Source organism: Zingiber officinale, chromosome 5A (genome assembly GCF_018446385.1).
Source record: "Zingiber officinale cultivar Zhangliang chromosome 5A, Zo_v1.1, whole genome shotgun sequence".
Classification (NCBI taxonomy): domain Eukaryota; kingdom Viridiplantae; phylum Streptophyta; class Magnoliopsida; order Zingiberales; family Zingiberaceae; genus Zingiber; species Zingiber officinale.
Genome location: NC_055994.1, coordinates 71,238,879 through 71,310,967, shown reverse-complemented (window position 1 = coordinate 71,310,967; position 72,089 = coordinate 71,238,879). Strand labels below are relative to the sequence as shown.

The following is a 72,089-nucleotide window of genomic DNA, read 5'->3' as shown; positions in this document are numbered from 1 at the left end:
TAGTTCAAATTTTGATAACAATTCATCTAACCTAATTAGAGAGAGATCCTTAGAAACTTTGAAAGCATCCACCATGGATTCCCACAAAGTGTTTCTTGGAAAATCGTTAAGGGCATACCTTATAACATTGTGATTTTCCACCTTCTGACCAATTGCATAAAGACCCTTGAGCAGGTCTTGGATCCGAGCATGAAGTTGACACGCTGACTCACCATCCTACATTTTAATATTGTATAACTTATTTAAAATTAAGTCTCGTTTGCTTACCTTAGTGTCGGAGGTCCTTTCGTGCAGCTCGATTAGCTTTTCCCATAATTCCTTGGCGTTGTTGAAGGGGTCAACCCAGTTCAACTCTTCTTTGGTTAAGCCACATTGGAGGGTCTGGGTTGCCTTTGCGTTAGCTGTGATCTTCTTCATTATGCTTTTGCCCCAGTTTTCTCATAATACTGGTTTTCCAGTGCCATCAAGTGAAAGTACAAAACCAGTTTGGATGATGATCCACATTTCAACTTGTGTTTTGAGGTGGTACTCCATTTGGCTCTTCCAGTAGCTGAAATCTTTATTGGAGAAGAGTGGTGGGAGTGCAATGCTATAGCCTTCTTGGTGCGTCATTTGAAAAATAAATCTAGAATAGAATACAACAAAACAAGTAGACTTGTCCCAAGACTTGGTCTTGGATTAGTAATGTGGAATAAAGAACTTATGAAAAACTAAAAGAACTCGAGTGGTGTTGCACTAACTTCGATAACAAAAAAAAAACTCGATTGCGAAAAAATGAATGGAAGGGGCAATTGTACCAGTTTCGATAGACTCCGAAAAAAAATTAAAAATAATACCATGAAAAAATTGCTTGAATGGTGGTTTCACCGATTGGAAGTGGCATCGCTTTGTTACCAATTGCAGGATCGTTGCGCTAGAGGGGGTGAATAACGCTCGTGGCTTTCACATTCGATTTAAAATTTGAGAATAATGGCAGGGGAATAAAGACAGGAAGAAAGAAACAATGCTAACACGACTAAGATTTACTTAGTTTAGAGCCTATGGCAACTCCTATTCCAAGGCCCACATGTGAGAGTGCCTTCGGTGGGCAAATACTAATCAATCCGAAGGTTACAAGAATGATTACAATTTTTGTCACGCCCCCAAACGAGTCTCTGCCAGACAAAAATCCGACAGCATCTCCCCTGTACCGATAACAATCTAAAGCATCAATACAAGCAAAATACATCAGCCACATGCGGCTGGAATATTTATATACACAACCACGCAGTTATAATAACAGCCCACTCAGCTGGAATGAAACAATCACAACCACGCAATTATATATAAAACAGCCCACACGACTGTACTAAAACACAGTGGAAAAACGGAGGAAAGCCCACACAAACCAAATAAATACAATGTATGCCGGCACGACTTAAACACAAATACAACACCAAAACCATAAGATAGCCACATGGCTATATACAAATACAATGCCAAAAATAAGAAAAGAATATACAAAAGAAAACAAGCACGATCTTCGGATGTGACGTAGGACCCGGCAGACACCAACCATCTACAAGCTACCTGAAAACATAAATGTATACATGCGGTGGTGAGTATAGGTAACTCAGCGGGTAATAGACAAGATAGTGCATGGTCCATAAACAACATGGAGATCACAAGTATACAGTCTCAGTAGGGAAATAAGAACATGACCATAGTATCATAATCAATGCACCTAAATATATCTGGCATAATAACCTGACATATAAACCGTACAAACCACAACTAACATAATGACAGATACATACCCAATCTGGAATCGACACATAGTACAATGATCAGTAAACTCACCGGATCTGCAACAGATATACCCGTGACACCTGTGCAATATAAATACGACTGCATATACATGTAAAATAAATGACATGTATGCAGTATGACAACCATATGCAACAATCATATCTCAAACAAGTACAACAACGACAATCACATGCATCTAGTATCTACTAGGCATGTATGTAAATATAACCCCCAGATGCACCGCGCATCATATGCAAAAGTGCATGCATGCTCCATGGTCACCCCCGCCACCTCTCCAGATACCACGACCCCTGTATGGCCGAGAGGCTTGGGTCTGTGACGACTGTACTACCCTCCAACCCACTATACAGTGGTCGAGGCGGACAGTCCACTAGTAGCTATCTAGCTACATAGCATCAGGGTCCCTGACTGCTCACAACGCCGGATCTCACAAAACCTCATGACCAGGTGGCACGACAGGACTAGCAGCAACTGCTCCAGCTACCACTACCCATGAGTGGCCGAGTGTGCAGTGCTATTCCCAAACCAACTGATGACTCTCTCAACCACAAGAGAGATAATGGTCATCAGATGCAATGAATGATGAACATGATATATATATATATATAATCATCATCCATGCAACAACCCCAAACCTCATAAATACCGCCAACAAGAGTATAATCGTCATGATACCTCCACGTATCCCACCAAACATATGTACATACTACACATGTATAATCAACCAAAAATCTCTAATAAAAACACAACAGACATGTGTATATACCCCAAACATACAGTCAACACAACTCCTCCAAAAGTACATGACAAATACGTATGTACACACCATATGTAAATGCACAGTCAACAAGATGACCCCTAAAACACATACCCACCCATGTACAGTCAACATCATATACTCAATCAGCATGGGAATACCAACAACCCGACAATCCCTACAAGACATACTCTACACGTGTAATCACAACAGAGTAGATATCAAGAGTATAGACTGCATATGAATTAAATAGATCATCACAAGGGTCAAGCATAAGTATCATGCAGGAAAAACAGCAACCGATCATGATATAAGATAAAGCAGCCTAATTCATCCAATAATAACCATGCACTAAGTACAAGAAAATCTACATAGAGGCCAAGGAAGAAATACCCGCCTTAAAATGTAGATCATGTCAAGTAATCTCGAGTCGAGATGCTCGTCCCGAATCCAAGTCCTGCAATCACATGATATATACATATATTATTTAGCTAATCACATAATCAACAACTAGCTAAACCCATAACCTAATTCTACGTCGATTAGGTAACCCTGTTTAATTCCACCTAAATATCCAAACCAAAGTAGATGGTAAGATCATCCTTAATCCAACTCTTTCTAAATCCAAACACAATCCACAATCAAATCTCCTCATGAATTAATCCAATTCAATTCACATAATCCATCATCAATCAAACACTAATCAAATCTCATCATAAATCCTTCTAAATCCACTAATCAATCCAATACAACTTAATTTAAATTTCTACAATCCATCATAAACTTAATAGAGTAACACACTAATAAGAAAACTAGTGGTAAACACTTACCTTGAGGGAGGCAACAAATCCAGTAACTCAACAACCCTCTACTAATCTCTGCACACAACCACCAAGAATTCCTACATCAATTCTTTCCAAGATTAGTCCAGGAAACAATTACACAGCATTGAATTTTGCTGGAACTATAACAAACAAGAGCACATTTACCTCAATTGAACCCTTACCTCTTCACCCGAGAGCTACCCAAGACCGCAGCCATAAGAATGTAGAGACCAGTAATCTGCCCAGAGGAAATCCATCAAGGAGCTGTTCCTATGCCTCCCACGAGTCCAGCATTAGGAAGAACATCACAAAGGAAACTAATTAGACCATCATCAATGAATCTTCAAGATTCCAGATGAACTTACCTAGATTGATCACCCCTGGTGGTGGAAGTCGAACAGAACAGAGTGAAGACAAGGTAAGGAGGCAACCATACCTTCCTGTGGCAAATCCTCCTCGTCAAGCCAAGGAATAACTGGGACTAGGAATTCCGATGATCATAGGCCCAGCTCGTGAGTGAGGAGAAGAAATATCCAAGCTAGGGTTGGCTTCCCCCTCTTGACCGAGAGCCACCCGCGATGCCCTAGGCGCCGAGCAGATGTCAATCGTGTGCAAGAACCGCCAAGGAAACGACCGCTCAGCCGGCGATGGCCGATTCCGTTGAGATCCGGCAACGTTTACCCTCCGATGATGCGACGAAGTCGAGATCGCAGGTGGAGCAAGCTCTCCGTCGACGATCCAGAGCAGAGACACGAGAAAGAGGAAAGGAGAGGGCATCGGTAAGGCATGCAGAGGGAAGGACGAGGGAAGGACTGCTGCTGCCGACGGTGAGCCCGTGGCGATCGGCGTGGGGAATCGCGAGAAAGAGGAGAGGGCGCGAGTCGGGTGGAGAAGATGGCTCGTGTGAGAATGAGGTATCATACGAGGGAATCGGGAAAAAAACAATTAAGTACTTAGGATTTGTTTAATTAAACCAAAAATTCACTCCTTAATCAACTCTCAATTAATTTGAGTATTCCAAACAGGCCTCCACTGTACCCCGAATTCATCCCCTCAAAACGGTTCATACGGACTCCGTTTAAATCCCGAAAAATTTCTAAAAATTCCTGAAAAATCCAATAAGATTTTTCTTCCAATAATATTTATTATTTAATTTTTGTGGTATCTTACATTCTCCCCAACTAATAAAAATTTGGTCCCCAAATTTACTGGTCAACTCAGGGATCCTCATCCAAGGGTAACATCCAAACAGTATCCTCATCCACTACTCCGTCATAACATCATAAACATATCTCCAACCATAACAATCCACTTCCAAGTGAATAGTGATGACTCTGTGAGCTATGAGCTCACTCTGCTCCTGCTACTCCCACTCTGCAATCTAGCCAACTGTGGATAAATCAAACACCTCTAAAATCCAAAATCTACTATCAATAAATCCTCCAACACCTGTATAGAGCGCTCAAACTATCCATCAGTCTGAGATGAAAATCTATACTAAAGTGAAACTCCTAATCCAAAGTCTGCTGTAACCACAGTCAAAACCATGAGGTGAAATCGCTGATCTCTATCTAATATAATACTCAGAGATACATCATCCAGTCTGGTAATCCCTCTAGAGTATAATCCTACTACTCAATCCAAAAGAATCTATCCTACAAATCAATAGCTAGGGAGCAAGTCGTCTCCCAACAATGATTACCCAAACCATCATATCCTCTCCATGTCCTGGATAATCCCTCAACAAAATCCGTCAGAATATGCTCCCAACTCCACTCCAAAACACGAGTCTACTGAAACAATCCTACTGATATCCAATGTTCAACCTCCACTTGCTGACACACTAGACATCAAGCTACAAAATCCGCGATGTCTTTCTTAATGTCATTCCACCAATAGGAATGCTTCAAATCTCTATACAATATATATCATCCGAATGTATCATAAATCCAACTCGAGGTGTTTCCTGCAGTAACTTCTCCCGGATAAGAAGTGACGCGAAAACACACATAATCTTCCATAGAAATCAAAGAATTTCATTCCCATTCCATGCTCATTCGGTATACTGGCATGAGACTGCTCCGCCCATGCTACATTGGAACTGCACCAAACCTCGGGTATGATACATCTGTGTAGAGTACAAATCCGTCTACACCCGAAAGCATAACTAAGATGGTGCAGTTAACAACTTTTCGTCCCACTCCCTAAAACTGATCTCATAAGCATCCATCCAGGAAAGTTCTATTCCCTTCCTAGACAGTCCAATCAACGACATATCAATGCTAGAGAAACCCTCATCCAATCTACGGTAATATGCAGCTAGACCAAGGAAGCTACGAGTCTCCTGTATAGACTACGACTACTCTCCACTGGTAACAATCTTTATCTCCTGCAGATCTACGGTATACTTCTACTGATCACCACATGTCCTAGTAATCTCACAGAAGACAATTATAATACGCACTACTGAACTTCGCATATAGTGTTGGTTGCTACTCGGAAAACCTAATGGTTCCACTATATAAAAATTTTGTACAAAGGTCTGAACCTTTTCCTAGCTACCATGTGTTCTTTTAAATTAAACTTGGATCGCCTGCGGAACTTAACACATTTGATCCAAAGTTTAATCTATTTGTTCTTTTAGGTTTAGACTCGGATCTCCTGCGAAACTTAACACGTTCGATCCAAATCACCTAGGTTATTAATTTCATTAAATATTAGTTTCCAAAATTGGCTCCCAGTACTGACGTGGCGAAGCACATGACCTTCTTGGATATGGGAACAACCACCACCGACTAGACAAAGCCTTTTAAGGAAAGTTAATATTTAATTTCTTTAAATAACTTTAGGTCAACCGAAAAGAACAATCAAATCACAAGGAAAAGAAAAAATAAAAGAACACAACATCGAAAATAAATTCGAAATACTAGAATCATATGCCTCTTGTATTTGGTATTATTTCCAAAAATAACTAGTATGATGCGGAAAGGAAAAATACTAGTTATACCTTTTAGAAAAACCTCTTGATCTTCTACCGTATTCCTCTTTTAACCTTGGACGTTGTGTGGGCAACGATCTTCCGAGATGAGAAACCACCAAAGCACCTTCTTCTCCTTTCTTCAAGTTTCGGCCAAGCACAAAGCTTCCAAAAGATGAAGATCTTTTTCCACCAACCAAGCTCCAAGGGATGCAAGAAACAAGACTCCTTTCTCTCCTTTTCTCCAAGCTAGATCCGGCCACTTCTATGCCTCCAAGAGATGATGAAGTCTCGACCACAAGAAGGAGAAGAGAGAAGGAGAAGGGGAACCTCTAGGGGCCGGCCACACCAAGAAAGAAAAGAGAGGAAGAAAAAGAATAGAGTTATTCACCATGAAGTCTCCTCTACCCCCTCTTTTATAATTCTTGGTCTTGGCAAATAAGGAAATTTAAATAAAAACTTCCTTAATTCTTTTGCCATGAAAAGGAAAATTTATTTAATTAAAAATAATTTTCTCTTCTCCAATTTATTTGGCCGACCACCTCTTTCCGCAAAACAATGAGAGTTTTAATTAAAACAAAAATTAAAACTTCCTAATTTGTTTCTAGAAATTTATAAAAGTTTCTCCAATAATTTTAATCCCTTTATGATTGGTTAATAAAAAAAAATTTTATAAAATTAAAATCTTTCTTTTAAACATGTGGATAATTTCCAAAAAGGAAAGTTATCTCTAAAAATTAAAATCTCCTTTCAATCTACAAATAAGGAAATATATTAAATCTTTTCTTAATCTTTTGTAGAAACTAATAAAAGAGAATTTTTAATTTTTAAACTTTCTTTTAAATCATGAACATATTTAAAAGGAAAGTTTTTACCAAAATTAAAATCAACCTTTTAATCTACAAATAAGGAAAGAGATTTTAACTCTTCTCTTAATCTTTTGTAGAATCTTATAAAAGGAAAGATTTAAATTTTTAAACTCTCTTTTAAATCATGTTATCCACATAAGAAAAATTTTAAAAATAAAAATCCTTTTATTTTAATTTGGGTCGGCCACACCAAGCTTGAACCCAAGCTAGGGCCGGCCACCTTGAAGCACCCATGAACCAAACTTTGGTCGGCCCTAGCTTGGTCTCCAAGCTAGCTTGGCCGGCCCCTATGGGATGGGTAAGAAGGTGGGTATAGGTGGGTATAGTACTCTATAATTAAGAGGATACGATAGGGACCGAGAGGAGGAATTGGTTTTGGTCTCCCGATAAAATTAAGCATCTCGTGTTCGTCCCGAACACACAACTTAATTTAATCAATAATAATTCATTCCACTAGAGAATTATTATTGAACTACCGCACCAATCCTAAATTACATTTTGGGCTCATTCTTATTATGAGTGTGTTAGTCTCCCTGTGTTTAAGATGTCGAATGTCCACTAATTAAGTGAGTTACTGACAACTCATTCAATTAATATCTTAGTCCAAGAGTAGTACCACTCAATTTCATCGTCATGTCGGACTAAGTCCACCTGCAAGGTTTAACATGACAATCCTTATGAGCTCCTCTTGGGGACATTCTCAACCTAGATCACTAGGACACAGTTTCCTTCTATAATCAACAACACACACTATAAGTGATATCATTTCCCAACTTATCGGGCTTATTGATTTATCGAACTAAATCTCACCCATTGATAAATTAAAGAAATAAATATCAAATATATGTGCTTGTTATTATATTAGGATTAAGAGCACACACTTCCATAATAACTGAGGTCTTTGTTCCTTTATAAAGTCAATATAAAAGAAACGACCTCTAATGGTCCTACTCAATACACTCTAAGTGTACTAGTGTAATTATATAGTTAAGATAAACTAATACCTAATTACACTACGACCTTCCAATGGTTTGTTCCTTTCCATCATGGTCGTGAGCTACTGTTTATAATTTATAAGGTACTGATAACATGATCCTCGGTGTGTGACACCGCACACCATGTTATCTACAATATAAATTAATTGAACAACTACATTTATCATAAATGTAGACATTTGACCAATGTGATTCTTATTTCTAGATAAATGTTTATACCAAAAGCTAGGCTTTTAGTATACATCCTAACATATAGATGCTCCCGACAAAACATCTATAGAACTATGCGAAGATAGTGTACGTGATCCACCTCGGATCGGGAATAGATCATAACATCGTCAATGAAGACAATAAAAACTAATCCAAACACCCTAGGAATATCAAATATATCGAGTCCATAAAAACATCTAGGGCGCGCTATGCTCAAATAGTAACACCCAGGACTCATAATATCTGTACAAGTACACTCAATCTTAAGATCTCCAACAGCAAACCTATGATCGGATCACCAACAACAAATCGTCAAATCCATAAATATCACAGACATATCACTCCATGTCACTATCAACATCAAATACCATATAATAGATCATCAAGTCAAATATCCACTAATAGATCTTCAAAAGACAACCTATCACCACACCTGATCTCCCAATATCCACCAATCATAATCATCCTCAATATCAATCAATCATACTAGATCGTCTCCTAAACAATGATAGAGAAAAACGAAAGCATCCAACCCTCAACACCTACTGCCAACAAACTAAATGTATCCAAAAAGTCTGTCAAATCTCATCATCTCATCTTTTCTAATAATCAAATATCTACAGTAGAGGAATGTCAATCCAAAGTCAATGGGGCACACAACCTGCTGACTAAAAGTCTACCATTAAGAAAGTATCTCCACCACCCTCATCATCATCCTATATATGTCCCTCGACAAATACCGATAAAAGGTCAAACCCTCTAATATGAGATATAGACTACAAGATCTGGTAAAATGATCACATGGTCAAGGTCTTGAGCCACCTAATAGAGACAATGTTAGTTGAGTCGTCTAACCATTGTCTTGTACCCCATCATACTATGATTGCTCCACCCTGAGGTTCAGCAACCTCCAGTATCGAGGAATGAACACAAAGATAGAGGAATGCTACAACTAAATAGCTGATCAAAATATCCGTCAATCGATGCTCTACCCCTCAAAGATCATCCTCTGAAATTATACCTAGTTACGGTCAGACCTCCTAGGTATTACTCAACTAACACCACTGCCTCCGCACCATCGCGAGGTATATATCCCTAAGTACATCGTGAATATCTAATCATATCCAATAGTTCCATGAGTCAAGATATCTCATAGAACAACGTTAGGCGAGTCAACTGATCATCGCCTTACAATCCATCATGTTAACGAAAGAAGTAGAGAACTACTCTCTCTCCAAACATCTCAAGGAAATCACTAAGTGATGTCCTGATCTCCAAAAAGCATTCTCTGCTTCCTCCTTCACGTGGTACCGGGTCACATAAAGGTTAAGCAGCTAACTTCAACTTTCTCACGCCAGAACAAATCATATGTTCGCATGTACTCTCCAACTCATACACTCTAATAACGGGTGTATCTCATAAGTGTTAAGCAGGTAGCTTTATACTTTTCCACATCAGTGGAGTTATCCTATCCGAATGTACCTTCTAAGTCAACCAACCAGGTACAGACAGTCCATGGTCAAAGTCCCCATGAAATAGGATACAGCAATCCTCTACAGGCTGACCTAGCCGACAATGGTATACTGCTAATTCAGTCCTTTCCATGACGGTACAAGTTATGTACTCAAATGTATCTCTCAAAATATCTAACCAAGCACAAGTAACCACAAAGATCAGAGTCTCTAAAGATAAGAGTAGGACGATACCCTACTGATCGAACTGCTAGATAAATCGGTCGTCAACTAACTAATCTAATAAGGGTAAATCAATCCTCGTCAAAAGCAACTAAGGTAAAATCGATCCATCACTATCCAAGTCAACGAGGGTAATCTACTAACCTAACCAACATGAGTAAATCAAAACTCTACTAATCAAAACAACAGGAGTACAAAACCAACTAAGATAAATCAAACCACCACTGCACAAGTCGATCAGGTAAATCAATCCTAAACTGATCTAACCCACTGGAGTAATACAAACTGAGTCAACATATGCATACAGATATCATCCGCTATCCAGCTAATAATAATAGAGAGATTGGTATGTGACTCTGACTCTCAACCAACTAGTAGTAACAGACACTAAAACTACTAATAGTATGATATGAGGAAATCCCCTGAGACTGTAAATCTTTGATCTCCAGTAGGGTCAACCGTGATTAGTGATTGACCCAACCAATGAAATTCATGCTACAAATAACTAGGCAGGTACTAACAAAAGTGTACTAACAAATGTCATCACTATCAGAATAACAATGCAGGTACTAACAGAAATGTATGATAGCAATATGCAACCATACCTCCTATAGCCTAGAGATGTCCTGCTGCTGCCTGGTCCCAAACCCCGAAAGTCACATCAAGAAAACCGAAACACAAAATCCAAAACATGAATAACAGACATCGTACCTGATCTGATACCACTAATTGGTATCAGATTAACTCAAAAACAAAACACAAAGATTTACTTAGTTTAGAACCTATGACGACTCTTATTCCAAGGCCCACATGTGAGAGTGCCTTCGGTGGGCAAATACTAATCAATCCGAAGGTTACAAGAATGATTACAATTTTAGTACAAGTAATTTAAATAAAAATAATACCGACGACTTGGAGAATCAGATCTTCAATGTAGTTGTCGTCGGAGCAGCTTTTGGGCCTCGTAGAGACCTTTTCGGAGCAGTGTACAAAAGCGGAAGATGTTTGGAAAGTTGTGTTTTCGAAGCTACTAGTTGAACCCTTTTTATAGTCGAGTTGAACATGATCTGATCCACTGATCTTGAGATCACTGTTTGACTCGACGTTGATTGGTTGACCAATCTTCCCTAATCGGTTGACCGATCCTTCTAAATCCACCCAGCTTTCCGTCCAAATACTGCCACTTCGGATAGAAGTCTTTGTTTGATCGACTGATCCAATCATTCGGTCAACCGAACCTTCAACCCTCCCTGGCTTATCTAGTCTGATCAACCCAGTCTGATCAACCCAGTCTGATCCACTAATGTTTATCCACCTATTCGGTCAACTGAACCCGAGGTTAGGTCTACCGATCCCTTTGTCAAACCTTCACCGTGAGTCAATCTGATCTTTGGGGTTCAGTCGACTGATCCTAATGTTCGATCGACCGAACAAGGCAAAAACCTTAACCTATAAAATGTTAGTTTCCTATAAAATATAGTTAGAATAATAGGCAGATAAGGTATTTTGATAATCTCTGGACTGTCTGGTTATGACTTTCGGATTTTCCAGAAATCCTAAGTCGAACTGATGCCTACTGTTTCCTCAACAGGGAACGCATACTCACCTACTCCTCTCAGAAGAGTTTACCTTTTACCAGACCGGTCTTCCAGACCGTCTTGACTTTTGCTCAGTATCCGAGACTTCAAGACTTTTCCGATGGAAGTTTGATCCCCGACCCGTCCAGTCTTTCGCCCGGTGTCCGGGACCCCCAAAACTTCAACCTAGAATATGCGACCCTAGGATTTCACCCGACGTCCTCAACCTGTCAAGACTTTGCCCAGTCCCTCGAACCAGGACTTCATTACCTAACCACAGCTAAGACTTTCCCTTTGCCTCATATCACTTAGAACTTTCTTACACACTTAGTTTAACTTGTTAGAATAATAATAAACTTAACTTAGAACCCTTTGTCATTATCAAAGCTCATGTTTGATCGTCTGGTGCTCCCTACACCAACACAACATCCTCTGTAGGTTGCTCCTGAACATCCTCTTCTAAATGCTCCTCTACATCCTCTGCTTGCTCAGGAAAAGCTTCAATAATGCCAAAGTGCTATGCAATTTGATCATCAATTTTCTCTTCGACTGCTAGGAAATCAATTGATTGTAGATTTTCCTCTAAGTCCAATGAAATCAAAGTTGCTATTATTTTTTATAAAGGTAACTAGGAAATCATCATCTTTATTGTAGATACATGTGAGATTGTCCAGTTCCATCTGCATATTCTTGGAAGGGCAAAGTTCTTGTGTGACTATATGATTCCAACATGTTTACACATCCAAACTTGCAATATAATAAGTATGGTTATAAATTTTGAATCAATGAAATTACAGTAAAATTTAACAACTTACAGCAAGTAAGTGTGCAAATTCTTTTAGCATTGGAGTTTGATTTCCCTCAAGCTCCTGTGGCTTTGGTCATTGAGAGAGCATCACACCTATGACCTCCAACTGTGGGGTCATATAGTCATATACAACCTTACACCAATTATATCTACTTATATTTTTAAAGTTATCTACACAATCAAGTAGTGATTTTTCTGATAATCTAGATATACTACTAGTAGTAGTAAATAAAACACATAAAAAAATATATAAGAACAAGTTGACAAAACAAAGTATCATATTCGGGAGATGGTTCTGGTTGTTTGCTGATGTTGATCAACTTGTTCTCTACTTCTTTAAACACCCCAGATCCATGAAATGTTAAAGGTAGAGTGGGGTAGAGACAACATCCAAATACAAAGGAACCTTATCGTCATGATCTGGAAGTCCTAGAATCAATGCAACATCTTTTCTTATAAATTTAATCTTCTGATTTTGAAAGATAAAACACTTAGCATCATAGTCTCAATTGTTAAACATATTTTGTACAAAACCTCTGATGTTTACAATATGTTGTATGTCTAGCGCCCAGACAAATGATCTTCTACTTAGCAATTTCAACTGCCTATCATTTGGTTCTAGTGCTTTTATGAAAGGCTTAAATTGGGGGATGTTGTTTTTCCATTGTATTTTCTTACGATATGCATGAGACGTATAGTTTCTGTGGGGCGTTGATGCACTAGACATCATTTAATTCTATAAAATGATACATTACAATGTTAATTTTGAATAATAAAATGATAATTCAGCTAGTTTTGATCAGAACATGCTGATCACACCATGTTGTAGCAGTTACGATTTGATAGTTCTACAACGTGGTGTGATAAGAACGTTGCAGAACTACCATTATATTGAACTCGCATTATGCCCCATTGTTATGACTAATTAACACCCCTCGATGACCTATGATGTAATTTGACATCGGCTAACACCTAATTGAGTAGAGTATTTAGGTCAAACTCGATTCGCTATTTTTTCTAGTCCAATTAAAATTTATTAATTATATTTCAAAAAAATACTATTAATTTATAATTTTTGATACACTTTATTACTTTTTTAAAAAAAATATTAATGTTTTATTATTTAAAAAAATAAAAAAAAAAAATTTAGAAAAAATAATATGGTCAGAGAGGCCTAAGCCAAGGGTCCAAGCTCAGGTTAAGCCTCGCACTAGGTTATTTAGAACTAGCATGAGCATGAGTCAAAATGACCAGCAGGGCCAAACCCCATGTTCTAAGTACTACCAAGTAGTCTAACACCCTTTCTTTCACTCACCATATACTTTTAAGAGCTACCTACGTAAAGCGATCACAGTTTTTGAAAGTCCAAAGTTCGACACCGAATCGAGAATTACGAAGTTGTTTCATGTCTGGTGGAATCAGTAGAACACTTGGTCAGGTCACCGAGTGACCTGGTCTAAGAAAGTAACAATTATCTAAAACTAAAATCTTGATAATGCATCCTACTATGCAAGCTAAAAGGTGCTTGATCAAAATATAATTGAACTGGTCATGAACTAAAAGTTCCTTCAGACTTACACATGGCATAGGATCTGACACCATATAATAGTACAGTGCCTCCAACAGTGAATCTCATCAAGCTTGGCTCATTACATACAGTTTAGAACGTTCAACAATCCAGTTCAAGGCTCTTTCAAGGATAAGATCAATCAGTGGTCAAGGTTCTTATTACAGTCGAGTTCAAACAAACCACAACTAACCACAACTCGCCTAGCGCCTTCTCATTCACAAAACATACACAATTACTCTCACGTTACAGCTTCCAATCCATCATGCACAAAGCCCTTCTACGGGGCCAATGAAGATGGTCAAAATCGTCTAAGGAGCTAGCTCATAGAAGAAGTCTCAAAGTGATCCAAAGCGGTACGCTCAATTGAGATGTTAAGTAATCCCCTCGGTCATTGTCAAGAACTTGCTCCTGGGAGGTATATTCGGTGAATATTGCTCAGAGAGAGACTCAGCCGGCAGGTTGGGCATTTCCGCTGCACGTGAATGGCATTGGTGATGCAACTGTTGCAAAAAATGTGGCCACAAGTGGTGGATGTCTCCTCCTTCATTGTGTCCATACATATAGAACATCGCAACTTTACCTCTTCGTTACCAAATGGGTATTGGCTGCTTGATGCCTGTCATCCTAAACAATATCAGAGCAGCTAACTGAATGGCTTGCTTTTACTTACTCGAGAATGAAACCGCAGTAAGAAAGAAACCATAGTGCACCTTCCAGTAACATATTTGAAACCACATCAATTATATAGATGGGTTGTTAGTAATCGTAAATCAGACCTAGTACACAAGGATTCCTGGGGTCCAATATCCAACCAGAATCCAAAAACTATCTACATCATATGATTCCTAATTGGATCCTTGGTGAATGAGACTCAAGGAGAAACTTCAAAGAGTGAAGTAAGCCCTCTGGTCTACTTGCAAGCCTGGTCAAAGAAGCTGCTGGGTATTTAAGTGGCATACTTGAGTATCAGCATAACCATAACCAATCAGTTAGGTTGCGACCGCAACCAATGTAAGAGCAACTAGATGGGTAAAAGGAATATTTTCCTTGAAGCTATTTTATTATCATATAAAAATATACATTGTTTAGCCTTCCTATGACGTGCTAACTCTTAAAAAAAGTACAGTCGTTATAAAACATATACCTTCCTGGATTTCTGTGCATTTGGGTTTTCGACTTTGGTGTCCCATCTATTAGAGTTCAAATCTCCATAAGCTGTTGGAAAATTAATGAAACATGAAGATATGCTACGTGTAGTAAAATAAAATTAAAGTTACAGAGAAAGAATGAAAGTAAGAAGCATGAACTCATGATGTATCCTGCATATGATAGAAGATTCATTTTATCAGCATACAACAAGCTGGTGTGTGATATCTAGTGTCAAATATAGATATCCCTTTCAACTAGAAACTAAGAAAAAGTACCTGTATATTAGTGTTTAGCAAGCATGGAAGCATTAGTTCAGATAAAACCTCCATTAATTCAATAACAGAGCTCCATGAGTTTAATTCTTAGACGTACGGTTTGGAGGGCAAGGAATTTGTGTTCATTGGATGAAATTTTAAAAAAAAAATGGGGAAAATAATGTAGTGGACCTCCAACCTGTCCATTATGTACATATTCCAGTTCCCCTAAATTTGAATTCCTTTTGTCTTCTCCATTGTGTTCTTTCTTTCTCTATGATGGTTTTAAGAAGCTCCAAGAAAGCTCTAAATCTTCATTTTATTGACTTCTTCAACTTTGCAAACTAAAAACTGCATCAGATATACTTAAGGAAGTATTACAAGTAAGTGTGATGTATATGTGATCAATTTAGAATGAGCATCAATAAGAGCTATACCTAAAAGTGTAAGAACTTGTCTTGGATTATTTGGTAACATAACATGCTAGCACAGCACAGATTCCCACAAATTTTTTAGCATTGACTTCCTCATGTTTTTAAAATGAAATAGCATTAAACGTCGACAATAGACAATTCACTAAATGAGTAAATAGATTCAAAGGTCTAATTCACTATTCTGGATGAGCGTGTCAGTTGACAACTAAACATGAGTAAAAATAAAAACTAGCAGCCCAAACAGTTTACTTACCTCCAATTCCAAGACGAAGCTCCAAATCCTCTCCACCAATTAAAGATTCCCAGTGACTTGAATACAGTGGGGACCTAAATAACTGGAGTGAAATTCATTCACATGATTTCCAGAAAACAGCTGAAATCATTCATAAACTAAAGAGTGACTCAATTAACTAAAACATGATAAAAAAACATCACTAACCAGTACCTGATCTCGAAGCTCAGAAGGGTAGATTTCAATGCCATCATCATCATCATCATCCTCAATCAGTATAATTTCAGGGCAACCCCTGATAAAATTGACTCCTTTAAATATAGAAGGACCAAGTCTCAACTCAAGATCTTGCAATGCTACTCTGCTTGATCTATTCATTATCTGCCCAACTTCTTTTTAACAGTATCCAAAGAATCAATGTCAGGTGAGCTTGCAACCAAATCAAATAGGTGTATCCATGCAGTACATTTTAATTACAGCAATCCTCAACCAAACTCAACAACTATTAACACTACTTATTTGTACTAAAGGATATACAGCGGAAGTGAGAGGAGGGATTTGATTTCCTTGCTTGGAAATTTAGTTGAAGGAGACTGAAACCTTGGCTAGTTCATTCCTTCCCTTCCCTTCCCTTCCACATACTATCACGTATGACGCAAAATTGAAAAATCTTCACTTTTTGAGAGAACATTGGAAACTTGATCCACTTAGTGTAAAGATCAAACATAAGATAGTAAGAGAACTGAGTACCAAATCCGAGTACAAGGCTACATTTCATAACAAATTTATTTCATGACTACTTGGAGGAAATGATTCGAATCGTATAATGAAAATTGTGTATAATTTTCGATCAAAACGAAACCTTTTGACATGAAGATTGACCTGAACTCCCTAACAAATATGCAACATACAACTGGAGATTACAGATTCGAAGTAAACGGCAATGGAAAAGAATCTATTCTACTCGGTCCTTCCAAGAATTTCAAGGAAAACACCAGACGAAGTAAAGAGGAAAAATAAAACTTTACAACGAAACAGTCTTACCAGAAGCGAAAGCAACGAATTCGGCGAGGTGCGATGGATCTTGCAGTGCGCCGACGATCGAGAGTCGAGGCGGAGAAAAGGGGAAAGATAAAAAAGGAACCCCAAACCGGGATGGGATCCTCTGGTCCGCCAAACCTAGTCAAGGATGCGTAATTAGAACATCCTCTCAGCGAGAAGAGTGAGATTAATAAAGAACCGAATAAATTAAATTGCTATCGTGGCCAAAATGAATTTGTTAACAACAAAAAATAAATTTTCATAGCACAATTAAAATTAAACTCGATGTTTTATCTTCAATTATCAGAAATCTATCATTATTGGTTTTACAAATACTAATTCTATTTTACTAAGAAATATTATGAAACAACTTTTTTTTCTAAAATATTAATAGAAAAAAGATCATATTTACGAGCATGCTGTCTCCTGAAGCAGCACGGTGAGGGCCACTATTGAAAGAAATTTTATTTTGCTATTCTTATTTTAAATATAAAAATAATTCCTATTTAAGAGTAAAATATTCTTTTTTACTTTTCTAAATCACCGACTAAATTATTCACTTATTAACAATAGAGGCAGGAGTGTAGAATAGGAGTGCGTTCCACTCCGAAAGTGGAGAAAATGTCAAAGTTAGGAATGTAGTTTGACAGTGGACGAAGTGAAGACTCCAAATGATCTTGTAATATAAGAGATGTTAGTGTCGGATTGAAAAGGGATTTTCAGTGTTAGTCCTCCGATGCTCAAGTTAATTTCTGACAAGTGAAGAATAGTAGAAAATTGTAGCTAAAATATGTGAAAGAATGAAGTGGTGCATCCCTTTACCTGCAGATAGGAACCCCCTTTTATAGTGTCCCTACAGTCTCTACGCACACATCTCAAAGCAAACGCATGTCTTCACAAGCGTTCTAGGAAAAAAAGTCCAAAAGTATCTCTAACATCTTTCCTTAAACAAGCATGTAAATCCTTGATGTGACAGGCTGAAAGCTTCTATTGTACTATTTACCTAGGAACATACTCTGTTATCAGTGGTACAAACCTCTAAAAGGGTACAAGGAGGTACATAGGTGGGCCCCGCTATAGGTCGACCAGTGGCCACTCTATCGAGACTCACCCCGCTCGGCTGTGTTGCATAGAGTAATATCTATTCACTTAGCTTTTCCATAATCGAAGGGCTCCTCCCCGAAAGGACATGTCGCCTACTCGACTGGGATAGTGACCAGGAGAGATACTATCTATTTATCTCGTAACCTTATGTTGTCTGCTTGGCCCTGCTCGTCCATTCGGGTGTGCCACCCATCCACCCATAACTAAGCCAAATGGTCAATCTTGCCTGATCTGTGGGCAGCGCCTCTTTATCTTCCTTGACTTTGACTTCTATGTCAACTGGTCTTCCTTGCTTTAGTAGGGCCCTTTTTCATCATCGTATCATAAGTCTTTCCCTCAAGTCTAGTTAAAGGAGGTTGTAACTCTGACTGATTGGACAATTAGTATGTTTTGAAGCTCTTCTTCCCATTCGGATGCTCTGGGGTTTAGAGTCGTCGCTCGACTATTATGCTTAATGCACCGAAGTTTATAGTCGTCGCTCGACTGTGACGATCAATGCACAAGGGTTTATAGCCGTCGCTCGGCTCTTATGCTCAATGCACAGAAGTTTATAGTCATCGCTCGGCTATGACGTGCACTACATAAGGGTTTATAGTCGTTGCTCAGCTCTTATGTTTACTGCACAAGGATTTATAGCCGTTGCTCGGCTATAATATTCATTGTTTAAGGGTTTATAATTGTCGCTTGGCTATAATATTTATTGCTCAAGGGTTTATAGCCATCGCTCAGTTGTAATCTTCACTGCTCAAGAGTTTATAGCTGCCACTCATCTGTGTCATTCATTGCTCAAGGGTTTATAGCCGCCACTTGGCTGTGTCGTTCACTCCACCCGCCCTCATGTCGTTTATCGAGAAGTTGCCTTTTCTCCGAACAGAGATGTTAGAGTTTAGAGTCGTCGCTCGACTATGATGTTCACTATACAACGGTTTATAGTCGCTGCTTGGCTCTGTCATGCGCTTTAGCTAACTCTGAACTTCCTTTTGGTCATTCTTCCGATCGGCAATGTATACTCCTAGGTTGGTGCCGCTCAAATCTATCGAGGGCGGCACTTGGCCATTTTCCAACTTCATTTTGATCTCTGCCCCGACCTCTCGCCTCCATGTAGTTCCTTTTAATTGTCGTTAACGTCACCATAATTTCTTAAAAATCGCTCAAATCTCCACTCATTAATGTAAAGCACGCTTGGTCATGCCCTGTAATCATGTTCTCTCCTTCCTCTTTAATGTCACCTGCAATATAATACCGCGCATCACGTTTCCCTGCTGCCATATGTGTGATGTGATAGGCGACTATTTGGATTTGATGTGACCACTACCTTTTCCAAATCAATGGCTCAGATTAAGTCTCATTTTCCAAAATCCTGGATCGGACGGCACAAGGCAGCCACAGACAAGGTTTTTAAAGCCCGTAATTTTCTTTCTCACTGCTATCATCTTCATTCTCCACCTTCTTCTTCTTTGCTTCTTGCTCATGCTTCATCGCCGGCGATCTTTCTTTAGTAAGCTCTCTCTATTTTCTTCTCTTTTGATCTCCAATTTCAAATTTCTATACCTTGTTCCATGGTTCTCTTTTACTGCACAAGGAAATAGCATTAATTCTTTGTTTTTCTCCCCGACCGGCCAGACTTTTCGACTGGCTAGCAGATGGAGTTATCAAAACCCCCTCTGACTAACAGATATCGAAGCCAGTCGGCTTACCTCCAAGCAGCTCCAAGCCTGGCAGTCAGAAATATCATATACACAGGCTACTTTTGGAGGGCGTCTTGTATGTGTTTGGGTTAAGCCTCATTCGAATGCGGCTACCCCTCCCTCTAGGTACGTTATTTTTCTTCTTGTAGTCTTTGAATCTAATTAATTTCTATCTCATTTTTACAGATCAAATCATGAACCGAGCATTGCTGAGCAGCAAATGTAAGCTTACCGATGCAGACATCAATGCTAAAGCAATGACCAAGTTGGAAAGCTATGACCTGTTGCTGGTCAAGCATTCCGACGAGCCGACCAACAAAGTAGGGGGAAGTCGGGTGGCGGCTAGCAATGCAGCGACCACTACTAGCGAGCTGCAGCCCGAGCGCCCCTCCATGGCGCTGATCGCCATTCCATCCGAATCGACCATGTCAGACAAGCCATTGATCCAATGACTTAAGCGACACCAAGCGGAATCCTCTTCCAGCTTAGTGACTTCGGCTTTGCAGGCCCGTGCCCCAACAACGACTTCCTGACCTCCTTCCTGTTGGAATGTATACTAAAAGCCTAGCTTTTGTATAAACATTTACTTAGAAATAAGAATCATATTGGTCAAATATCTACATTTATAAGCTAAGTGTAATTGTTCAATTAATTTATATTGTAGATAACATAGTGTGTGGTGTCATACACAGAAGATCATGTTATCAGTTCTTTATAAATTATAAACAGTTGCTTACGACTAAGATGGATAGGAACAAACCATTGAAATAGTCGTAGTTAATTTGGTATTAGTTTATCTTGACTATAAAATTATACTAGTACACTCAGAGTATATTGAGCTGGACCATTTAAGGTAAGTTCTTTTTATACTGACTGAATAAAAAAACAAGACCTTTGTTATTATGGAAGTGTGTGCTCTTAATCATGATATAATAACAAGCACATATACTTAATATTCATTTCTTTGATTTATCAAAGGGTGTGATTTAGTTCGATAAATCAATAGGCCCGATAAGTTGGGAAATGATATTATTTATATGGTGTGTTGTTGATTATAGAATGAAATTGTGTCCTAGTAATCTAAGTTGATAATGTCCCCAAGAGGAGCTCATAAGGATTGTCATGTTAAACCCTGCAGGTGGACTTAGTCCAACATGAAAATAAGGTTGAGTTGTACTACTCTTGGAATTAGATATTAATTAAATGAGTTGTCAGTAACTCATTTAATTAGTGGACATTCGATATTTTAAATACATGGAGACTTAAACACTCATGATAAGAAGGAACTCATATAATAATATGGGATTGGTGTGGTAGTTCAATAATAACTTTTAGTGGAATGGGTTATTATTAATGAACTTGAGTTGGGTGTTCGGGGCGAACACGGGAAGCTCAAGTTCATCGGGAGACCAAAACCAATTCCTCCTCTCAGTCTCTGTCGTAGCCTCTTATTTATAAAGTAGTATATCCACCTATACCCACCTTCTTACTCACATTAAGGTGGCCGGCCAAGCCTAGCTTGGAGCCTAAGCAAGGGGCCAGCCAAACCAAGGTGAGTTGGTTTCAAGAGGTGGCCGACCCTACCTTGAACCCAAGCTTAGGTGGCTGACCACAATAAATTAAAAGGATTTTATTTTTAAAATTTTTTTTCTTATGTGGAAGTCTTGGTTTTAAAAGAGAGTTTAAAATATAAATCTTTCCTTTTATAGTTTTCAACAAAAGATTAAGAGAAAGGTTTGATATCTTTCCTTATTTGTAGTTAAAAGGAAGATTTTAATTTTTGATAAAACTTTCCTTTTTTGTAACCATCCGCATGATTTTGAAAGAGAGTTTTTAAAATTAAATATTTCCTTTTATAGTTTTCTACAAAAGATTAAGAGAAAGATTTGATATCTTTCCTTATTTGTAGTTAAAAGGAAGATTTTAATTTTAGAGAAAATTTTCCATTTTGTAAATCATCCATATGTTTTAATAGAGAATTTTTAATTTATAAAAGTTTTCTTTTATAATCAACCATGAAGGGAATTTTTAAAAGAGAAATTTTTATTTTAAAATTTTCGGAAACAAATTAGGAAGTTTTAATTGTGTTTAAAACTTTCCTTGTTTGGAAGAGTTGTAGAGGCCGGCCACATTAATAAATAAAAGGAATTTTTAATTAAATTTTCCTTTTCAATGGCAAGGAAATTAAGGAAGTTTTAATTAAAACTTTCCTTATTTGCCAAGACCAAGGAATATAAAAGAGAGGGTAGAGGTGTCTCACCATAGAACAATCTATCTTCTATTTCTCTCTTCCTTGTGGTGGTCGGCCCTCACTTCTTCCTCTTCCCCTATTCTTCTTCTTAAGTGGCCAGCGGCATCATCTTCTTGGAGTGATCTTGGTGGTCGGATTTTGCTTGGAGAAGAAGAGATAGGAGGCATTGTTTCCTTGCATCCCTTGGAGCTTGGTTGGTGGCCGAAGTTCTTCATCTCAAGGAGTTTGTTGATTGACCGAAACTTGCTTGAAGAAGAAGGAAGCTTGAGTGGATTCTTGTCTCGGTAGATCGTCGCCCACACGATGTCCGAGATAAGAAGAGGAATACTACAGAAGATCGTGAGGTCTATAAACTATAAAAGGTATAATTAATTATTAGTTTTCGCATCATAACTAGTTCATCCTTTTATTTAGATCTTGAAATACCAAACACAAGAGGCTAATGAATCTAGGAAATGGAATTTATGTTTTCGATTTTGTGTTTCTTTTGTTTTTCGATCTTGTGATTCGATTGTTCTTAATGGTTGAACCTAGGATTACTATAAGGAGATTAAATATTGGTTTTCTTTGTAAGGTTTTGTCTAGGCAGTGGTGGATGATCTCATACCCAAGAAGGCCTAGTGCCTCGTCATGTTTTACCTGGAAGTCGAACTTTGAAATAAATATTTAATCAAATTTGTAACATAGGTGGATTTGGATTAATAATGTTAAGCATCGTTCGAGATCCAAGTCTAAACCTCTAAGAACAAATAAGTTGAATTTGGAATCAATAATGTTAAGTTTTGTTTGCGATTCCAAGTTTAATTTCTAAAGAACACAATAGGTTGTTAGGAAAGGTTCAGGACTTGTACAAAATTTTTGTACAGGAGAACCAGTATGATATTCTGAGTAGCAACCTGTAACACCCACAAAATTATATGATAGGTATATGAATATTATTTTCCTTAGAGCATAAAGAAATGAAAAGAATAAGAGAAAAAGGAAAATAAAAACATAGGAAAATATAGAATAAGAAGAGGTGAGGTCAAGGATTGAACCTTGAACCTCCCACAATTGATGGAGATAAATTGATGAATGATAACCATTAGGATAAGGAGAAATAATTGGATAGAAAGGAATGAAAAATTTAGTTAAAGGAGAAAAGAAAACTAAGCAAAAAGAGCAAGAGAAAACCAAGTTGCTTACCTTCTTTTCCCTCTTGGTTAAGAAAAGGAGCAAGCAAAAGAGGGATTGTCTACATCCCTCCCTCTCTCTATTTTCGTGGGAATTAAAGGAGTGAGGGAAAAGAGGAGTTGAGGGAATGAATGAGGACATGTTTCATTTGGCAACGGGATAAATAGGTTTAGAGAAGAAAAACAAGGGATTAAATTCATTTTCTTCTTCCTCCTTCTCCCTTCTTCATTCTTCACCGAACCAAGAAAACTTCCCTCTCCTCATTCCAATAGCTAAGTTAAGTTCTTCTCCAAGAAAGCTAATTTCCAAGAAGAAACCTTCAAGTTCTAGCCCTTACAAGCAAAGGAAACAAAAGGAGGTACAAGAAGAAGAAGTTTCCTCCTTCCTTGACACCTAGAACACTTTTCTCTCTAAGGAAAACCACAAGCGAAAGGATGTAAGTTCCCCTCACCTGTGGTACAATAGCTCTTGTTGTTCTATGAAGATTCGGTTACATAAAAATCTAAGAAAACATCATGAAGAATTCCAACCAAGATAAAACCAAAGGAAGGACCTAGGGAATGAAAAGATCTAAATTTGATATGCTCGATATTTTTCTTGTAACATGTATTTTATGATAAGGATTTATCTCATGTCTCTATGTTAAAATGTTTGGTAGAACTTAGATTCATGAGTATTCGATCATGGTAGAACTAAGGGCCTAGGAGAGCTTTAATTTAAAACTAAGCATGCCATGATCTCCCTAAGATAAGATATGAAACTATTATGATATGCCCATGATTGTATGTTAAGTTGAATTCTATTTCATGTCCATGAAGGTTCGGCCATGTTTAGTTTTGAAGCCTAGGAGAATTTAAAACAAGTCTAAGATGCTCATGACCTCCTTGATGAAATGTTATGAAACTAACTTAATGTTCTTATGTTTATTGTTGCATGGAAATTAAATTACATGCTCTATAACATTCGGCCACATCATGTTCAAGGGCTTAGGAAATTTAGAACCTAACCCAACTATGCTCATGTTATTCCTTGAAATATTTGCTATGAAAGTTGTTTAAGGTTCTCATGCTTTTAGGACACTTGAACCCTAGTTTTAAGCCCTACAAGTTTCGGCCACTTCATGATTAAGGCTTAGGAAACTTAGAACCTAACTCAACTATGCTCATGTTATTCCTTGAAATATTTGCTATGAAAGTTGTTTAAGGTTCTCATGCTTTTAGGACACTTGAACCCTAGTTTTAAGCCCTACAAGTTTCGGCCACTTTATGATTAAGGGCTTAGGAAACTTAGAACCTAACTCAACTATGCTCATGTTATTCCTTGAAATATTTGCTATGAAAGTTGTTTAAGGTTCTCATGCTTTTAGGACACTTGAACCTTAGTTTTAAGTCCTATAACATTCGGCCACATCATGTTCAAGGGCTTAGGAAATTTAGAACCTAACTCAACTATGCTCATGTTATTCCTTAAAATATTTGCTATGAAAGTTGTTTAAGGTTCTCATGCTTTTAGGACACTTGATCCCTAGTTTTAAGCCCTACAAGTTTCGGCCACTTTATGATTAAGGGCTTAGGAAACTTAGAACCTAACTCAACTATGCTCATGTTATTCCTTGAAATATTTGCTATGAAAGTTGTTTAAGGTTCTCATGCTTTTAGGACACTTGAACCTTAGTTTTAAGTCCTATAACATTCGGCCACATCATGTTCAAGGGCTTAGGAAATTTAGAACCTAACTCAACCATGCTCATGTTATTCCTTGAAATATTTGCTATGAAAGTTGTTTAAGGTTCTCATGCTTTTAGGACACTTGAACCCTAGTTTTAAGCCCTACAAGTTTCGGCCACTTTATGATTAAGGGCTTAGGAAACTTAGAACCTAACTCAACTATGCTCATGTTATTCCTTGAAATATTTGCTATGAAAGTTGTTTAAGGTTCTCATGCTTTTAGGACACTTGAACTTTAGTTTTAAGTCCTATAACTTTCGGCCACTTCATGTTTAAGGGCCTAGGAAACTTAGAACCTAACTCAACTATGCTCATGTTATTCCTTGATATGTTTGCTATGGAAGTTGTTTAGGGTTCACAAGCTTGAATGATAGTTTTTAACCCAATGTATGCTTGACAAGTTTCGGCCATGATAAGTTGTAAGCTTAAGAATCCTAGAACTCTACCTAAACTTGCTCATGGTGTTTCTTATGGTATAAGAAATGATGCTTACTTAGGGTTCACATGTTGGTATGGAGTTTTTTTTACCAAAAACCCAATTTATATGGTTCGGCCACTATAAGACATTAGGGTTAGAAACCTAATTATGTTTTCCATGTATATTATATGCCATGATTATGAGATTTCTATGTTTAATTATGCACACTTATGATCTATACATGATGGAAACCCTTATGCTATGGTGTGTATTATTTATGATGAGTTATATGCCAATTTATGCATGATATATGTGATGAGCTGTGTGCCCAATTTATGATGTGCTGTGTGCCCAAATTTTTACATACCATTATGATGAGCTGTGTGCCCAAAATTCTATATGGTATAATATGATAAGAGATACGATGTGCAAGAAATGATAAGAACCATGATATGTAAGACATGCTATTTTACTTTATGTATGGCTTGTACCAAGGGTGGGCTCCATAAGCGCCCCGGGGTCGATGGACTAAGAAACGTGCCTCATTAGGGATGGACTCCTAACTGCCCCTAGGTAGATGGACTAAGAAACGGGCCTAGTATGTATGCCTTGTAGTGCCTTGTAGGGTTCAAGACTTGCTACCTTGGACCTACATAGGACATGCGCATTTATGTATGTGGTACAAGCCGGGGCCCTAACCATGTTATGATTATGTTTAAGTATGTATGAAATAAGCTTTCAAATGACATGTTGCATATATTATTGCATGAATCATGTTTTTAAAAGTCATCTTGCATAACACATTATGATTATGTTACGATATACCATGATGCCTATGATTATGTTATGTTATGTTAGGATGAACCTTATGATTATGTTTTGATATGTTATGATCATGATCATGTTATGCTAGAATGCACTTTATGACTTTATAAGGATATGCCATGATACCATATGATTTTGTTATGATATGATGCTTCTATACATGATATGATGAGTTGTCTTTATGCCTTATGCATTGAAGCTTTATTTATGCTATACGATTTTTGTGAGTAGGAAAGGATCTTACTGAGCCTTGAATGCTCACAGCTTACTTTCCTTGTACCACAGATAAGGGCAAAGAATGGATGTACTAAGGGAGCAGCAGGAGGGGGCAAGAAGGACGTGTGTAGTAGTGACTTGGCTAAAGAAGAAAATCTGCTTCTAGTTAATAAGAATTATGTTCATGTTGTTTCCTTTATAACTTTATGACACTTCATCATGCTCTTTAGTATTATGGTTTAAATTTTATGTTAAGCATGTTATGTGACTCATATGATAGGTAGTTGATGATGATGTGATAAAAAGATAAAAGAAAGGTTAGGAAAAAAAACAATAAGTAAATTATATATATATATATATATATATATATATATATATTATAGATAAGACTTCCGCTGTTTTTAAGAAGAAAGGATAAGTAACCTCCGTCAGCTAGAGCAGGAAGGAGCGGGGCGTTACACAGCCAACACTTCCAAGCTGGGGGAATCCTCCACTTCTACGATTCCTAAGAGAGAGGTTGTCCTGCTGACTCCCCCTTCTTCCGATCGGACCCCCTCATTGTCCTTGTTGTCGACTGGTACAACACTTGCGCCCTATCTTTCACCTCCGCAAATCAGCGCAGAAGCACCCATTTCCATTATTTGCTCCTCCCCAATGTCCAAATCCAAGGGCTCGGCCATCTTAGAGCCCTCGGATCCGAGCGGTTATAGGCATGTCAAGGCAATCCTCCACTCAGATGACGCTGAGTCACACTTCCCCAACATCAAATTACAATCTAAGGTCCCTAGCATAGATTTGGGAAAACGCTAGGACCCGAGTGGTGACCATCCTGCTTGGGGAGCTTGCTGATGGTTTTATCTAGAAATCAACTGAGGTAAGTTTAGCGGAATCTTTTCTTTACTTTTCCCAATCGATGTTAACTAGCTTTATTTTTCTTGTAGTTCTAGGTGGAGAGTCTGACTATGTGCCAGAGGCTGGCCTTCCTTGAACATGAGAACCAGCAATGAAGAGCGCTGGTTAGGCAAACAGACACTTCTCGGGCTTGGGTAAAAAGTTAACTTCCAAGGTGGCCCAATTGAAAAAAGAGTTAGACACGAGCTTCAAGCAGCTTCTGGGGTCCGAGTAGGCTCTCATCGTGGAGAAGAACAAGAACCATGACCAGGCCCTCCAGCTTGACCGGCTAACCAAGTAGGCTCACCACTTCAAGTCAAAGATAAATTCTGTCAATACCAAGAAACTCTGAGCCATCGAAGATCTAGTGATAAAAAACAAGAAGGCTTGAGTCTTGCCCAAGAAGCTTGAAGAGACAGAGGCATCGTTGGCGGGCGAGCAGGTTAGTCGAATGGTGGAGTAGGCGACAAGTGAGCTTTAGCTCGGCGAGCATAAACGAATAATCGATGAGCATGTTGCGGAGCTGGTTGCGCTAAAGGTCTGGTTGGAGGCATCCAAGGCTAAATTTAACAAGCTCAAGGAAGAGGAGCCCGATTGGCTGAAATCTTTCCGGGTAAAGTATCTTCGCTCCCAAGATTTCAACAAAATATTCACCGACAAAACCCTTCATCTCTTTGACTATGGTATTGATGGAACTCTCCAGTAACTGAAGAACGACGACTATCTCTCCCCCAATCTGTCAAACAAAATTATAAAGAGGGAGAAGATCTCGGAATCGCTCCCCGACAACATGCTAGACTACCTCGCCTAGTTTTTTCTACAAGTTTTTTGGCTACTTCTTGTACATGCCCAAGGAACCTGGTAAAAAATGTAAGTATGAATCGACGAGCGCCCGTTCGGCACTTTTAAGTTCTTTGTTACGGAGTATTGCTTTCTCTTAGCTTATCCTAAGCATAGTAAACTTGGCTCTTTATATTTGTCCTTGTAATATGTCGAACGAAAGTGGAGTTTGGCCGAGTGGCCCGTGCCTCTTGAGCACTTAGTGCGAGTACCTTGCTTGCTTATATTAAAGTTGAGCGGCGAGCGAGTCTATAACACTTAGGCATAAGGGTTTTGCTCTCTTATAACACGACCGGACGACACTCAGGGGCTTATAAGTCATTCGAATGAGTCGAGAGTATTTAATACTTAGACATGAGGGCTTTGCTCTCTTATAACACAGTCAATCGTCACGTGAGTCTGGAATAGGCCCGGTTTGAAACCGAGGGGCTTTAACTTTGAGGCGCAAGAGCATGCTCACTTAGAATACGGTCGATCGGCACATGAGTCTGGGATAGGCCCGGTCTGAAACCCGAGGGCTATAACTTTGAGGCGTGAGAGCATGCCCGCTTATAACACAGTCGATCAGCACATGGGTCTCAGACAATCCCGGTCTGAAACCCGAGAGGCTGTAACTTTGAGGCACAAGAGCATGCTCGCTTATAACACGGCCGATTGGCACGTGAGTCTGGGACAGGCCTGTTCTGAAACCCAGGGCAATAATTTTGAGGCGTGAGAGCATGCTCGCTTATAACACAACTGATTAGCACATGAGTCTGGGACATACCTGGTCTAAAACTCGATGGCTATAACTTTGAGTTGTGAAAGAATGGTCACTTATAATACAGTCAATCAACAGGTGGGTCTAGGATAGGCCCGGTCTGAAACCCGGGGGCTATAACTTTGAGGCGCAAGAGCATGCTCGCTTATAACACAGCTGATCGACACTTGAGTTTGGGACAGGCCAGGTCTAAAACTCGGGGGCTGTAATTTTGAGGCGCGAGAGCATGTTCGCTTATAACAGGGTTGATCGGCACTTGAGTCTGGGATAGGCTCGGTCTGAAACCCGTGGCTATAACTTTGAGGCACGAGAGCATACTCGCTTATAACATTGTTGACCAACACGCGAGTCTGGGGCAGGCCCGGTCTGAAATTCGGGGGTTATAACTTTGAGGCACGAGAGCATGCTCGCTTATAACATGGTCGATCAGCACGTAAGTCTGGGACAAGCCCGGTCTAAAATTTGGGAGTTATAACTTTGAGGCGCGAAAGCATACTCGCTTATAACACGGTCGATCGACATGTGAGTCTTTGACACTTAGCAAATTTTCATTTAAACTCTCTTGCATTTATAGAACAAATGTTTTTATAATTTACATGAATTCAATTACCAACTTACTACCTGGCCTAGTAGGGCTACAGATAGTTTGCACTTCACGGCCATTCTAGGTTCCTTCCATTTCGTCTTGTAAATAATAGAATCCCGAATTGAGCTTTTGGATTACTTTATACGGTCCTCCCCAAGGGGTCTCCAGCTTGGTGACGTTGCTGACCGGTTTGACTCTTTTCCAGATCAAGTTGCCGACCTAGAAGGATCTGAGAATCACCCTTTTGTTGTAGTTCTGCTTTATCCTCTGTCGGTATGTCATCAGCCGTATGACTGCTTTATCCCTGATTTCGTCTATTAAGTCTAACTTCATAAGACATCATTCGAGGTTTTCCTCGTCGTAAAACTGCATCCGATCGAACTCAATTCCTATCTCGACCTGCACTATTATTTCCCCTCTATATACTAAATGGAACAAAGTTATGTCGGTAGCTTCCCTAGGCATGACATGGTAGGCCCATAGCACATTCAGCAGTTCATCTACCCAACTTCCCCCAACGTGGTCGAGCTGAGTCCGAAGTCCTCTGAGGATTTCTCTGTTGGTGACTTCCGCCTAGCTATTACTTCGGGGGTAAGCTACTGAAATGAAGGCTTGTGTAATACCATAACTGGCACACCACTCTCTGAGCTTCTATCTTTGAAACTACCTTCCATTGTCGGAGATGAGTTTGTGAGGGATGTCAAATCAACATATAATGTTCTTCCATAAGAACTTAATAACTATATGTTCGATTATCTTAGCGAGCGGCTCGGCCTCCACCCATTTGGACAAGTAGTCTATAGCCACAAGAAGAAATTTCCTATGTCCAGTCTCCAAGGGGAAGGGTCCCACAATGTCCATACCCCACTGATCAAATGAGCAAGAGACAATAGATGCCTTCAACTCTTTTGTAGGTCTATGTGGTATGTTCTGATATTTCTAGTAAGACAGGTAAGTTGCTACTGTCCGAGCGGCATCGGCTTATAAAGTAAGCCAGAAATAACCTACCAAAAGGATTTTCCTCGCCAACGAACGGTTGCCCGGATGACTACCACAAGAGCCTTGGTGAACTTCTTGCATGATGTATTGAACATCTTCTCATCTAATATACTTCAGTAAGGGTCTCGAGAAGGCTTTTTATACAGGTGATCTCCCACCAGTGTGAACTGCCCTGCTCTCTTTTTTATTAACTGAGCCTGCTCCCAATCGGCTGGAACACTGCCTGATTGGAGGAATTCAATCAGAGGTGTCCTCCAGTCGTTGGGGCTTCCAATCCCACCGTTCTATCAATGTGAGACATCAACAAGCTCAATTGGCTTTTCCAATACCATAGGGCTTAAGGTGTAAGTACCCCGTGGTAGTTTTGATGTTATCAACCAAGTCAAGTTAGATCCTGTTGTATTTTGATATCCTTGTGTCTAAGTGTGCAGAAACTTAGGAGCACAGGAAGTCAAGCGAAAGACGCAACAAGCGAGAAGGACGACACAAGAGAGAGTCGACGGGCTCGGTGTGTCTGAGGGACAAGGTGCTGCGAAAGAGTACGCTGGCAGACGAGAAAGAAGCGTGCGACATTTCCAAATGACGAGAAGCCAGAGCGAAAGGTTACTCAAGAAAGCCGAAAAATAGATTCGGGTGAGCCCTATTTAGAATGGCCAAAATCACCCAAGTGAACAGAGCCGGAGCGAAAGACCAAGAGGAAAAGTCAACCGAAGGTTAACTGTGCTCCGGGCGCTCGGACCACCCAGACTTAGGGTGCCCCAGGCACGCGCCCTGGCCGAGTTGATTCAACCCGGTCTAGGAGGCCGGAGGGGGTTAGCGCCTAGACCAGAAACATTATCGAAATGCCAGTTGTCGTAATCCATTACGATAGGGATAAAATTTTATCCCCCTTCAGGCACTTGGAACCCTTCCAAGCGCCCCGATCAAGGCTATAAATATAACTATGATCCCTGAAGCTAAAAACAACACTTGTAATCGATCCTAATTGAGTTTAGCTTTGTAGTTGTGAGCTTTGACTGTTGTAAGAAGCTTCTCCACCTGAAGGAGACATTAGTGAGTTTTCAAATGTCTTGGATTAGCATCCCCTAATTACAAACCAAGTAAATTTTTGTGCCTCTTTTTCTTGTCTATTAATCAGTTTCTTTTTATACAAGTGTTTTATTTCCAAAGTTTTGAGAAAAATGTCTGCTTTTATTGTGTAGGTCTATTCACCCCTTTCTAGCCGACAGCCAAGGAACCAACAAGTGGTATCAGAGTGAGGATGCTTCAGAAGGACTAACCGTCGACCGAAACACAAGAGATAGCCAGACCGAGTATCTATCCACCGAATTTCGAGGGAGAATTCACGAACTAGAAGAAAAAGATGGAGGTATTCTTTAAGATGGATTTTGATTTTTTACTAATTATGAAATTTGATTTTATAGCACCAGAGGGCAAAGAAGAATACCAATGGATGAAAAATGAGTAAGTCGACTTCGTGGCAAACGACAAAGCAAAATTTCATCTGCTTAGCCTTTTACCATCTCAAGAAGTCAATCGGATCGGAGCCTATGAGTCAGTCAAGGATCTCTAGGAGAAATTCATGGAACTATACGAAGGGACCTCGAAGGCAAAACTAGCAAGATGGGATCTACTCTGAAATGAGATCAACAACCTCTAATTAGAAGAAGACGAAATTGTTGCACACCTTCACTCATGGATCAAGGAACTCATCACCAGACTCATGAATCTTGGAGAAAAGGTAACCAATCGAGATTCGCTAAGGTACACACTTAATGTCTTTCCTAGGACTTCGAAATGGGTATCCTTAGTAGATGCATATTACATCTCTAACGATCTAAAGGTAAGTACTTTAGAAAAGTTATTTTCTATATTTGAAGTTCATGAAACTAGATGTGCAGATCTAAAGAAGGAGCCTAAGCACAACATTACCTTAAAAGCAAAAATAGATGAACCGAAATCTGAAACTTCTTTCGATGATGATGAAACTGCATTCATGGTAAGACAATTCAAAAAGTTGTTTAAAAATAATAAGTTTAGTCAAGTGCAGGATAAAAGAAGAAGAAGAAGAAAGATAAGATGTTACCACTATGATGAAGAAGGGCACATCAAAGACAACTCCCCCAAATTGAAGAATAAGGAGAAGAATAAGAAGCTGATCCAGTTAAAATATAAAAATCTAAAAGCGACATAGGACGAAACATCTTCAAAGTCAGAGATCGAAGCCCAAGCCAAACTTGCATTGATGGTAAGTCACCAAGAAGACGACGAAGCAAGCTCTTCCACAATGAGCATCAAGAGCATCGATGAAGGGCGAACAACACCATAAGAATGTAGCTCTACAGGGGGAGTATCAGAAATCGATAAGGTAAGTCAAGTATGGTCTCTACCTCCTGACCAATTATTCAAATTCATAAAAATATTGTCGAAAATGTATGTAAATTAGAAATTGAATATAAAAAATATAAAAAGGAAAATGATGAATTAAAACTAGCCTTAGCAACATTCTGTTAATTAGAAGATTTCGACAAGATAAAAATTGAAAATAGAAAATATAAAATATTTGCATGCTCACAAGTTTAACCAACTCGAAATTATTCAGGACTTAATTGATATTATAGATATCATAAGAACCAAATAAGAAAACTATCACTAAAAAATATTCTGAAAATTTTTTTATTAATCTAGTAGGAAGGAATCTATTTTGGATTCCAAAATCATGCTTGGATTGAATTTGTATGCATGTCCTACATTTGAATTGATTTAATATTTTTATTACTTACAATTGGCTAAATAATTTTTTCGTATAATTTATGTTTGAAATAAATTTGATCCTAATTTTTCTATGAAAGAGGAATCCAATACTCATTTATAAAAAAAATTTCATATTTTTTGATGTTTATTTTATTTTTCTATGATTTTTTCTAAAATCATATTATTTTAATTTAGAATTATTTCACAGAACTAATTGTTGCAAAATTTTAATTTTCTATGAAAATTTGTCATATTATCAGTCTAAGAAAATATTTTTAAATTTATTGAATTTTATTATTTATTCAAATAAGAATTTTTAATATTAAAAATTTTCAAAAATTTAATTCTTTAAAATTCATTTTTTCTGGAAAATTACTTACGATTATACATTCAAAGAAAATATTTCACGGTTTTTCGAAGTTAATAACTATTTTTAATTATTTTTTTAGAAAATATGTATTTGTGCTAACAAAATTTTATTTTCATTTAAAATAATTTTAATCTTTTGTGAAAAAATTTTGTATCTATTTTAAATATATTTGTTCAATCGTTATAAAACTTTTAGAATTTTTGAAGTCTAAAAACACTTTTTAAATTATCTTTTTTTAAAAAATAATTTATAAATTAAAGAAATATTTATCCAGAATTTAAAAGTTCATTTTTTTATATTAGTCCATATTTTTTTTTCCCTTCGACGGTACTTTTTCAATGTCATATTCTTGCTTTATCTCTATTTTTAGTGTGATCAAAGAGGGAGAATTAAATGTTAAGTCTAGGGGAGGGTAACATTGATTTTTTTTGCATATTATTAAAAATTGCAAAATTTATACTTATTACCTTACTGTTATTTATGTCTGATTGCCCTAATTTAACTGGTTGCTCACATCAAAAAGAGAAAAATTGTAAATACCCCGTGATAGTTTTGATATGATCAACCAAGTTAAGTTAAGTCCTGTTATATTTTGATATCCTTGTGTTTAAGTATGCATAAACTTAGGAGGACAGGAACTCGAGCGAAAGACGCAGCTAGCGAGAAGGACGACACGGTAGAGAATAGACAGGCTAAGTGCATCCAAAGGATGAGGTACCGCGGAAGTGTATGTTGGCGGACGAGAAGGAAACGCGTGACAATTACGAGGGACGAGAAGTTGAAGCGGAAGGTTGCTCGAGAAGGTCAGAAAATGGGTTCGGGTGAGCCCTATTCTAAATGGCCAAAATCACCTAAGCAAGCAGAGCCGGAGCGAAAGACCCGGAGGAAAAGTCAATCGGCGGTTGACTGTGCTTCGGGCGCCCGGAGTTATTCTGGGCGCCCAACCCAGGGCACCCCAGGTGCACGCCCTGGTCGAGCTAATTCAGCCTGGTCCAGGCTCACTGGTTGAACTGATTCAGCCTGGTCTAAGCACCCAAAGCGAGTCCAGGTGCTTGACCAGAAACATTATCGAAATACCAACTGTCACGATCCATTATGACAGGGATAAAATTTTATCCCCCTCTACCCTTCCAAGCGCCCCGATCAGGGCTATAAATATAGCTCTAATCCCTAAAGCTAAAAACAACACTTGTAATCGATCCTAATTGAGTTTAGTTTTGTCGTTGTAAGCTTTTACTACTGTAAGAGTATTCTTCACCTGAAGGAGCCATTAGTGAGCTTTCAAACATCTTGGAATAACAATCCCCTTATTGTAAACCAAGTAAATTGTTGTGCCTCTTTTTCTTGTCTATTAATCAGTTTCATTTTATACAAGTGCTTTGATCCTGTCTGAAAATGGGGAGCTGGAAAGCTGGGGATGTGGCTGCTGCGCTGACTGGCTGTAGATCGCTTCCCGCTCAGAAAAACAAACAACATCAGTGCCGAGCCAGGGAAGGGGTCTCCGGAGTTGGCCCTCCGACGCTCAAGTTAGTCACCGAAACTGTAGGGGAAAGCGGAGCAACAATAACGTAAGCGCAAATAGTAATAATGCATACCTCCACCGGTGCTTGGATCCTCCTTTATATAGAGCCCTGGTGGGTGACGTGCACACTCCTCAAGGTATGAACACGTTCTCCAATGTGTCCCATGAAAGGACCTATCAGAAAAGTGCCTCTGACACCATACCTTAACAAGGCATGCATATCCCTGACAAGATAGTAGAAGCTTCCATCGTACGATCCGTCTAATAACCATACCTCGTGTCAGCGGCACTATCTCCCAAAAGGATATCAAGAAATATAACAATAGTTCCGCTGCTTGGCCGAGCAGGGTAGCCATTCAGATGGGACTCCTTTGCTTTTTTAGCCTTAGAGAGATAACAATTGATCCCACTGCTTGGCCGAGCGGGGTAGCCGCTCGGCCGGGACTCCTCCGCTCTGTCAACCTCAGCTGTTCTTCCATGCAGTGACTGAGCATAATAGCATATCCATCCCAATCGAACAAGCTCTTCGTCTTCTCAACATCTTGCCGCTCCACACTAAGCATTTGGCCACCTTACCGTATTAGTCCAAGCTGGATAGTTGGCCCGCTCGGACACTGATCAACCCGACCGGACGTTGTAGTCTCTTGTAGATCAGACATTATAGGCCAGCCTTTTAACACCTTGGAATTGACCACCTTGACTTTGACCTCCACCTTGGTAGTTGACCCATGCCGAATGGGGCCACCCTTTATCGTCGCATCACAAGCCTCCCCCTCAAGTCTAGTCAAAGGAGGCTGCAAGTCTGACTGAATAGACCAGTAGAGTCTTCGATGGCTTCCACGTCCGATTGGACCTTGCATATGCTCCCAAATTTCTGATTGGATCACATGTCTTCACCGTTCAACTCCCTTTCATGGGTTTATGTTTATAATTGCCGCTCATATCATACCACCTAGGGCAGATGGTCCATCGGCCACTCGGCTGTGTGATAACCCACTCTATGTGCCGATGGGCGATAATACTTGGCAAAATCTTTCCTTTCCCGATGCTCCCACAAATGAGCATCCTTTCATAGTAGCTGACGTTATCTAAATTTCTCAAAGGTCACACAAATCTCTAATCATTATGGCCGAGCACGCGGACATACCTTTTAATTAAGCCTCATTAATGTCTTTCTTTAGCTGAACGTCACGTGTCCTGCTTTCTGCCGCCGCACGTTTGATGTAACAAGCGGATATCTGCTAGTGATATAATAGATGCCTTTTCAAATTCTACATCGGGATCTTCTCCTTGTTTTTCGAACCCTGGATCAAACGGCTCAGAGTGATCGGTCACGAGGGTTATAAACCCCACTTCGTGTCACTGTCATCTTCACTTCGTGCGCCTTCGTCTTTAAGCCTTCTCTATGACGCTTCACCTTTTCTTCTTCTCCGACGATCATTTTCTGTAAGCTTCTTTGTTTTTCCCGATCTGAATCCGTTCATTGCTCCTTCTCGAGTCTTTTATCTTCAATGGCCAGTTCTTCGCAATCCCCCGTCCCCGTCCCTGGACTCTTGAATACTTCCATCGAGTCTAGGTTTGAGGAGAGCGACATTAAGAGTCTGAAATCCTCCTACCACTTCCCATCTGACTATCAAGTTGCTATTCCCTCTGCGTACGATCGGGCACATGAGCCACCAACGAGTTTTTTGTGTTTTTTAAGGATCAGTTCACTGCTAGCCTTCGGTTCCCTGTTCATCCATTTTTTCCACTGTTTGTAAATATTTTCATATTTTCCTTAATTAGCTTATGTCAAATTCCTTTAGACTGTTGTGCGGGGTCATAATTTTGTTCCACATGTACGACATTCTTTTGACTCCTCGGTTCTTCCATTATTTTTATTACCCTAAATTGTCTGAGCCGGGGACCTTCTTGTTCCAAACCCGAGTGGGCTTGGTCTTTTTTGATAAGGTGTTGTCCTCCAATAAGCATTGGAGGGACCACTACTTCTTTATTCGTTTTCCCAAGCGGCCAGACTTCTCAACCAGCTAGCAGATAGAGGTGACAAATCCCCCATCGCTCGAGAAGTACAGAAGCCAATCGGACATTCTCCAGGTAGCTTCCAGTTTGGTCAGTCAAAAATACCGCATTCACTGGTTGTTGTTAGAGGGCATCCTTTACATGTTCGGCTTGAGCCCGATCCGCATACGGCTTCCGTCCAGCCTAGGTATGCTCTTTATTCTATTTATCCTTGAATCTAACTGATTTTGCTTTCTTTTTTGCAGCTCCCATCATGTTAAGGGTGCGTCTGGCTGGCAAGAGCAAACTTGTGGATGTGGAAATTAATGTCGCAGTTGTCGCCGAACTAGAGAGTCAAGGCATACAGTCGGTCAGCTCCCACGAGGATCTGCTCGACGACACCGAAGGAACACAAGCACCGGGCAGCGAGGGTGGAAGAAGTTAGACTGCGGCCAGTGATGTAGCGGTTGCTACAGCGGACCTTCCTCCTAAACGACCCTCGATGCGGTCAATCGCAGTGGCTTCTGAGTTGGCCACTTCTGGTGAACCTCTGGTACGACGCAAGAGGTGTTGCGCGGAAGGGTCCTCCGGCTCTACTACTTCCGTCCTACAAATTCCAACCCAAGCCGCCTCATGACCATCCTCCGAGCGGGGTAAGACATCCATGCCTCCTCTCGAGCAGGAAGCCGCAGCACTCGACACCTCTGTTAGAGTGTATACTAAAAGTCTAGCTTTTGTATAAACATTTATTTTGAAATAACAATCACATTGGTCAAATATCTATATTTATGCTAAGTGTAGTTGTCTGTTTAATTTATATTGTAGATAACATGGTGTGAGGAGACACACAGAAGTTCATGTTATCAGTTCCTTATAAATTATAAATAGTAGCTCACAACCAAGATGGAATGGGACAAACCATTGGAGTGATTGTAATGTAATTTGGTATTAGTTTATCTTGACTATAAAATTATACTAGTACACTATGAGTGTATTGAGCAGGACCATTTGAGGTAGTTTCTTTTTATACTGACTACATAAAAGAACAAAACCTCTATTATTATAGAAGTGCATACTCTTAATCATGATATAATAACAAGCACGTATACTTAATATTTATTTCTTTAATTTATCAAAGGGAGCGATTTAGTTCAATAAATCAATAGGCCCGATAAGTTGGGAAATGATATTACTTATATAGTGTGTTATTGATTATAGAATGAAACTATGTCCTAGTAATCTAGGTTGATGATGTCCCCTTGAGGAGCTCATAAGGATTGTCATGTAAACCCTGCAGGTGGACTTAGTCTGACATAACGATAAGGTTGAGTGGTACTACTCTTGGAGCTAGATATTAATTAAGTGAGTTGTCAGTAACTCATTCAATTAATGGGCATTCAATATCTTAAACACAGGGAGATTAACGCACTCATAATAAGAATGAGCTCATATTGTAATATGGGATTGGTGCGGTAGTGCAATAATAACTCTTTAGTGGTATGCGTTATTATTGATGAACTTGAGTGGGGTGTTCGGGGCGAACGTGGGAAGCTCAAGCTCATCGGGAGACCAAAATCAATTCCTCCTCTCGGTCCCTGTTGTAGCCTCTTATTTATAAAGCCTTATATTCACTTAAAGCCCAGCTTCTTACCCATCTTATGGTGGCCGGCCAAGCCAAGCTTGGAGCCTAAGCTAGGGCCGGCCAAGCCAAAGAGGGAAGCCAAGTTTATGATCGGTCAAGCTTGGAGCCCAAGCAAGGTGACCGGCCACATTAAAATAAACGGGTATTTTAAATTTTAAAATCTTTCCTTTTATGGAAGTCATGGTTTTAAAAGAGAGTTTTTAAAATTTTAATCTTTCCTTTTATAACTTTCTACAAAGGATTAAGAGAAAGGTTTGATATCTTTCCTTATTTGTAGTTAAAAGAAAGATTTTAATTTTTGATAAAACTTTTCTTTTTTGTAACCATGCACATGTTTTAAAAGAGATATTTTAATTTATAAAATTTTCCTTTTATAACCAACAAGGGGATTTAAAAGAGAAATTTTTTATAAAAATTTCTTACCGGAAACAAATAAGAAAGTTTTAATTTTGTGTTTAAAACTTTCCTTGTTTGGAGCACAAGTATATGGCCGGCCATGACAAGCATTAAAGGAAGTTTTAAATTTTTGTTTTAAAACTTTCCTTTTTAGTCATTGGCAAGGAATATAAGGAAATTTTAATTATGTTTAAAACTTTTCTTTTTTGCCAAGACCAAGGATTATAAAAGAGAAGGATGTTGGGACCGAAAATGGAACTAGAGGGGGGGTTGAATAGCTCAGCACGATCTCGTGCTCGTCGTTGCTTGTTTCTTCAAAGATATGTAGCGGAAAATACAAAGAAACAAACACACAACGCTAACTCTAGGATTTACTTGGTATCCACCTCAACAAGAGGTGACTAATCCAAGGATCCACACACTCACGCACCCTCCACTATGAAAACACTCTTTTTCAGTAACTACTGAGGGCGGAGAAGCCCTACAATACTCTCAATTCAACAAGAAACACAGAGAAGCAAAATACAAGGGAAAGCTTACACAGTTTACACAAGAAACCCTAACCCTAGTTTCTTCTTCTTGCTGTAGATTCGCCTCTTGACTTTGAAATGCCTCCAAGACCCTTCAAGATCTGGCGGTGAGAACTCTGTGGAAAAGTTCTGGAATCGCTGTGAAGATCGGAGCTGAACAGTGCAAGCGTTAGCAAAGAAAGAGCTCGACAATGACTATATCCTGCGCCAACGGTCAGATCCCAATCGATTGGATTGCTCCCAATCGATTGGGGAGGCTTTGGATCGATCGGTCGATCGATCCAGAGTGCCTCTGTGCTCTCGAGAATTGCCTGGATCGATCGACCGATCGATCCAGGGCTTATCGCGCGAAATCGCAGCTCCCAATCGATCGGTCGATCGATTGGAGGCTCCCAATCGATCGACCGATCGATTGGGAGGCTTTTTGTGTGATCGGCGATTCTCCCAATCGATCCACCAATCGATTGGGAGAAGGCTTGTCGCAGGGACTCGCCCAATCGATCAGCCGATCGATTGGGCATGAGCCAATCGATCAGCTGATCGATCCAGCTCCTTGTTTTTGCCCAAAACCAAGTCAAAAGTCCCTTAAACCAACATCCAGTCAACCATGACCTGTTGGTACATCATGTCTAGCATCTGGTCACCCTTGACATGCTAGGACTCCCTTACCAATTGTCCGGTCAATCCCTTTGACCCACTTGGACTTCCACCAGATGTCTGGTCAACCTTGATCCATCTGGATTTTTCTTGCCTGGCTTCACTCACCAGGACTTCCCTTCTGCCTAGATTCACTCACCAGGACTTCACGTCTACTGGCTTCACTCACCAGGACTTTCACCTGGCTTCACTCACCAGGATTTTCTACAACTGCCTAGCTTCACTCACTAGGAGTTTCCATTTGCCTAGCTTCACTTACTAGGACTTTCCATATGCCTAGCTTTACTCACTAGGACTTTCCTTCTACCTAGCTTCACTCACTAGGACTTTCCTTCTGCCTAGCTTCACTCACTAGGACTTTCACCTGGCTTCACTCACCAGGATTTTCCAGTCAAGTATCCAGTCAACCCTGACCTACTCGACTCTCCTTCACAATCTCCCCACATGAACAATTGCACCTGCAATCTCCATGTATTATCTGTATTGTCAAACATCGAAACTCAAACATCAAGACTCGAGCTTGAACCAATTCAAGCTCAGTCAACCAGGTCAACCTTGACCTAGGGAATATTGCACCAACAAAGGAGGGGTACCTCACCCAACAACACATCTTCTATTCCTCTCTTCCAATCCCTTGGTGGCTGGCGCTATTCCTTTTCTCTTCTCCTTTTGTTTTCTTCCTTGGAGGTCGGTGGCATCTAGTTGGTGATCTCTTAGTGGCCGGTTGATTGAAGGAGAAGAAGAAGAGAAGGAAGCTCTCTTGTCTAGCATCCCTTGGAGGTTAGTTGGTGGTCGAACCTTAGGAGCGAAGGAAGAAGCTTGGGTGGATTTCATCTTGGAAGATCGTCGCCCACATGACGTCCAAGAGAAGGAGAGGAATACAGCAGAAGATCAAGAGGTCTATAAGCTATAAAAGGTATAACTAGTTATTAGTTTCCGCATCATGACTAGTTCATCCTTTTATATAGATCTTGAAAAACCAAGCACAAGAGGTTATCGATTTTAAGTTATCATTTTTGTTATCGATTTTATTTTTCAATTTCATGTTTCAATAATGTGCTTTCACTACAACAAAAACCCTCATAGACATCGATTTTCCACCGGTGTCTATTTCATTTTCGACCGATGTCTATGAAGCCGATGTAAAAGGTCTACCATTTTAGACATCGGGTTAAAACCGGTGTAGTATCACTTAACGACACCGGTGTTCGAATCGGTTATTAACCGGTGTAGTATGACTTAATGACACCGTTTCATCAACGGTGTAAAATCGATGTAATATTATATGTTAATAACACCAGTTTTGGCAGCGGAATACGACCGATGTAATATTAGTTAATAACACCGATTTTGCAGCGGTGAAAAACCGATGTAAAATCGGTATTTTTTAACAGCACATTGATTTCCAAAACAATGAATACAGTAACCAAAAAAATACACAAATATTCATAAATTACACAAATATTCTTTATTCAACAGTATCCATAAAATACACAAATATTCACAAATTACATAAATAATCTTCTTACAACAGTATCCATAAAATACACAAACATTCTTTTTACATCAAAAGCTAATAGATATCAGAATCAAGGTAGAACATTCTTTTAACAACACATCAAGGTAGAACCGCACTTCAAATGTAATCTAGCATGCATTCATCCCACTCAAACCGCACTTCATCAATTTCAACTCTGGAATACTTGAGATTTGTAAACTGTAAAAGCACATAAATAATATATTAGTAAACCAAGACTAAATATCATAGTTGAAAGAGAGAAGAGAAGTCCGTTTTAGACCAAACAAATGGTATGCTGCAACTTAACTTAAGAAGACCGTTTCCACAGCCTCCAGATTCCTTGGGTGGGCAAGGAATGTTGCTTCCATGATTCTTAGCCTTGCTATCAGATTCCTTGGGTGGGCAAGGAATGTTGCTTCCATGATTCTTAGCCTTGCTAGTAATAGGGAGATATATATTCCCTTTAGCACCCACAATTGTCAACAGGATAAGATAGTCCATTCAGATTAGAGAATTATATGGGAAAGATAGTTGTTGTTCTTTCCAATTTCCATCATTTTGATTGCAGAGGTAAAGAGTTTCTGTCTACCTCTAATTTTGTTTGTACATAATAACAACAAAGAGAACTCAAAATCCAAGTACTTGTCAACCATCATATTATAAGCAAAATCCAAGTACTTGTCACCTACAAATACAATGCATTTACTTGTGTAAGTAAAATAAACAATGAAAATATAAAATTAATAAAAATAATTTAAAAGATTGAATATCATACCAAACGAGAAATAGATGAAGTATCATTCCATATGCACTAATAGTAGTTTTCTCTTATTGTCAACTGCAAATACATTTCATATTTGTTTAAAATTTTAATAACATGATAAATATAAAAACTTAATAATATTTCACTAAAAAAATTAAAATCATACTAGATGAAAAGGCCAAACTATCATTCCTCCAAGTATATCCTCCAGATGATAAGTCCAAGCTATCATATTTGCCTTTCTAGTCAAATGGTGTGGTAGAGGATTGACAATCTCACAAAAATCCTTGAGATATATTTCTAGTCAAGTAGTTGTCGAGTAGATTGTGATTAATCCCAGTGAAAGTGTACCTAACTTTCAGTGTTCAATTTTCATTCTGCAACAACAGCAAGTGTTTTAGTAATCATTATCAAAATTAAATGTTAATGTAATATCAGTAGTAAAAGCTAATAAGGCATCATATCGGCAAAAAAGTTATGCAACAATCTCTTTCCTAGTATATTTGAATGATACATTGAAAAAATGTCTATGTTTGGATAGGTTGAAGGCTTCCCTTTTTTCCTAAAATATTTAGTTTTATGTTAATAAGAATATTAGCAAAGATAGAGCAAGGATTACAGTAGGTTAAAATTTTTAAACTACATAGAAAATACATAAGGCAAACAATTCCGTGTTTAGTTGTTAATATAAATGTTGGTATCACAATATGGTAAGCACATTGATAGACTGAAAGAACTATGTATGCAAGTCATTGTTGGTAGTTGTTGCCTCAAAAATGCTATATTTAGTTTTCTATTTTATCAAAATGATTTTCTTTGGTAAAACAATGCAAACATGCCCCTTCTCGAGTGAACTAACTGTGAAAAAGATGAATACTTCAAGATGGAAGATATTTAGCACCAAAAAGGAAAACATGCAGTAAAAAGGCTCAGTTTCCATTTCGAAGACCAGGCTGAAGATAAAACATAGTGGTCAATTATTTTTTAATTGAAGATCAAGCAAGTAAAATAGTAAGGTCATTAAATTAATTATAAATTATTACCTCATTCTTAACTCGTTCTGATAATGGTCCTTCACTAACTCAAACAATATACATGCAAAGACAAGAAAAGATAAAGAGGAAGAGAAGATAGATAAAATCCTAAAAATCTCAGTTTGTAGTAAATGCAATCTATGCGTGCCCAAATACTCTTGCAGCAAAAAGGATCATATTACATCATTGCATTAAACTGACACAAATATTTTAGCATCTTTGTGCTAAACCATAATATTTCAAAGATGCAAAATGAAAGGAAATTTAGAACAAAATTTTAACATCAAAATTAAATCAACAAATCTATATGTCATCATCTTCTTGAATAGAGAGAAAAGATATAAACTGTGTGATAATACAATAAAAGTGATGACAAAACTAAATGGTATCAAACCAATTCATATATATGACATGTTGTATAATAGTCAATGTTTCTCATAGAATATGTTAACTCAAAATAAAGTTATAGTCATCTGACAATATTTTCTTTTGTAAAACAACAAATGTAATTTTGCAAATGATACCACTAGAAAGTTGGTAACTTACAAGATTCTGCTTCAATGCTTTTTTCCTAAATACTTTGAGGAAATTCATCAAACACATTGCATGTATCAATCAATTAATACTTGCAATCAAGAGATCAAGAAGATGAAACTCTAATATTTTTTAGCTTCCACTATACTTGAGTTTCTAGGTTACAAATGCAAGTTTCTAGGTTACCTGGAAGAGATGAAACCAAATCATTGCAGGTTGCTGCAAAGTATTGATGAAGAGATCACCAATCACTGCAGATGACTTCCTGATAGATCAAATTCGTTGTGCAGTAACCCTCTGCTAAATCCCTCAGTCTACCATCTAATTAGCTGTGCTTTACTCTACATTTTGTATCAGATGGTAAGGCCTCTATCTAATTTGTAATTCTTGAGACTTTGCTTCTTCTCTATATGCTAGGGAAAAAACTCTAAATCTCCTATTCAATCGTTGCATGAGTCAAATTCAGTAAAGAATTTACAATATATAGATTTTATCAATCAGTTGCTGTGTGAAGCATGCATGAACATGGCCTGATCTCACCTTCCATTTCTCTCTTTTTTTTAAGATAATAATAGTAATTTAAGTAGCAGGTTTTGATCGAATTGGTTGGTTTGTCAGCTTCATACAATTTCCAATGCATGGATTGTCGTTTAATACTACTTTGCATTGCTAATGCTAAATGCTAACCTCGTTGACTCATTTTCACAAACAGGAAGGGCGCATGGTCGCATGGATGCATCCTCCTCCCAGCGGAAGCGACGCGGCGGCGACAACGACCGTCTCCCCTCAAAGCCTCGACACGCTTGTTTGTCGCTGCCGCGTGGAGAAAAGGGTCCCGCGGCGTCGGAGGAGGACGTGGAGGAGTTCTTCGCCATCCTGCGCCGAATGCGCGACGCGTCGCAGTTCGTGTCCGTTGGGCGAGGCACCGCGGCCACAGCAAGGTGACGCCGAAGAAGAACTCCTCCACGAATTCACAGAGGAGGAGTTAATCATTTTTTTGTCTGCAATTCCTCTGTTTCACTCCCACCTTCCTCCAACCTAATCTGCCAGCCTCTGTTAAAGCCTCAGCAAGAGTCGGGTGGATCATTAGCAAGTGATAACTCAGCACCTTTCTGTTCATCCTTATCCTAGCAAAGAAACCAAATGGCCGGAAAAGTAACCTTGATTGCTTCTCTCTTCTACAAGAAAAGAGACCACAACCCAGTCTCTTCTCTAACTTCTAATTCACTTCAGTTGGATTCGAGCGATTCATGTTTCCCAGGCTCATCGGAAGCAGAGACGTCGTCAGCAGCGGAGGCTGCTGCTGTCCTGGCAGTCGCCCGCGGAATGAGATCCGACAGGTTATTCTTTGAGCCGGGAAGGACGAGGTCACTGGTGGATGAGGAGGCAGTAGAAACTGAGAAGCTTCAGTTCAAGGGCAACATCGCCGTGGAATTGGATTCCGACGACCCGTTCTCAGATTTTAGGCTGTCTATGGAAGAGGTGGTATTGGCAAATGGAGAAACGAAGGTGCAATGGTTAGAAGAGATGCTGTGCTGGTACTTGAAGATGAATGCAAAGACTCACCAGGCGATCATAGTTGAAGCGGCCACAGGGCATCGACCTCAACGCCGATCCGTGTCGCTGCTGCTCTCTAATTGGTGATCTCCTCCAGGTACCCGCGCATGCTGACCACGACCTTCCGCATGGGGCTGGCCAGCGGCTGGGTGTCCTCAGCGTGCACGGCATCGCCGTCCGCGGGGTGGCCGACCGCGGGGTCACTGAAGGCAGCAGGGGCGATCGCATGAGCGACGGAGAGTGCAGCTGAGATGGAGGAGCGGAGATCGGCGGGCGAGAGTGAGCTGCCATCACCGCTACCAATTCTGGAGGCAGCGTCGGGGGATGGAATGCAACTCCGTCACCTCGTCCTCCATGGGTTAGGCTGCCTGCGCTGCTACCCTCTGCGTCCTTAGTCAAACAAAAGGCAAGTTGTGCTGTGCATCGATCTAGGAAGGGGAAGAGGGAGATGAGGTTGAGAGAGATGGTGCAGCGAGGAGGAAAGTGGTGGTGGTGTTGCGAGACGGCGCGATATAGGTTTAGGTTTAGAGGGAAAAGTGAAGTGTTACAAATTTCGGCTAAGTATTGGTGGGAAAATTAAATTATTTTATTTTATCATAGACACCAGATTTTAAAAATCGATGTTAAAATCGGTGTCTATTAACAAAAAAAAAAGGCGCGCATAGACATCAGTTTAAAAACCGATGTCTATGAGCGAAAATTTACGCTTATAGACACCGTTTTTTGGAAAAACCGGTGTAAAATACTCAAAGACATCGGTTTTTGCTTAAAACTATTGTTGTTCCACCGATGTCTATCAAGGTTTTTCTTGTAGTGTTTTGTTGAGGTCTCTATAGTTAAATCTAGTTTACTGTAAGAAGTTAAATATCCAATTTCTTTGAGAGGCTTTATCTAGAAAGTGGTGGATGATCCCATACCCAAGAAGGCCTAGTGTCTTGCCATGTTTAACCTGGAAGTCGAGTTTTGAAATAGATATTTGATAACTTCTGTAATATGATTTAACTTAGGAAGATCACATCGGCTAAACTTGGAGTAAAAATGTTAAGTAACATTTTCAATCTAAGTTTAACTTCTGAAGGACAATTTGGATTAATAATGTTAAGCATCATTTGCAATCCAAATTTAACTTCAGTAGAGCACATGGCTAGCTAGGATAGTTCTATACTTGTACAAATTTTTGTACAAGGGAACTAGGACGGTATTCCGATAGGGAAACTCAAGTCGATATTATTCTTCAAACGCTACCCAAAAGTTTTGAGTAGTTCCGCCTGAACTACAATATGAATAAAAGGATTTATTTATTGGTGGAACTACTGACAGAACTTCAGGCAGCAGAAGGGTTATTTCATCATAGTTCTCAAATCCACTTTACTGAGAATGTTTCTACTTCTAAGTCGAAAGGCAAGAAGAAGAAGAAACAAGCTGGCTCGACAAAGAAAGTAAATTGATCTCTAAGTACTGGACTAAAAGCAGGAGTGAAGAAGTCGAAGGGAAAATGCTTCATTTGCAAGCAGTCTGGATATTGGAAGGCGGACTTTCCTCGTAGGAAAGAGAATAATAAAGGTATATCTTATTCTTAAGTAGTTGAAACATGTTTAGCTGTGTTATCTACTAGTATCTGGTGTGTAATACAGAAGCCACTGATCATGTCTGTAATTCATTGCAGGGGTTCCAGGAAACCGGACGACTATATGAGGGAGAGATAACCGTCTACATGGGTAATGCTATAAAAGTGGCGGTTGTTGCAGTGGGAGACGTCTACTTATCATTTGATAGGAATAGAACTTTGATTTTGAGAAATTATCTTTATGTACCAAGTTTTAAAAAGAATTTAATTTTAGTTTCTAAATTGTTTTTAGATGGATATACTGTTTCTTTTGATGACAAAGTGGTTATCAAGAAAAATAGGATAGTTATCTGTTTTGATACATTAGTAGGCAATTTGTATACTCTAAATCCGATAACTCCCACAAAGCAGCAAATGGAAGTTAATAACACATCCTCTAATTCTAATAAGAGAAAGGAACCTTGAAAAATGAACCAAATATATCTTTGGCATCTAAGACTTGGTCATATTAACTTGAGTAGGATTCAAAGGATAATAGCCGATAGACTCTTGGGTTCATTAGTGTTGGAAAACTTTCCAACCTGTGAATCTTGCTTGGAAGGAAAAATGACCAAGAGACCTTTTAAGGCCAAGGGGTATAGAGCAAAAGATGTGTTGGAATTGGTTCATTCTGATTTGTGTGGACCTATAACTATCCAAGCGAGAGGTGGTTTCGAATATTTTGTCTCTTTTATAGACGACTATTCAAGATATAGGTACATTTACTTGATGCGTCATAAGTCTGAGTGCTTTGATAAGTTTAAAGAGTATAAGGCTGATGTGGAGAAACGTCATGGTAAAAATATCAAGATACTACGGTCTGATCATGATGGCGAGTACCTCTCAGGAGAGTTTAGGAATTACTTATCAGAGGTTGGAGTTCAATCCCAATTGTCTGCACCTGGTACACCCCAACAGAATGGTGTGGCAAAACGAAAGAATAGGACTCTTATGGAAATGGTTAGATCGATGATGAGTTATTCAGAATTATCAAATTCGTTCTGGAGATATGCTTTAGAAACGGCAATGTACATTCTGAATTTGGTACCTTCTAAATCAGTACCCTCTACTCCCACGGAATTGTGGAATGGGCGTAAGCCTAGTCTGAGTTATGTCTGGATTTGGGGTAGTCCAGCACATGTGCTAAAGGGAGATTCTGATAAGTTGGAATCTCGTACAGAAGTTCGGATGTTTATAAGTTATCCTAAAGGAACGAAAGGTGGTTTGTTTTATAGTCCTAAAGATCAGAAGGTCATTGTTAGCACTAATGTCTGATTTTTAGAAGGGAACTATGTAATAACCACAAGCCCATAAGTGAAATTGTTCTTGAAGAAATGAGAGAGGACACGCCTACTTTAGTACCAACAGTGCAAGATGAAATATCACAAGAAACTGCAACACGTATCACAAATGATACACAACTACAGACAATACCTCGTCGTAGTGGGAGGGTTGTGAGGCAACCTGAAAGATTCATGTGTTGGGTCATTCGGGCCGCGAAAACCACTTTTTCGCGTCGCGAAAACCCTGAAACCCTGCCACCGGATCCGTGCGAAGAATAAAACTTTCGAAAAACTACGAGTACGAGTTTCTTAGACTTAGTTCTAAACTAGATTTACAAGGAGAAAATCTTTTACCCTTGATGCGTGCCCTTCGCGAGTCCTGCTTGTCCAAGGAGATGTCGGATCTAAAGTTGTCAAAATAGACAACTCTCTATGCGTATCCACACGAACTAATTAGGTGGAGAGGACCAAACAATAGGTGTGCTAGCACCTAGGTGGTTCGGCTAAGGAGAAGAGGGAGAGCAAGAAGAGAGAGCTCTAGAAGCAAGAAGATGAGAGTTACTTCACAAAATGAAAACTCACCATGCAATTGATGTGGTCGGCCACATTAAGAGGAGTTGTAACCTCCATGGAATGCCAAGAGTCACAACTCTTGGTAACTCCCATGAGGTGGCATCCCACTTAAGCAACCATGATGATGTGGAGCATCATCATTGGCCCACTCAATGCCAACTCACCAATAAGGTGGCATAAAGTTAAGTCAAACTTGACTCTTCATCTTCTTCTCATGTCAAGTCAAACTTGACTAAATCTCTCTCATGGTTGATCTAATCCAACCATTTAATTCAAGCCAATTTAATAAAATGAATCTAATTCATTTAATTAAATTGATTCAATGAGTCATAATCTAAATTAGACTCATTGAACACATGAATCAACTTGAGTCCAACTCAATTAGCCCAATTAGGATTACTCTTAATCCAATTTAATTCATCACATGAATCTAATCCTCTTGGTTCATCATATGAACCTAATCTCCATCTAATTGTCCTTAGTGTGTGACCCTATAGGTTCTTGTAACGTTGGCAATGCCCCTAAACCCATTTAGGAGCATAAGTAATGAGCGGTATCTAGCAACACATCATTACTACCCAAGTTACAAGAATGTTGAGATCCAACATCACCTTGTGACTACTAATTGTGACTCCTCACAATATATGACAAGTGTCCTTCTATCCTAGACATCTAGATTGATCAATGTGAGGCATAGACCTTGTCATCCTCTGACCAATCTAAATCTTGATCTCTAAGTAAACTCACTAAATCAAATGAGCTTAATATCTCATATTGACTCATTTGGGCATGACCATGCACTTCTTGGTCTCACTCTATCAAGAATATCGATGTCGCTCCTGTCATATAGGAGGGATAGATCCCATCTACATCACTCACATTCCTCTGCATAATTCGTTACATACCCAGTAATCACCTTTATAGTCCACCCAGTTACGGGTGACGTTTGACGAAATCAAAGTACATAACTCCTTATGTAGGAATCCATGATGACTTCAGGTCCAAGGACTAGTAGTCATACTGATAGCCACATGAGAAAGTATATGACAGTCATATAATGATCCATGATACTTTCTCATGGCGGGTCATTCAGTATACATTCTCCAATGCATACCCATGTGTCAACTTGATATCTCTATATCCATGACTTGTGAGATCAAGTCATCGAGTTGACCTATATGCTAGTCTTATTGCATTATCATTGCCCCTGAATGTTAATACTCGACTAGGAATTATTAAGAGTAGTGTTCCCTATATCATCTCACTATCGGTTCAACTAACCGATTGATATAGGTGAGAACCTTCTACTCAAGGACGCTATTATACTTAGTTTATTTGGCATCAATACAAGTAAGTATAATAACCAAAAACAAATGCCTTTATTTATATAAGAATATGATACAACAAGTCCATAATACAATCATCAATTGATTGGCTCTGGGGCTCTAACTAACAATCTCCCACTAGCACTAGTGCCAATCAGTGTAGGCTCTAAGCCCCAATGACGTAGTGTGACTATCATGCTTCCTCTGTGCCAAAGCCTTGGTCAAGGGATCTGCGATGTTAGCCTCTGTAGGTACTTTACAAATCTTCACATCTCCTCTCCCGATAATCTCTCGAATGAGATGGAAGCGCCGTAGTATGTGTTTGGTCCGCTGGTGTGAGCTGTTAGAGCTTAGCGATACTAGGAACCACCCCAAGTTCAGTGATGAACTTGCGGATCCAAACTGCCTCCTTTGCTGCCTCTGATGCAGCAATGTACTCGGCCTCTGTCGTAGAATCAGCTACTGTGTCCTGCTTCGAACTCTTCCAGCTCACAGCACCACCATTAATGCAAAATACAAACCCTGACTGCGATCAATAATCATCCTGATCGGTCTGGAAGCTGGCATCACTGTAACCCTTTATAGCTAGCTCGTCATCGACTCCATATATCAATAAATATTCTTTAGTCCTCCTTAAGTACTTAAGAATATTCTTGACCGCTATCCAGTGACTTTCACTTGGATCTGACTGGTATCTGCTCATCATGCTCAAAGCATACGAGACATCAGGTCGAGTGCATAGCATGGAGTACATGATAGATCTTATGGCTGAGGCATAAGAGATCTGATCCATGCGGTCTCTCTCCTCTCTAGAAGAGGGACTTTGAGTCTTCGAAAGACTCACGCCATGTGACATCGGCAGAAATCCCTTCTTGGAGTTCTGCATAGCAAACCGAAGGAGTACCTTGTCAATGTATGTACTCTGACTTAGGCCAAGCAATCTCTTCGATCTATCTCTATAGATCTATATCCCTAGAATGCGGGATGCCTCACCTAAGTCCTTCATTGAGAAGCAACTCCCTAGCCAGGTCTTGACAGATTGAAGCAAAGGGATGTCCTTCCCAATGAGTAGTATGTCATCCACATACAATATGAGGAAGACAACTATATCCCCTACAACCTTCTTGTAGACACAAGGCTCATCTTCGTTCTTGATGAAACCAAACTGTTTGATTGCATCATCGAATCGAAGATTCCAGCTTCGAGAAGCTTGCTTTAGTCCATAAATAGACCTATGCAGCTTGCATACTCTGCTAGTATGCTGTGGATTTACAAAACCCTTAGGTTGTGTCATGTATACATCCTCGAGTAGGTTTCCATTCAGAAACACGGTTTTGACATCCATCTGCCATATCTCATAGTCATGGTATGCTGCAATAGCAAGCATGATCCGAATGGATTTAAACATCGCTACTGGAGAAAAGGTTTCATCATAGTCAATACCACGAATCTGCTTGAAACCTTTAGCTACCAAGCGACCCTTATAGATAAGTCCATCCATATCAGTCTTTCTCTTAAAGACCCACTTATACCCAATGGGTTTTACCCCTTCAGGTGGATCAACCAAAGTCCATACTTGGTTGGTGTACATGGATTCCATCTCGGATCTCATGGCCTCTAGCCATTTCTCGAAATCTGGTCTCATCACAGCTTCCTGATAGGTGGTAGGCTCATCATCTATGAGCACAACGTCATCATGGTCAGACAAGAGAAATGAGTATCTCTCAGACTGACGACGTACCCTATCAGATCTGCGAAGAGGTATGTTTACTTGCACTGGTTATTGTTCCTCAACTCCTTGTGGAACAACATCATCCACAACACTTTGTGGTTCCAGTTCAATTTCCATCGAGGCTTCAGTGCTATGGTCCGTATCTTGAACTTCTTCAAGATCGAACGTACTCCCACTAGTCTTTCTAGAAACAAAGTCCCTTTCTAGAAAGACCCCAGTCTTTGCCACAACTACCTTGTGCTGACTGGAAATGTAGAAGTAATATCCCTTAGTTTCCCAGTCAGCATGCTTAACATGCTAAGCAGCTCGGGCAGTGGCTTGTCAATTTCGTTCATTTTGTAGTTTAGAACGAACTGACTATAACTATTCGGAAAGTATTGCAAGATCAGGTCAGTGGCCAGCTCTTGGCCAAGCGGGAATCCCAACCTCTGTAGGTTTTCTATATACCCAATCATTTTGAGTACATATGGGCCTACGGGAGCCCCATCTGACATCTTGCACTGAAATAGTGCCCTTGAGATCTCAAATCTCTCATGCCGCACTTGTCCTTGATACAGTTGACGAAGATGTTCAACCATATCGTAAGCGCCCATCAACTCGTGTTGCTTCTGAAGCTCAGAGTTCATGGTCGCGAGCATTAGACAGGACACATCTAATGCGTCATCTTGATGCTTCTTATAAGCATCTTTGTCAGCTCGCGGGGCATTGGCAGGAGGAGCCTCCGGAATGGGCTGCTCCAGAACATACAGTTTACGTTCCTGGGTGAGAACTATTATCAAGTTCCTGTACCAATCCAGGAAATTTGCTCCGTTGAGCTTGTCCTTCTCAAGGATAAAACGCAGGGAGAAAGTGTTCGTATTCGACGTCATGGTTATCTACAACAGAAAAATGCAGAAAATAAATATCATATTCTTTTAAATCATTTAATTAGGCCTTTAACTAAATGATGCTCCCACTGAATTCTATAATTCATGTGGGACAAGATCCACATCATACTAACCCTTGAGTTAGTTTTGGCTAATACGCCCAAGATTTAGTATGATCGATAGGTAACGATTTACCAATTACATCTCTATGCAACTCTTGTTTATAAGATCATTATCCGCAGTTATATTAAAACTTGAGTTAGCTTTGGCTAATACGCCCAAGAATTAATATAAATGTGATTTATGTCCTATCTTTCCAACCATTGGAAGAATGCCTATAGTTGTACTCGATCCAACCGAGTTAACTAGGAATACTCAATCTAATTGAGTTTGTATTCGCCCATGCGTTGATAAGCGGGACTAAGATTGTCCCTCCGTACCCTACCAAGATAATATGTGTTGCTCTGCTTTGGCAGATTCAACAACACATGTGATCGAGGTAGTGATAGGTATCACGGCACGGTAGGCATTAGAGTTGACGTGATTTAGATCTAATCTAAACGATGATGCGTATCATATATTCGATAGATCTAATCTAATCGAAAGGGTGCATCATGTGCACGACTTAGATCTAATCTAATCGTTAGGCACTAATTAATTACTTAATCATGCATCACATATACACAAGCAATTAATTAAATTAATTCGTGATTAGTCATGGCCCTACTATGATCTTCTCAAGCCAATGAGAAGATCGGATGGTCAACCTAGGGTCAACAGCTTCTCAAGCTCCTCCCTTTGACCACCTTGTGTTGCTCGCGCCCTCCTCGTAACTCCGTCTCGAGTGGACCTTCCACCGCTCCAATTTTGTACATTACAATTTTGAAACTCGAGTTACATTCGAGTCTAAACTAATTTACAACAAGAATAAATAGAGAAGGGCACGACGCACAGGTCGCGTATCAAAAATACAGCACACACAATCACATGACGGCACGCAGACCTTATTATGAATTACAACACAAAATATACCAATCCAATTGGGTCTTTTTGGGCCATGACTATCACAAATTATACATAATTCTAAATTATGTATTTTCTATAATTTTCTGCAATTTTAATACCAATTTTTATAATTTTTACGAGTAAAAATTCCCGGCGGTCCCGTTTAGCGGTTTTCGGGCGCAATCGTGGAACGAACCCCTTGCAGGGCCAGGAGCAGCGCCCCTACCCGCGATCTAACCATCGCGAGGGTTCCTTAGCGATCCTACAGCGCCTTAGCCCATTGTCCCAAAAAGTTTTGGGGTGAAACCTTGCCGTGTCAGAAAAATCTTCTCGGTAGTCGAAGTCTATAAGTGTCGAAACACTTATGCTTCACTTCTGCGAGAAAATTACTCATAAAAATCCATAAAAACTTAAATTTACAGAAAATCACAGAAGCTATATTTTCCATAAAAATCAAAAATAAACTCGTACAAGTCTTCGCACGTGGTTCTAATACCACTGTTGGATTTTTCGGGCCGCGAAAATCGCTTTTTCGCGTCGCAGAAACCCCGAAACCCCGCCACCGGATCCGTGCGAAGAATAAAACTTTCGAAAAACTACGAGTACGAGTTTCTTAGACTTAGTTCTAAACTAGATTTACAAGGAGAAAACCTTTTACCCTTGATGCGTGCCCTTCGCGAGTCCCGCTTGTCCAAGGAGATGCCGGATCTCAAGTTGTCAAAGTAGACAACTCTCTATGTGTATCCACACGAACTAATTAGGTGGAGAGGACCAAACAATAGGTGTGCTAGCACCTAGGTGGTTCGGCCAAGGAGAAGAGGGAGAGCAAGAAGAGAGAGCTCTAGGAGCAAGAAGATGAGAGTTACTTCAAACGTGACTCTGATACAAGTCTTCGTGAAGGGTTTCGGGGTTTCCACGACGCGAAAAAACGATTTTCGCGGCCCGAAAAACCCAACAGTGGTATCAGAGCGAAGAATAAAACTTTCGAAAAACTACGAGTACGAGTTTCTTAGACTTAGTTCTAAACTAGATTTACAAGGAGAAAACCTTTTACCCTTGATACGTGCCCTTCGCGAGTCCCGCTTGTCCAAGGAGATGCCGGATCTCAAGTTGTCAAAGTAGACAACTCTCTATGCGTATCCACACGAACTAATTAGGTGGAGAGGACCAAACAATAGGTGTGCTAGCACCTAGGTGGTTCGGCCAAGGAGAAGAGGGAGAGCAAGAAGAGAGAGCTCTAGGAGCAAGAAGATGAGAGTTACTTCACAAAATGAAAACTCACCATGCAATTGATGTGGCCAGCCACATTAAGAGGAGTTGTAACCTCCATGGAATGCCAAGAGTCACAACTCTTGGTAACTCCCATGAGGTGGCATCCCACTTAAGCAACCATGATGATGTGGAGCATCATCATTGGCCCACTCAATGCCAACTCACCAATGAGGTGGCATAAAGTTAAGTCAAACTTGACTCTTCATCTTCTTCTCAAGTCAAGTCAAACTTGACTTAATCTCTCTCATGGTTGATCTAATCCAACCATTTAATTCAATCCAATTTAATATAATGAATCTAATTCATTTAATTAAATTGATTCAATGAGTCATAATCTAAATTAGACTCATTGAACACATGAATCAACTTGAGTCCAACTCAATTAGCCCAATTAGGATTACTCTTAATCCAATTTGATTCATCACATGAATCTAATCCTCTTGATTCATCATATGAACCTAATCTCCATCTAATTGTCCTTAGTGTGTGACCCTATAGGTTCTTGTAACGTTGGCAATGCCCCTAAACCCATTTAGGAGCATAAGTAATGAGCGGTATCTAGCAACACATCATTACTACCCAAGTTACAAGAATGTTGAGATCCAACATCACCTTGTGACTACTAATTGTGACTCCTCACAATATATGACAAGTGTCCTTCTATCCTAGACATCTAGATTGATCAATGTGAGGCATAGACCGTGTCATCCTCTGACCAATCTAAATCTTGATCTCTAAGTAGACTCACTAAATCAAATGAGCTCAATATCTTATATTGACTCATTTGGGCATGGCCATGCACTTCGTGGTCTCACTCTATCAAGAATATCGATGTCGCTCCCGTCATATAAGAGGGATAGATCCCATCTACATCACTCACATCCCTCTGCATAATTCGTTACATACCCAGTAATCGCCTTTATAGTCCACCCAGTTACGGGTGACGTTTGACGAAACCAAAGTACATAACTCCTTATGTAGGAATCCATGATGACTTCAGGTCCAAGGACTAGTAGTCATACTAATAGCCACATGAGAAAGTATATGACACTCATATAACGATCCATGATACTTTCTCATGGCGGGTCATTCAGTATACATTCTCCAATGCATACCCATGTGTCAACTTGATATCTCTATATCCATGACTTGTGAGATCAAGTCATCGAGTTGACCTACATGCTAGTCTTATTGCATTAACATTGCCCCTGAATGTTAATACTCGACTAGGAATGATTAAGAGTAGTGCTCCCTATATCATCTCACTATTGGTTCAACTAACCGATTGATATAGGTGAGAACCTTCTACTCAAGGACGCTATTATACTTAGTTTTTTTGGCATCAATATAAGTAAGTATAATAACCAAAAACAAATGCCTTTATTTATATAACAATATGATACAACAAGTCCATAATACAATCATCAAATGATTGGCTCTAGGGCTCTAACTAACATCATGTTTTTGGGAGAGTCTTCGGACTTGATCCCATGTAAACATGAACTTGATCCTCGAACATATGACGAAGCACTCCAAGATAAAGATGCAACATCTTGGCAAAGAGCAATGAATTCAAAAATAGAATCTATGTATTCTAACAAAGTCTGGGAGCTAGTAGAACCATCAAATGGTGTAAAAGCTATTGGATGTAAATGGATCTACAAAAGAAAAAGAGGGACAGATGGGAAGGTGGAAACCTTCAAAGCAAGGTTTGTTGCAAAGGGGTATACTCAGAAAGAGAGAATCGATTATGAGGAAACTTTTTCGCCAGTAGCTATACTTAAGTCTATCCGGATACTCTTATCTATTGCTGCTCATATGAATTATGAGGTTTGCAAATGGATGTCAAGATAGATTTCCTTAACGGAAGTCTTGAAGAAAACATCCATATGAAGCAACCAGAAGGGTTTATTGCAAAGGGCAAAGAGCATCTTGTATGTAACCTCAATCGATCTATTTATGGATTGAAGCAAGCTTCAAGATCTTGGAACATCTGGTTTAATGAAGTAATCCAGTCTTATGGATTTATTCAGTGTTCGGATGAGTCTTGTGTATACAAGAAGTGTGATGAAAATGTGATGGTATTTCTTGTACTATACGTAGATGACATTTTGTTAGTTGGCAATAATATCAAAATGTTGTCAGAAGTAAGGGTATGATTGTTCAAGCAATTCGATATGAAGGACTTGGGAGAATACGCACATATTCTCAGGATCAAAGTAATAAGGGATCGCAAGAAAAGAATGTTGTGCTTATCCCAAGCTTCATATATCGATACTATCCTAGCTCGTTTTAGCATGCAAAACTCCAAGAAAGGTTTTCTACCTTTTAGGCATGGAGTATCTTTATCTAAAGAGATGTCTCCTAAGACATTAAAAGAGATAGAATAAATGAAGGCAGTTCCTTATGCTTCGGTCGTAGGAAGCCTAATGTATACAATGTTATACACGAGATCGGATATCTGTTTTACCGTAGGCATAGTTAGCAGATATCAAAGAAATCCAGGATATGGATATTGGACTGTCGTAAAGCATATATTAAAGTACCTAAAAATGACTAGAGATTATATGCTGGTTTACCAAGTAGATGATTTACTCCCTGTGGGTTATACGGATTCTGACTTCCAATCAGATAGGGACAATAATAAGTCTACCTCAGGTTATGTGTTTACTTTAGGAGGTGGAGTCATAGCATGGAGGAGTGTTAAGCTATAACGCCCCGCCTTCTACTAACTAAACTATAAGGCCGAGGGTTACGATTGCTAAACTATTCTGTGATTATCACTGAAGTATAATGTGAGGAAAGATGAACTAATTAAAATCTCTGCTAATTGCTATAAAATCTGAAATTTATGTTCAAAATACTATTTCATTGTTGTACATATGCTAAATGATGGAATCTAAACTTTTCATGCAATTGTCATACAATAGAACACATACTACCATTCTAAACTATTTAATACATGTTTCTATCAAATTTAGTATGCTGAACACATACTACCATTCTAAGCTATTTAATACATGTTTCTATCAAATTTAGCATGCTTTGGTAATTTCTAAGCATACGAGTGGAACCATGGGCTTTGTATCAACTTCATACTAAAACTAAGCATTTATACAAACTAAACATGCCGCTAGCAGCACCCCAACATCCCATATGACAATGTAAGTGCATGATAAGCATTCCTCAACTAATTCGTATAGAATTCAAATGTGTCAACTGAAAAGCATCATAACATTATTAGGCATGCCATTACTGTCATTATTCATAGTTTATTAACTAACATCAAAATAACTAGTAGTCTAGGCATAGCATGGTGCATACTTTCACAATTCATGACATTTAACATTCTAAGGGGGGTGTATTCATTCTAGACTTCTAATGACTTTTAATGAGTTTTTAAAATAATAGATTTTTATAGAGTTGATAGATTTCTATTGACTTTAATAGAATTCCACAGACTTTTATAAACAAAATTTCATAGACTCTTATTGACTTTTTTTGCAAGAATTTCTTTCAAACTTCATAACTAGCTGTGAATTTCTTTGTCATAGAATCCCATCCAAACCCAGAACTATGACGCATAAGCTTACAGTAGTTGTTATATCGTTGTTTGAACCACTTCAAACGGCTTTGATACTGTGCAAAAATCTTTTCACACCCAAGTTTTGCATTAAGAGTGGGAAGTATTTTTATTTCCACTGTTCTTTTGTTCAACACACCATTCCTATCACGTCATCCTCGCATTGCAGCATCAACCATAAGTCTTAATAATTCATTGCTCTCCTCCGCAGTCCATATATTATATTTTGCTTGTGAATCTCCCATTGATAGTACTTCTTTAGCATGCATAAGATAGAAAAATGGTGGATGAGCACATATATAACAATATTCTTTGCTGTTTTATAATAAAAGTTTGACTTATGCAACCAATTAAACAGAAAAAGAAAATTTCAACGATCAAATGCTTCTTAATTTATTAATTTCACTATTAAACTATATGAGATTTTCATTGACTCCTTCAATGAAAATAAAATACTATATTATTTATATGCTCTCCCTAATGCCTCAAAGTTCATACATTCTCGGTTACATATTTGCACATGTTTATAAAAGCAAGCCATCATGTATAAAAATTGATATTTTCTTTGATTCTTTGTTCTTTGCTAAAATGAATATTGGAAATTACAGAACATAGAGCAGCTGCTCCATTTTTCCCAAATTATATAAATCCAAAACCAGCAACATTTCAAAGTCGATTTTGAGTTAGAATGATGCAAAAATAACCACCTATGAACCATAAAAGAAAAATATTTTACACGAAGTTTCTACGATTAATTTTCTATACACAAATTGTGCTCCATAAAATAAAAATAAAATCAAACACCCACTAAAAAATGAAATCAAATAAAAAATTCTGCTCCACTATTCATATAATAGTAATCGTTAGAGATATAATAAACTCTACTATTATAAATTGTGCTTTGTAAAAGAAAAAATAAAATCAAACACCCATTAAAAAATGAAATCAAACAAAAAATTTTGCTCTACTATTCGTATAATAATTCAATATTTACTTATGTTGACCCATAGAGTTGAAAAAAGTATATCGTATACAAATTGTGTATAGTGGAGCAGAACATTTAAACAAATTGTATACACAAATTGATATCTATTCATATAATTTACGAATAATGTACGAATATAGTATCAATTTGATTTAATATTCTTACAATTATGACCCACTATTCATACAATCGTTATCAATTTGATGTGTATACGAATCGTATATCAATTTGTGTTTACGTTGACCCACTATTCATATAATTGTATACTATTCATACAAATTGTGTATACAAATCGTGTTAGTTAGAGCCCTAGAGCCAATCATTTGATGATTGTATGGACTCATGTATATCATATTCTTAATAAAGGCATTGGTTTTTGGTTATTATGCTTATTTGTATTAGTGTCAGATAAAATAAGTATAGTAACGTCCTTGAGTAGAACGTTCATACCTATATCAATCGATTAGTTGAATCGATAGTGAGATGATATAGGGAACACTACTCTAAATCATTCCTAGTCGAGTATTAACATTCAGGGACAATGTTAATGCAATAAGACTAGCATGTAGGTCAGCTCGATGACTTGATCTCACAAGTCATGGATATAGAGATATCAAGCTGACACATGGGTATACATTAGAGAATGTATACTGAATGACCCGCCATGAGAAAGTATCATGGATCGTTATATGAGTGTCATATATTTTCTCATGTGGCTATTAGTATGACTATTAGTCCTTAGACCTGAAGTCACCATGGATCCCTACATAAGGAGTTATGTACTTTAGTTTCGTCAAACGTCACCCGTAACTGGGTGGACTATAAAGGCGATTACTGGGTGTAACGAATTATGCAGAGGGATGTGAGTGATGTAGATAGGATCTATCCCTCCCATATGACGGGAGCGACATCGCTATTCTTGATAGAGTGAGACCACTAAGCGCATGGCCATGCCCAAATGAGTCAACATTAGATGTTGAGCTCATTTGATCGAGTGAGTCTACTTGGAGTTCAAGATTTAGATTGATTGGAGGATGACACAGTCTATGCCTCACATTTATCAATCTAGATGTCTAGGATAGAAGGACAATGTCACATATTGTGAGGAGTCACAATTAGTAGTCACAAGGTGATGTCGGATCTCGACATTCTTGTAACTTGGGTAGTAATGATGTGTTGCTAGATACCGCTCATTACTTATGCTCCTAAATGGGTTTAGGGGCATTGCCAACGTTACAAGAACCTATAGTGTCACACATTAAGGGCAAATAGATGGAGACTAGGTTCATTTGATGAACCTAAATGATTAGGTTCATATGATGAACCAAATTGGATTAAGAGTAATCCAAAGTAGGATAATTGAGTTGGACTCAAGTTGGTTCATGTGTTAAGTGAGTCTAATTTGGACTTAGACTCATTTAATTAATTTAATTCAATGAATAGAGATTCATTAAATTAAAATTGGCTTGAACCAATGGTTAGATTAGATCAACCAAGGGATAGGAGTGGTCAAGTTTGACTTGACTTAAGTAGGAAGATGAAGAGTCATGTTTTTGACTTGACTTTGACTTGACCAATGCCACATCATCAAGGCCTCTTCATTTGGTCAAGTTTGACTTGACCAAATGCCACCTCATGGGAGTTACCAAGAGTTGTGACTCTTGATATTCCATGGGGTTTACAAGGTTGTGGCCGGCCACCTTGAGTGTAAAATGAATGTTTTATTTTTCATTCAAGGCTAATTGATTTCATCTTCTTCCTCTTGCTCACAATTCTTCTCTCCCTCTTCTCCTTCTTGCCGAGACCTTGCTTGAGTGCTAGCACACTCTAAGGTTTCTTCTCCATCTCTTGCTTGTGTGGATACAAATAGAGAAGTGTCTACTTTGACACTTTTGAGATCCGGCGAACCAAGGACAAGCGGGATTGCGAAGGGCTTCGCTACAAAGGTATAAATGGTTTATCCTTATGTAGATCTACTGTAGATTAAAGTTTTCAAACTCGTACTCATATTTTCGTTCGGTTTTACCTTGCACGAGATCCGTGGCTTGGGCGATTCGGGGTTTCCGCGACGCGAAAAGCGGTTTTCGCGGCCCGAAAAACCCAACAAATCGTATACAAATTGTGAATATACTATATAATAAATTCTACAAATTGTTATTAAAAATTGTGCTTTGTACTGCATATACAAATTGTGCTTTGTAAAAGAAAAAATAAAATCAAACACCCATTAAAAAATGAAATCAAATAAAAAATTTTGCTCCACTATTCGTATAATAATTCAATATTTACTTACGTTGACCCATAGAGTTGAAAAAAGTATATACTAATCGTTAGAGATTGTGTTAGAGACGGTAGACAAATATATAGGTTTATGGTACCAATCGGGATGGGAAAAATTGTAGATATATACACGAACAATTGAAACAGTACCAATCGTTATGAAATAAGGAAAAAATTGTAGACGAACAATCGAAACAATAACAATCATACCTTTGAAGGAGAATTTTTTGGTCGTGAGAGGAGGTTTTTTTTATCGTGAGAGGAGACAACCCGAGACGTCTTGAAAGAGTTTAGTGCGATTAAAATCTATCAAAATCTCTAGGTAAAATGGAAGACAATTTTTTACTTTTTATGGTAATACCTAAGGCATTTAAATATATACTAAAGAATTTTCTAAAAATCCTTGGAAATCTATTACAATTTTGGATACCTTTAAATTTTTATGGAGTCTTTAAAAGTCAAGTTTGAATACCACATGATTTTTTATAACTCTTTGAAAATCTATTTTGAATACCACTAAATTTGTAAAGAGTTTATAAAAGTCTAATTTCAATACCTCTAGACTTTTAAATTTTAGAAGAGTCATTAAAAGTCATTAAAAGTCTAGTTTTAATACACCCCCCTAAAGGTGCGGAATAATAAGAAAATAAGAAATTCTAATTCTTTAAACTTGCTAGTCCCTAAGAGTCTTTATTCCAAGTTCCTTCTCACAAACATCTTGACACATTGCCCTCCAGCCTCCACTAATCCATCTTCCCTTTACCTTTATCTACAGTATAAGGAAAAGGAAACTATAAGCTTGGGAGCTTAGTAAGAACCATCTACCTCACAAAACATGCATTCGATGAAATCATGCTTTTAAAAGATGTTATTTGAAACACATGCTGATATTCATGTTGAAAATGCTAAAACATGGCATACTGATATATGAGTCATGGAAATCAAATACTGATCATGGAATTATCTTGTTGTATCAATAAGAAAAACTGAACTGATACATAAGCTGAGCTAAACTGATGCTAGGCTAATGCTGAATCTGAACTGTATTCACATAACTGATTTGTGGAGTTTTGAAAACTATTTTCATAATAGATAAAAATAATAATCATGCTGCTGATGGACCCGACAACTGTAATTTCTATGCACGCATCCCTAACTAGACCCGAGGTAGCTAGTCCTGAATCTAATAGGGTCTACTAGGTTATCTAAACCTAGGGACGACTATGGGAGCCCAACCCAAGGACAACTAAGAGTCCAGTACAGTGCCACTGATAAAAGTAAAATACTGATTCATAAGCTGATTTATCTTATCTTGCTCTTACTAGGTTATCTGAACCTAGAGCTAGGTTATCTGTGTTGGGTCTTTCGGGTCGCGAAACCCGCTTTTTCGCGTCGCGGAAACCCCGAAACCCCAGCCACCGGATCCGTGCGAAGAATATGTAAAATACCGGAAATAGGCGAATATGAATAAGGGAATTTTTCGTAATTTTTGGATATTTTTCGGGAATTTTTCGGAGCTCGTACGGACGAGTTAACGGGGATAAAAATGGGACCCAGAAAAGGCTGTTTAGGCTACCCCATTTAAAGAGGAAAAGTTTATTTTCTTTTCCTTTTTATTTTGTTTTTCCTTCTCCCCACACGCCGTATTCTCTTCGTTTCCCTTCCTCTGCCGAACCCGGGTGCCGACACCCCATCCGCGCCCGATCCGTGCCCTAACCGGCGCCGCTCGGCGGTTTCCTCCTCTCCCTCGCGTGCATAAGCCGATAACAAGAGAAGCCGACATTTCTCTTCTCATCTTCTTCTTCCCCAGCCGATTCTCCTCTGCCCTAGCGCCGTCCTCCTTCCTTTTCACCGACGTCGACGACGCCTCGGGGCAGATCACCGGCGATTTGAGCCCGACTTTCCAGATCCCGTGTCCCTCTCTTCTACCGAACGCCGACCACCAGGATCGGTACCGGTCGCATGTGCCCTAGACGCCGTCGTCGCACGGAGCAGAGCTGCTCCTTCTCTGCCCGAGTGCCGGCGCCACCGCCGGCCACCCCGTGCCTTAGCCGAGCCTTCTTCCTGCATAGAGCATAGACGACGCCGATCAAGTCGTCCAATTTCGTGCCCTAGATTGGGTTCACAGTCACCTCGCTCGTCGGAAGGAAGGATCAACACCATTGTTGCTGTTCTTGTGGTGCCCTAGCCTTAGTCTTTCAGTTGGGCTCTCTTCTCCAGCACTGACTTAGGGTTTCAGCAGTGGGCTGATAGAAGAGCATCCCAGCCACTGCTGCTTGCTACCATTGTCGGAGAAGAAGGACAGGTGATGGTTTTGTTAATTACAACAGTGATGTAGAATTTTTGTATGCTACTGTAAAGATTTCCTATTTGATAGATTTGGAAATGTTGGTCCAATTGGCAGTGGACAGTAGTGTGAAGTTGCTGGATTTCCGACCACCACAGCACGGAACGCCTGGTTGTTTTCTTGATTTCCATCTTGATCTGATCAGTGTAAGTGTTCCAACAAGTGAGTTTTTGTTTCGTAGATCATGTGTATTGGATCTTGTTAGATGATTAGGTTTACATGATGAATTAGGAAGGGTTAATGTTATATGATTAGAGTTTTTATCCTAAATTAGTTTAGGGGATTTTATTTATCTATTCATTAAGTTGTAGCTAAATAAAAATATATGCAATTGGTAATACAGGATCTTGACGCGAGACGAGTATCTCGGAGTCAGAATTGGACATTTCTATTGGAGGCGGGTACTTTTGACTTATTGTCTTTGATATGCTTAGTAATTAAATTAACAAGATGCATTAATTGTGTTTCTTACTTGTTTCGGGTAATCACTGCCCAATACATGCTACCTGTTGATTGATTGTTTGTTTACATCTTGTATGGATATGTACCTGATTCCACATGCTCATGGGTAGTGATATAACCATATTTTACCATGTCAGGACCTAGGTTTGATACCTTATAGGATCAGATACCTTGATATGATTCATTCGCTTTGGTGCACATTATGATATATCCGGAGATTGGTTTAGTATATTACCATGTTTAGTGACATGCACCATTCGCATGATTGCATGCTGAGTGATTGATTGCTCCTTTATTGTCGAGCACTTTGCCAGTTTCATCACTGTTCGGTGCTCCGTTGTGACGCTCATGGGTAGCGAGACACAGCGTGGTAGCACGTCAGTTTGACTCTTCCGGTGCTCCGTTGATCCGCTCATGGGTAGTGTGACGCAGCGTGTAGCACGTTAGAGATTCCTCTCCGTCATAGTGTACCGGGAGATGAGAGCATTGCGCTCCCCCATTTATGATTTGGGGTAGGAGTACGTATGTACTCCGACAGCATCCCGTCCACTCGATCACTCATCAGGAGTAGTGTTGCAGAGTGCACGGTTGTCACAGCCCTACCCACTCGGTCCCACTGTTGATGACTGGCGTCAGGGGTGACCATGACATTGGCATCATATGCATGATGCATTTATTGTTTGTGTTTGTGTTTGTTGCACTTATATGCTGCACATTGCTTGGATACCTTGATTGACATGCATACAGGTCTTCTATACCTTTCGGACTGTTTGTCCTTTTACCGGGTCCTGGTTAGTACAGATTCTCTCCTGTCTTCTTCGGTTTGTAGTTACCTTTATCTTTATCAGGAGACTGTACGCATGATTAGTGCTAGGTGTTATTTCTTTACTTTGCATATCAACTGTACCTGCTGAGTGTTGGACTCACCCCGCCTCCATTGTTGTTATTTTCAGGTTGATGCTGTCAGGAGGGAGTTCCAGTTGCTAGTCCCCTGCAGATCTCCAGCTATTTGCTATCGTTTGTATTGTTTTGATTCTCACTTGACTATATTTGGATTTAGATGTTGAATACTTAGATATTATATAATTTGTCTCGTTGATGGATTTGTTTTCGATTTTATATTACTACATGTCTGTCTGGACGGCAGAAGAGGTAAGAAAATCGGATTTGGGCTTTACGAGTATAGTTGAGTAGGGTTGATTTCGAGTCAGAGTATTACTATGTTGTTTATTTTATTAACTGCGTGGTTGTGACAGCCAGAGGCTGAATATATATATAAACTGCGTGTGATTGATTTTTATTTACTGTTATTATTCCAGCCGCCTGTGGCTGAGGTATTTGTGAGATGTAGAAAAGTTTCAGATTGTCCACCGTACAGGGGAGATGCTGCCGAAATTTTCTCGGACAGGGTCTCCTCTGGGGCGTGACAGAATAAAATTTTGAAAAAAAAACTACGAGTACGAGTTTACAAACTCTAGATCTACATTAGAGTACGAGTTTTACCCTTGATGCGTGCCTTTCGCAAATCCCGCTCGTCCAAGGTGCCGGATCTCAAGATTGTCAAAGTAGACAACCCTCTAGAAGTATCCACATGAACAAATCAATGGAGGGAGAACCTTAGAGTGTGCTAGCACTCCAAGAAGGTCTCAGCAATGGAGAGGAGAGGGAGAGAAGAATTGGAGCAAGGAAGAAGATGATGGAATAATGCCCTTGAATGAAAATGAATCCCATTCATTCACATAGTGGTCGGCCACACATGTGTAACTCCTTCTCATTTAATGTGGCCGGCCACATTAAATTGAAAGGGGATTTGTAACCTCTATTAGGTGGCACACACATGTGCTAACTATGATGATGTGGCACATCATCATTGGCCACTTAATGCCAAGTCACAAATGATGTGGCATAAAGTCAAGTTAAACTTGACTCTTCCTCTTCCTCTCAAGTCAAGTCAAACTTGACTTAATCTCTCTCATGGTTGATCTAATCCAACCATTTAATTCAAGCCAATTTAATATAATGAATCTAATTCATTTAATTAAATTGATTCAATGAGTCATAATCTAAATTAGACTCATTGGACACATGAATCAACTTGAGTCCAACTCAATTAGCCCAATTAGGATTACTCTTAATCCAATTTGATTCATCATATGAATCTAATCCTCTTGGTTCATCATATGAACCTAATCTCCAACTAATTATCCTTTGTGTGTGACCCTATAGGTTCTTGTAACGTTGGCAATACCCCTAAACCCATTTAGGAGCATAAATAATGAGCAGTATCTAGCAACACATCAATACTACCCAAGTTACAAAAATGTTGAGATCCAACATCACCTTGTGACTACTAATTGTGACTCCTCACAATATATGACAAGTGTCCTTCTATCCTAGACATCTAGATTGATCAATGTGAGGCATAGACCGTGTCATCCTCTGACCAATCTAAATCTTGAACTCCAAGTAGACTCACTAAATCAAATGAGCTCAATATCTCATATTGACTCATTTGGGCATGGCTATGCACTTCGTGATCTCACTCTATCAAGAATATCGATGTCTCTCCCGTCATATAGGAGGGATAGATCCCATCTACATCACTCACATCCCTCTGCATAATTCGTTACATACCCAGTAATCGCCTTTATAGTCCACCCAGTTACGGGTGATGTTTGACGAAACCAAAGTACATAACTCCTTATGTAGGGATCTATGGTGACTTTAGGTCTAAGGACTAGTAGTCATACTAATAGCCACATGAGAAAGTATATGACACTCATATAACGATCCATGATACTTTCTCATGGCGGGTCATTTAGTATACATTCTCCAATGCATACCCATGTGTCAACTTGATATCTCCATATCCATGACTTGTGAGATCAAGTCATCGAGTTGACCTACATGCTAGTCTTATTGCATTAACATTGTCCTTGAATGTTAATACTCGACTAGGAATGATTAAGAGTAGTGTTCCCTATATCATCTCACTATCGATTCAACCAATCGATTGATATAGGTAAGAACCTTCTACTCAAGGACGCTATTATACTTAGTTTATTTGGCACCAATACAAGTAAGTATAATAACCAAAAATAAATGCCTTTATTTATATAAGAATATGATACAACAAGTCCATAATACAATCATCAAATGATTGGCTCTAGGGCTCTTACTAACAATTTGAACCTAGAGGTGACTATGGGAGCCCACCCATTGAACTGTAGTCCCATATAAATTAAAGCAAGACTAAGCATGTTATTTTTAATGCTTTTATGACATTTAACTGAGCTATTAAAATGCATACTATAGCATTTAACTGTACTAGTCATTTTATCGAGCACTTGGTGTGCTCTAACTCTCCTCTCTATTAGGGGACCACCTCTAGGCACCCGACAGCGTCTAAAACCCCAAAATTAGAGGGGAAAACATGTCTGACCCTTCTAGAGGTGCTCAAATAAACCCTAAACCTGCGAGGAGGGTCAAATACACTCTACGTGTCGAAAAAAAAATCTACATATGGCTGAACTAAAATATAAAAACGTACGATTAGCTACTTATATTGCAGGTGAGGGGTTACTTACTTCCTGCGCTAGGTTTCTTACAATTCTGATCGTTAGATTTCCGGAGAAGAAGATCTCTTCGGCGATCTTCTTGCGTCCTCGTATCGAAGTCATCACCGGAAGGTGCTCCTACGACCCTAGGGATGGAACCCTAGGTCTCTTGGGGCTTGGTGTGTCGAGAGGGTGAGGAAGAAGGAGAGGTCGGCGGATTTGTATTTGAGGAAGAGTTGCCGATCCAAAATAATAAACCCTCACTTAACTTCCCTATTTATATTAAGTGATTAATACGACCCAACTCAATCATAAATATAATTTCTCTCCTCTTCTTTCAGCACACCCCTGCTGGGGCCACCTGGTTACTAAAGTTGTGCTATAAGTTATAGGGTCTGATAGGTCGCAGGTTCAATTCCTGCTCAGGATATTTTACGTTTTTATTTAATTTTGCTACTTCTATTACAAAAATTCCATAAAAATATTTTAAAATTTCAGAAAAATAATAGAATATTTCTAAAATTTATTTGAAAATTTTTAGGTGTTACAATCCCCCATACCTTATAAAAAGTTCGTCCTCGAATTTAAAATAACTCTGGGTACTTCTATCTCATACTAGCTTCTGTCTCCCAAGTTGCCTCTTCTGCTGTGTGATTTTGCCACATGACTTTTACTAATGGTACCTCCTTGTTCCACAATTTCTTAACTGCTCGGTCTATTATCTGAATAGGCCGACTGTCACAGCTGAGGTCTTCGCGGACTTGTACCGACTGGGACTCAATCACCTGGGTGGCATCTGGGATATGCTTCTTCAGCATAGAGACATGAAATACGTTATGGATAGCTGACATCTCCTAGGGTAGCTCTAACTCATATGTTACCTTGCCAACTCTTCTGGTGATAAGGTATGGTCCCACATATCTGGGACTTAATTTGCCCTTCTTCCCAAAACGCATTACTCCCCTCATGGGAGCCACTCGGAGGAATACTGTATCCCCCACTGAAAACTCTAAGGGTCGGCGCCGTGTATCAGCATAGCTTTTCTGGAGGCTCTGAGCTGTCTCTATCCTCTGGCGGATCTGCTGTATAGCTGCTGTGGTATCTGCTACTAGATCTGTCTGAAGTTCTAGTTCTTTCTATTCACCACTTTCATACCAGTAGATTGGAGATCTACATCTCCGTCCGTAGAGAGCCTCGTAGGGTGTCATGCCGATAGTGGCCTGATACCTATTGTTGTATGCAAATTCTGCTAAACACAGATATTTGCACCAACTTCCCTTGAAGTCTAGGTCACATGCTCGGAGCATATCTTCGAGTACCTGATTTACTCGCTCCGTTTAACCATCTGTCTGGGGATGGAAAGCTGTGCTAAACTTTAGCCTGGTGCCCAATGCTGACTGTACACACTCCCAGAAGTGTGACGTGAATCTATTATCTCTGTCTAAAATAATGGTCCATGGGACTCCATGCAGTCTAACAATCTCCTTGAGATACAACTAAGCTAGCTGCTCCATGGAGTAGGATATCCTGATAGCTAAGAAGTGGGCTGATTTAGTCAATCTGTCGACTATTACCCAGATGGCATCAAAACCATTCGTGGTTCTGGGTAGTCCCACTATGAAATCCATGGAGATATCCTCCCACTTCCATTCTGGGATCTGAATAGGCTGCAGAACTCCTCCTGGTCTCTAGTGTTTTGCCTTGACCCACTGGCAGGTTAGACAGGTACTGACATATCTAGCGATGTCTCTTTTCATCCCAGCCACCAAAAACCTCTCTTTAGGTCTTGGTACATCTTGGTGGAACCAGGATGCATCGTATAGGGAGTCCTGTGAGCCTCATCTAGGATCTTCCTCCGTAGTTCCTCCTTATCCGGAACGCATAGTCTGTCACCAAAATGCAATACCCCACTATCAGATACTCTGAACTCTCCACTTCCAAATTCTGCTATCCCTTGCTTGATTTTCTGAATTTCAGGATCCTGATCCTAAGCTGTCTGGACGTCACCAAGCAGGGCAGATACTAATGTCATAGTAGAGAGTTGTCCAACTATAAGTTCGAGACTGAAATCTGTAATCTCCTTTCATAGGGGCGGTGACATGACTGCTAGGGATAGTAAGTGCGTCTGCCACCTTATTGGCTTTTCCTGGGTGGTAGAGGATGTCTATGTCATAGTCTTTGACCAGCTCGAGCCATCTGTGCTGTCGCATATTCAGATCCTTCTGAGTGAAGAAGTACTTCAGACTCTGATGATCTGTATACACTCTGCACTGAGCTCCATACAAGTAATGTCTCCAAATTTTGAGGGCGAAGACAACTGCTGCAAGCTCAAGGTCATGAGTAGGGTAGTTCCTCTCATAGTCCTTGAGTTGTCTAGAGGCATAGGTGATCACTTTGCCACTTTGCATCAGTATTTCTCCTAGTCCCAATTTAGAGGCATCACTGTAAATATCAAAGTTGTCTGTGTTTCCTGGCAGAGTCAGAATGGGAGCACTAGTCAATCTTCTTTTTAGCTCGATGAAGTTGTTCTCACAGTCCTCTGTCCACTGAAATTTTCTGTTCTTCCTGGTGAGAGCTGTCAGTGGGGAGGCTATCCTGGAGAAATCCTCTACAAATTTTCTGTAATAGCCTGCTAGTCCCAGAAAGCTTCTGATTTCACTGGCGTTCTTAGGTCTTTTCCAGTTACTCACAACCTCTATCTTACTGGGGTCTACCATGACACAATCCTTGGAGATGATGTGACCCAGGAAGGATATCTGATCGAGCCAGAATTCACATTTCGTGAACTTGGCGTACAGTTGGTTCTGCTGGAGGGTCTGCAGTACTATTTTCAGGTGCTCTGCGTGTTCTTCCTGAGTTCCGGAATAGATAAGAATGTCGTCGATGAACACGATAACAAACTTATCTAAGTATTCTCTGAATACTCTGTTCATGAGGTCCATGAAAGTAGCTAGAGCATTTATCACGCCAAAGGGCATGCCTACGAACTCATAATGTCCGTATCTGGTCCTGAAAGCTGTCTTGGGTATATCACCTTCTTTAACTCTCACCTGGTGATATCCTGATCTGAGGTCTATTTTAGAGAACACTGCTGCTCCCTTTAGCTGATCAAACAGGTTATCTATTCTGGAAAGAGGATACCTGTTCTTAATCGTAACTTGGTTTAGTGCCCGGTAGTCTATGTTGGTGCGGCTAGCACTAACGATTTAACCCTGGTTTTGATGAATGACAAATAGGTTAAGTTAGTCTTGTTGTTGTC

At 39.3% G+C, this 72,089-nt stretch overlaps 1 protein-coding gene and 1 long non-coding RNA gene across 8 annotated transcripts; both read right to left on the bottom strand.

Moving 5' to 3' along the window:
• Positions 1 to 14,152: 14,152 nt before the first annotated feature.
• On the bottom strand, positions 14,153 to 17,402 carry LOC121980564 (E3 ubiquitin-protein ligase RNF185-like). Of its 7 annotated transcripts, none has more exons than XM_042532660.1 (6): positions 17,204 to 17,393; positions 16,373 to 16,551; positions 16,181 to 16,262; positions 15,235 to 15,305; positions 14,671 to 14,714; positions 14,180 to 14,562 (listed from the first exon to the last, which is right to left on the bottom strand). In XM_042532660.1, the coding sequence occupies exons 2-6, from the start codon at positions 16,535 to 16,537 to the stop codon at positions 14,538 to 14,540; spliced, it is 387 nt and encodes a 128-aa protein (XP_042388594.1). In that variant the 5' UTR covers positions 16,538 to 16,551; positions 17,204 to 17,393; the 3' UTR covers positions 14,180 to 14,537. The 7 variants fall into 7 exon arrangements, with proteins under 7 accessions (XP_042388593.1, XP_042388592.1, XP_042388591.1 ...); XM_042532656.1 differs by having other exon boundaries at positions 14,671 to 14,706; XM_042532659.1 differs by having other exon boundaries at positions 14,153 to 14,706; positions 16,181 to 16,254; positions 16,373 to 16,454; positions 17,204 to 17,402.
• Positions 17,403 to 42,210: 24,808 nt separating this feature from the next.
• On the bottom strand, positions 42,211 to 43,617 carry LOC121982889. The gene is made up of 3 exons (XR_006112314.1): positions 42,996 to 43,617; positions 42,842 to 42,904; positions 42,211 to 42,751 (listed from the first exon to the last, which is right to left on the bottom strand). It is a non-coding gene; the product is annotated as an uncharacterized LOC121982889 (long non-coding RNA).
• Between the last annotated feature and the right edge of the window lie 28,472 nt (positions 43,618 to 72,089).

What these genes read in the sequence shown, in the direction of transcription:
- LOC121980564 (XM_042532655.1), bottom strand. Translation starts at nt 16,537, where the DNA reads ATGAATAGATCAAGCAGAGTAGCATTGCAAGATCTTGAGTTGAGACTT. An exon ending in CTTCTGAGCTTCGAGATCAG is followed by an intron (nt 16,263 to 16,372) that starts GTACTGGTTAGT and finishes ATTTCACTCCAG; the next exon opens with TTATTTAGGTCCCCACTGTA. An exon ending in ATGCACAGAAATCCAGGAAG is followed by an intron (nt 14,707 to 15,234) that starts GTATATGTTTTA and finishes TTAGGATGACAG; the next exon opens with GCATCAAGCAGCCAATACCC.